Here is a 71,961-nt window from a genome sequence, read left to right on the forward strand (position 1 = left end):
TGAATAATAGAAAATAGAGTACTTTGAAATCTATATAAATAGATAGATGAGAGAGGATACAGTGCTTTGAGCTCTATGTAGATGAATGCTTTAACATCTATGGAAGTGGATGAATGATAGATGATAGAGTGCTTTAAAATCTGTGTAAATAGATGGATGACTGAGAAAGAGCACTTTGAGATCTGTGAAAATGGATGATAAATAAAGTGCTTTAAGAGCTATGTAGATGGATGAATAATAGAGAACGAAGCGTTTTAAGATCTATACAAGCAGATGGATCACAAAAAATAGAGTGCTTTGGGATCTGTGCAGAAGATGTATGATAGAGGATGGAGTGTTTTGAGATTTATGCAGGTAGATGATTACTAAATGATGGAGCTCTTTATGAATACTCATGGTTATGATAATGTGGAACTTTTTATTAAGGGAAATATGAAAATATGGAAAATTATACTAAAGATTATTACAATGGTCATCATACTGCGCTTGTTTAAAATGAGCATGGAAGGCTTAACATTTTGGTAATATCTATAAAAGTGAAATAAATAAGGGTGAAAGTAGTATAAATTTTTTTCATTCAGATCTATTTTCGTATCCTAATTAATCCAGATATGGACAAAAATTTGAAGATCCGACTAATATTTGTATCCGTGTCCATATCCATAAAAAAAAAATAGATATGGATATGGATAGACAACCATCTGATCTGTATCCAAATATCCGAATCTTCATATAATCCTATATAATTTTATATAGTACTTATTAATTTTTTTAAAAAATATACAATCATATAAACATGTTATTAATTTAATTTATCATTTATTTAGTAATATTTTTGATTCCCATAAAGTTTACTTATTTAAATTATATCCGTAATTACATCTATACTTTCAGTATCTGAAATGTATTCGTATCCATTTAAAACAAATATGAATATAAATTTTTATATCCGAATAATATCCATATCCATATTTGTATTCATCAGACAAAACAAATATGGATTTGGATATGCTGGGATCCAATCCGTATCCGATCTGATTTCAGCCCTGGAACTAAAGCACCAACAAATCCAAGTAGTGTAGTGCTGGGGATCCCCACCGAGCATAATCTATCTGAAAAAGCCTTAGAAAAGGAACAGTCCCATATTTGAGATCAGATCACGCATCTGTCAGAGTCTCTGGGAAGAAACCGACCATATTGGTCACAAGTCTAAAGTAGACGACCCAAGTCTGTAGCATCTTGATATGATCCTACCCTCATGTATTGCTATGACCGAGATTTCAAATTATTCGCATTAATCCTATTGGTCCGAAATCGATGAAGGTTCCTTCCATTCCCCTCAGCTCTACTACTATAAATCTCAAACCTCTGCCATCCACCCTGCAAGCAAAGAGAAGCTCCTCCTCTGATTTAAACTTGTTAGAGAGAAAAAGCCTTCTGAAAAGAAGAGAGAAACTAGGAAATATGGGAGAAGGGAGGAGGCCCTTGTTTTCTTTCTTCGGCACCCGCAAGACACACAACAAGGGCCGTAATGTAGAGACGGACCCCAGGCAGCCGAAGAAGGGCCACGAGCAAGAGAGGAAACCGAGGCACCAAAGAGTTGGCCATGATGCAGAAATAGAACCAAGACATCCCAGAAAGATTCGGACGAGCGACGATGACCGGAGGCATTGGGTTGCTGAGCCCGACATCGACAGGAAAGCTCAAGAGTTCATCGATAGAGTGCACCGCCGGATGGTCCCTGAGCAGAACTTCTAGCGGTCTAGTTGCCTGCCATGTCCGACTCTTGAAATCCTTGATCAATTAGGATCTCTTCTTCATCTGTTAATTTTATCGTTAAATAGCCTTTTTGGCACCCTTAAAGAGTAACATATATGGCTTGTTAACAGGTGATATGATGGAAAACGAAGGTAGTAATGTGTCTTGGTGATCAGTCCATGTTTTGTGTCTTAAATTCTGTGTCATGTTGTAAGCTTGGTTAAGTGTTATGTGTGCCAATCTATTTTGGGTTTTGCTACGGTGCTTCAAAGTTTATTTTGATCATTTTATTATAATTTTTTTTCTAACAGTTCATTTCAAGATGGATAGCAGTGATCTGTTTATTAGCAACTAGCTTTGTGCATGGCTGATGCGGTTAATAACTTAAAGTTCAGATGTAATTTAAAAATTAAAAAAAAATAGTGGGTGCCATCCAATATCTTTTTCTCCTCCTTCCTTCCTCCTTCCAATAAAGCACCACCCCCTCCCGCTGCTGGGGGTTGGTGTGTGGTGGCGGGGAGGTAAGCGGCGGAGGAGGAGGAAAAAAGGGGGCAGGGAGGTGGCTTCTAGAAGATGAGCGGTGGAGGAAGAGGAGAAAGAAGGGGGCGACAGGCTCAAGTGACGGCGAAGGAGGAAGGAGGCAGAAAAGCGATCGGCAGTGGTGGGGAGACGAGCAACAGGCTTGATCAGTGGAGAGGTCAGTGGCTGTGGCGAAGAGAAGGAAAGAGGGTGGCTGCAGCAGTTTGCTCGAGTAGTAGAGAGGTGTGTGGAGGAGGAGGAGAAAGGGGGTGGCTGTGATGGTGGACCCGAGCGGCGAAGAGATGGGCGGTGTGTAGCGGCAAGGCCAAGCACCAGAGAAGTGGGTGGAAGGGAAGGGGTTGGCATGCGGTGGCGAGGAGACAAGCGGCGGGGTAGGTGCGAAGAAGCCATGGGTGGTGTTGCGGGAGGGGGGGAGGCAGCGATGGGAGATGGGTGGAGGAGGAAGAAGATGGGGGGGGGCCAAGAGAAACGAAAAAAAAGAAAAAGAAGGACAATTAAAAATAATAAAATATTATTTTAAAAAAATAAAATATAAAAAATAATAATAGTGCAATGTCTTAAAAGCCCTTAATAATAAAATAATATTATGGAGCATCGTAGCAAAACCCATCTTTTTTTTATTTTTGGGGTGTAATTCTTGTGTTTGCCAATCAGCTCAGGTTTATCAAAGAACACTATTGTGGGCAGACCGTGGGGGGACCCCCCTTAATAGTCCCACATCGAGCAAACTCTGAAGTGTCATGTGCTTAAGTGGGATACGAGCACGCATTCCCTCACGAGGTGCCTTTTGCCTTCCGACCGAAGGACAAAACTGTGAGGGGCGGCGGCTGTGGTTCTCTGTAGTGGGCAACACGTCGTTCCGGAGCGGACAATACTTCGTGGGGTCCGAGGCGGCTGACTCCGACGACTCTTGACACATTGACACATTAGTGGTGCGCCAATTAGGGGCACCCGCCCTCTGACCTACAGCACATGCACCCTCCAGAGTGGGGGGCTATGTTGTGGGCAGGCCGTGGGGAGACCCCCCTTAATAGTCCAACATCGGGCAAACTCTGAAGTGTCATGTGCTTAAGTGGGATACGAGCACGCATTCCCTCACGAGGCGTCTTTTGCCTTTCGGCCGAAGGACAAAACCGTGAGGGGCAGCGGCTGTGGTTTCCTGTAGCGGGCACACGCCATTCTGGAACGAACAATACTTCGTGGGGTCTGAGGCGGCTGACTCTGACGACCCTTGACACACTGACACATCAAGCACTTTTGTTGTAAACTTGCTTTTGTCAAGCACAACCATTCATAGGGAAAATTGTCATAAATTATTCATGGAGTAAATCCAACAAAATCACATTCAACCAAAAGTTATCTAATGGATGTTTTAACCAGTCGTTATATGTACCGGAACAATATTCCAAATTAGTGTAAACAAACATTAAATAACTATTTTATATAGCTTATAAATAATAAGAAATTAGATAATACATGTTTTTTAAGATAAACCAGGATGTAGGTGGACTAGCCCACTAATCTTCTTATGAATCTTGCTGCCTTTGGGATAACTATATCCTATTTCTTGACCATCGACTTCTCCCCTTCCCCACGCACGAAACTTTGTTTTGTTACCATTGCTGATTCAGCTATTATATCTCTGTCTAGATTGTAAATTGTAATGGATTCAACTGATAATCCCCTAATTTACCCCAAAAAAAGAAAATATAGATACATGCCTCCAAGTTTGGGCCGTTTCTAGTTACACTCCAAAAGGTGCAAGTTAATCACGAACTCATTGTAACGTGGCCTACCCATCTATTTCCATCACAAAATATTATCACAAGAAGGTCACGTGCATGATAACTAAACTTTTGTAAAATTTCTAAATTGCCCTTCCTAATTAACAAGGAACTCTTATTTTGGTGTGAACTAAAAAGGAGTGCTTTGAAAACCGTCTAAGATGAATGATAAAGAATGTAGTGCTTTGAGATTTATATGAATGGATGGATGATAAAGAATGGAGAGCTCTAAAAGCTGTGTAGGTAGATAGATGATAGAGCATAGAGTGCTTTGAAATATATATAGATATCTAGATGATAGAGAATGGAGTGCTTTGAGATTTGTGCAAGCAGATGAATGACTAAGGGAGTGTTTTGAGATATGTGCAAATATATGAATGATAGAAGATGGTATTTTTTGAGATTGTGCAAATGGATAGATGATAGTGGATAGAATGCTTTGAAATATATGCAGATCAAATAGATGATAAAAGATAGAATATTTTGAGATTTGTGCAGATGGATGAATGGCATAGGATGAGTTGTCCGGTCCTTCAATGAATCGAACTTAACAACCTTTGGCCGATGTTGCCAAATAGATTGGACTAACCCATCCCACTTTGCACCCGCACCACAAAGAGTCGCCGCTCTTGGTATATTTAATCCATCAATGTTCTATAAGGATGGTGGTTGGCAACTAACCCTCGTAGAAAGAGAGAGTTCCTTGGCTTCCTCGACCATCCAAGTCACTACTCTAGTGCCGTCTATAAAGAGCTGTGAAACATAACCACGTATTTTTTTGACGCGCAAAAAGTCCTTTTTTTTTTCTCACCTTTGAATAAAGGCTATGAAAGCAGGAAGCTATTGCAGGCTACCACTGCGCCCCGCGTATGGTGGCCCAGCCATCACGTGACACTCACCTGACCTTATATATTCCCGAATTACCACATGATAGGGCGCCACGCCAACTATCTCATCTCGTTTATGTGGGCTAATTATTGAGGTGAGCAAATGATGAATGAAGCCTAAAAAAATGATACGGGATAATTTATACGGTGCATGTAATGTGGGATATAATTTTTCATATTATAGGTCAGGGAGCTAAGTCAAGATTGATGGTGATACTTTTTTTAAGATGCGTTGGGCATGATTCAGGTGGAAAATGGATAGGTAAGGATAAATTAGTGACCAAGGCATTACCACAAATGCATACCAATCAAGCTAGGATAAATTAATAGAATTCTCATATGAGCTCTTCGACACGCAAATGATAGGGCCCGCACAGCTGCCCTCTAAACACACAGCTAACACATCTAAAGACCCAAGGAGTCCCATAGGCAGAGATGTGCACCGCAAACTCGGACCAGTCCCAGCAAGCCAAGCGTTGGGACTCGTTCAAACTCGTAACTAGCAAACAAAACTAGACTAATTCTATCAGCCTGAGTGTTCAAAGTTGTTGGAACCCATACAGACATACGTTTAATCGCATATGACCAATGCACTAGATAGATCTTAGATATTTATATCGGACCATGAACACAAATAAAACCTTCTGCCTAACCTTTTTCTGCATGAGATTCTAGATCATGAGTAATAGTATTAGAGTAAATCTGGTCCACGGCTCATGTGGACTAAACAATTTCGAGCACAAGCCCATTTGAATTGATCGCAGACTGATTGTGATATTTTATGATTGGATGTAAATAGAGTTAGATACTTGGTCTAGTCAAGTTGCCATGACTTAAATGGAAGGATCATATGAGGATTCATGTGGGCATGCATTTAGCCCCAAATCTATTATACACTAGATAGATCTTGAGTATTTATATGGAGCCAACGAACCTAAAAAATACCATACAGCTAGCTTTTTTTGGATAATATTGTATATTATTACAAGAATAGTTGAAACTCGAGAGAGATCATGCGGTATAAATTTGAACTAATCTTTGTCAGCTGAGTGCCAAAAAAAAGTTCAAATATGAAAGCATCAAAAAAATTATGCCAAAAATAGTTCCAAATATGAAAGCATCAAAAAGATAATCTCTTGATTTTCCCTATTATATATAACTGATTAGCAGCTATTTTAACCTATTTTCTCCAAAATATCATTGGACGTCGAAAGTTTTCTATGGTAAAAGCCAAAAAGTTGTTCGAAGGGACGCATATTCGGGGAAAGATCGCGGCAATTTTGCTTGACGGTCCATATTACCGCGAAGTAGTAATCTTTTGCGGCAGCGAAGAAAGTAATTAATCTTCTTCTTACTTTAAGGATTATAGTTTCTTCGTGGAAGTTTCTTGTCATTGGAAACGTGGTTGGGAATGAACGAGATTCCTTTAGAATATGTATTGGGTTAGAGGCTTCTTGATACAATGGGAGAAAACCACCGGCCTGATTTAGGCATCTGTCAACTGGATGAGATGGCATCAGAAGTCCTTTCCTTTTCTTTTCGTGGAAATATGTGAGGGAGTCCATATGTATGATTTATTAGCTAGTACACTAAGAAAAGCGGAGTCACAGGGACGGCATTAACGTCACATATTAATGTTAGGAACATGCATAATAGCAGTAGACTGCAAAATTCTACATCGTAACGGTCATTTACATCAGTTACAGGTCTGCTAGCCTGAAATCATGTGATAAATTCCTTTTACTTTATTATTCTGATTTCCAAGTTGATTTTTTTTGTCTTCCTGATCGATCATTAGTTTTTGGGTGTGAAAGATATCGGAAGCGAATATATACCTCAAATAGATCACATTAGATTGCATAATATTCCACCACTTTGAATTAATTGAACCACATGGGAAGCTCCATAACTACATCAGCAGAAAATTTAATAATCAACCTCCACCATTGCAGATCGATTACTCTTGACCCCAGCTACATAGAAGATTTACTCCGTAGCCTTCCTACAAAAAAACTAGTATTTTTTCAACGATACTTTGTTGGACAAACAACGTGCGTGTAAAGAATCATAAAGTTTTCTCAAAAAATTAAACAGAATCAGTATATTGAATGACCTTTACCAACTCCTGAGGAAGACAACTAGCTTTATATGTTAGAAGGGAGTTGCCATGCTCCAATGGCCAATTCTGGCAGGTGGATTGCCCTCTCTGGAGCATACACAATAGCTATTTTGACCATACCTACCCTGTCAATCTAGTGCTTTAGCCTCCGCCATGCTTTGCCTATCAGTAGCCAATTCAAACTTCTGTCATTAGTTAAATCAGAACTCATGGTTATGAGTATGTGGAAATTAACATTTTATCCAGGGAAACATAAGAACATGGAAAATTGTACTAAAGATTATTGCAATGGTCGTCAACATAATGCTCAAATTTAAAATGATCATGGAAGGCTCCTAAAATTTTGGTCATATCTACCGGGAAATAAAACACCAACAGACCCAAGTAATGCAGCAGTGGAGTTCCCGAGCCGAGCATAATCTATCTGAATAAGCCTCAGAAAAGGAACCGCGTCCCACATCTGATGAGATCATGTACGTGTCAGATCTTTTTTTTTTCGTAAATCTGTCAGAATCTTTGGGAAAAAGCCGATCATATTGGTCAAAAGTCTAAAGTAGAAGACTCAAGTCTGTGGCATCTTCGTATAATCCCACCCTGATAGCTATGACCGAGATTTCAAATTACTCACATTAATCCCATTGGTCAGAAACCAACGAAGGTTCCTTCCATTCTCCTAAGCTCAGTGGAATTCCTTTCTGCTATAAATCTCAAACCTCTACCATCCACCCTGCAAGCAAAGAGAAACTCCTCCTTTTTCGAACTTGCTAGAGAGAAAAAGCCTTCTAAAAAAAGAAGAGGGAAACTAGGAAAGATGGGAGAAGGGAGGAGGTCCTTGTTTTCTTTTTTTGGCACCAACAAGAGACACAATAGGGACCATGAAGCAGAGGCAGGAACAAGGCAGCCGAGAAAGGGCCGTGAGCAAGAGAGGAAACCCAGGCACCAGAGAGATGGCCATGAAGCAGAAATGAAGCCAAGACATCCCAGAAAGATTCGACTTAGCGATGATGACCGGAAGCATTGGGTTGCTGAGCCCGATATCGACAGGAAAGCTGAAGAGTTCATCCATAGAGAGCACCGCCGGATGATTCCCGAGCAGAACTTTTAGTGGTTTAGTTGCCTTCCATATCAAAATCTTGAAATCCTTCATTCATTATGATCTGTTCTTCGTCTTTTTTATAATTAAGTAGCTTCTTTGGCCCCCTCTTTAGATAAGTAGATGGCATATATATGGCTTGTTAAATAGGTGATATGATGGGAAACGAAGGTGGTAATGTGTCTTGGTGATCGGTCTATGTTTTGTTTCTTAAATTCTATGTTATGTACTGAGCTTGGATCAGTCTAATGTTTGCCTTTTTTTTTTTTTCCTTTTTCGGTGCAAGTCTTATGTTGACCAACCAGCTTTTAAGAAAGCAGCTTTAAGCATAGAACAGTAATGCAGGTAAACTTGCTGGTACCAAGAACAACCATTCAAAGAGAAAGTTGTCTTAAATTATTCATTGAGTAAATCCAACGAAATCACATTAAGCCAAAGGTTACTTAAGAAATTATAGCTGAATGAAACTAAGAATTATTTGTACCACAGCTATTCCAATATGCATAATAATTTCCTTGTTGCTAAACCAAATGCAATGGAGCTAATTGCAGTTGTTGTTATTTTCCGCTTGCAAGATACTCATGCCGAGGGAGCATGGTTACATGAAAGAATTATTGATCCTTAAGGAAACCATATCCCATCCTATCGGCACTACTCAATTTTGTTGTCTATTTCTCAATATTAAAAGCAAAAACTCGTTTATGAGAACATCATACTTCATCTAAAACAACCTTGAGAAAAGTGAGTTTAAAACCAACCTTAGTAGTATGTCATGCACCTAATTATTCATGACATCTCATAGCCAACACTGCAGACATCAAGTAAATCTTGTAGCAGTTCTTTACTCTCAGCATATTGTACTCTTCTTCTAAATCCAAGTTTACAATGGCCATAGATGCATGATGAAAACATAAACAAAAAATTTTATCCTATAATTTTAGTCGGTTAGCAAAAACATATTTTAAGATAAAAATTTTATTATTATTTAAATTTTCGAACCACAAACTCCTAGAAAGCAATATTAGATTGATAATAGTTGTTCAGACCACTTATCATATGTGTGGGAACAATATTTCAAATTAACATAAACAAACATTAAGTAACTATTTTATATAGCCTACAAATAATAAGAAATTAGATAATACATGTTTTTTAAGATGAGCTAGCATATACGTGGACTAAGCCACTAATTTTCTTATCAGTCTTGCTGCTTTTGGGATAACTAAACCTTCTTCCTTGACCATTGTCTCCGTCCTCCACTTCCACAAAAGAAACAAAAAGAAAAAGAAACTGTTGGGTATAAAATACCCACAGCCGGAACCATAAGTGCAGCTCCGCTCGGACTCCTACGGGAGCCAGGCTCCACCGCCGACAGCAAGCGCAGCTCCGCCCGGACTCCTACGGGAGCCGGGCTCCACCGCCGACAGCAAGTGCAGCTCCGCCCGGACTCCTACGGGAGCTGGGCTCCACCAACGACATCAGCGCAGCTCCGCCCGGACTCCTACGGGAGCCGGACTCCGCCGCCAACATCAGAACAGCTCCGCCCGGACTCCTACGGGAGCCGGGCTCCACCGCCGACAGCAAGTGCGGCTCCGCCCGGACTCCTACGGGAGCCGGGCTCCACCGCCGACAGCAAGTGCGGCTCCGCCCGGACTCCTACGGGAGCCGGGCTCCACCGCCGACAGCAAGTGCAGCTCCGCCTGGACTCCTACGGGAGCCGGGCTCCACCACCGACAGCAAGTGCAGCTCCGCCCGGACTCCTACGGGAGCCGGGCTCCACCGCCGACAGCAAGTGCAGCTCTGCCCGGACTCCTACGGGAGCCGGGCTCCACCAACGACATCAGCGCAGCTCCGCCCGGACTCCTACGGGAGCCGGACTCCACCACCAACATCAGAACAGCTCCGCTCGGACTCCTACGGGAGCCGGGCTCCGCTCTCAAGTATCAACCGATGGTAAGCTCCATCCGGACTCCTACCAGAGCCGGACTTCACCCTTAACTTTGATTGCAGCACAGCTCCGCCCGGACTCCTACGGGAGCCGGGCTCCACCGCCGACAGCAAGTGCAGCTCCGCCCGGACCCCTACGGGAGTCGGGCTCCGCTTGCGACCCCTACCGCCAGGAGGACCTTGCCCGGACCCCAACAGAAACCGGGCTCCGGCCGTTGCCGAGCTTCAACCGACAGATCCACGCCCCCTGACAGGCCCTCGAAACGGCAACGACCCTGCCCCACTTCCTGTGGCAGACTCCGTGCAGTACCATCATTCCCTGACAGGCCGCAGTAACCATAGCCGCCCTGCTCCACTTCCTGTGGCGGACTCTGCACAGCTCCACTATCCCCTAGCAGGCCACAGTGACGGCCACGAACCTGCTCCACCTCCTGCGACGGATACCATGCGATTCTCCTATCTGCTGACAACGGACGCTGCTCCACCCCTCATAACAGATTCCACGTGGCGGGCCGAGGTAATGGCCACGTGTCCGCTCCACTATCTTCCGCAATCAATTCCCCTGACCATGGACGGCCCACTACCAGGCGGTTACAAACGTCGCCATCAATCCGCTGCCTCCTCCGTCTATAAAAAGGGAATCCAGATACGTTATTCTTTAAGCTCCTTTTCCTTATCTCAAAACTCTGCTAAATTCTCCGTTCGAGCACTCCATTCTTGTTGAGACAGAGAACTGACTTGAGCGTCGGAGGGTCTTGCCGGAGCAACCCCACCTCCGGTTTAGACTTCCCTTGCAGGTCCCGGCGGCGACCGCGGCTTCCCCGACTCCAGCTTCTCCGGCGCGAGCGGATTTTTGCACCAACAGGATTGGCGCTAGAAGAAGGGGAGGATTGGCGCTAGAAGGAGGGCTGAACCTTCGCAACACCCTTGTTCTTAAAGGAGTGTTCAACGGAGCCGTCTCCGACCGTCTCTCCGTCACCCACTCCCAATCTTCCCCCATGAGATCAGCACTCGATGCCTCCGCGCAAGGCGTCCACCCGACGGTCTACGGCCTCCGCAGCCAGATCTCAGGCTCCGGCCTCCCCTCCAGTTTCTCAGCCTCCTCCTCCTTCCCCTCCGGCGGCGGCGGTCGGTGCGGAGCAATTCGACTTGCTGGCGCAGCAGGTCAAGGGACTCGTTGAAGCCGTACAAGCGATGCAGCAGCAGCAACCGCAGGCGTCGGTGCATCCGGAGGGGGCGTCTCCGGAATGCCAGAACCCGGCGGTGGGGCGGGCCACTTGGGCCAGCCGCCCCGTCCTTCCCGGGAAGGCGAATCCGAGAGTAGAGAGCCCCCCGTCGGATCACGACTCCACCCCTAGAAGATCCCTGCCCCTATTCTGTCAAAGGACCCTCGAGACTCGAAGTCGAGAGGATTTCCTGGATCGGAGGCTCCAGGAGATGAACCGGCGGATCGAAGAACTCCGCCATGCGCCTCCCGTTTACGGTGAGGATATTTGCACTGACCCTCCCTTCTCCCAAATGATTATGCAGGAACCGATCCCGCCGAATTTCAAGCTTCCCCAGTTCGAAAGCTACGACGAGACGTCGGACCCGGTTGACCATCTGGAGGCCTTCCGGACGATGATGCTGCTTCATGGTGCTCCCGACGCCATCTTGTACCGGGCTTTCCCGTCTACTTTGAAGGGAGCAGCAAGGAACTGGTACTCGACACTGAAGCCGGGTACCATATTCTCCTTCGATCAAATGAGCCACCAATTCGTGGCCCATTTTGTCAGCAGCCGACGTCCCCGGAAAGGTTCGGAGTCCCTCATCAACATCAAGCAGAGGGAAGGGGAGTCCATACGGGCCTACGTCAACCGCTTCAACATCGCAACGTTGGAGGTCCGGAATTTGGACTAGTCAGTGGCCATGGCCGCCCTGAAAGGCGGCCTTCAGAAGAATGATCTTTTGTACTCCCTGGAGAAGAAGTACCCCAGGGATTTTGCCGATTTACTGGCTCGGGCTGAAGGATACGCCCGAGCAAAAGAAGCCTTCAAGATGAAGGACGAAGAGACTGCAAGGGAGCGTCAGGCGGGAGATTCTGGTAAGCCCGCAGTTGAAAAGAGGCCAAAGGAAGCCCGACCTCGCTCCCGATCCCCTCCTGGACATAAGCACATCCATACTCCCCCCAGGGCGCGCAGGCAGAGAAGCCCGGACAACAGGTTTCGGCGGGGTTCCCCGTTAGGGAAATTCCGCAACTACGCCCCCCTCAACGCCTCGAGGGCCCAGGTGCTGATGGAGGTCAGGGAGCAGCTCCCTAGGCCAGAGAGGATGCGCACGCACCTCGGGAAGCGCAACCCCAACAAGTTCTGCCTCTACCATCGCGACCACGGCCACGACATCGAAGAATGCATCCAGCTCCAGGACGAAATCGAGGAGCTCATCCGGCGAGGTCAACTCGACAGGTTCATCCGCCGCAGGCCTGAGGGTAGGGGAGACCGGCCAAGAGCCCTCCCACCGCCCGAACTGCAGAAAAGGGAGGAGCAACCCGGGGACCGGCCTCCTATCGGGACCATCGACTCCATCGCCGGAGGGCCTCAAGGAGGAGCGGGAGAACTGTAAACGTATCACTTACTATTTCGTTTTGAATCTACTCTTCTTTCTAGCTAACGTGCCCCTCCTACTTAACATGGATGTATTATGACTAAATATGACCCCTCCAAAAACAACGGCCATGTCGGGAACAGGAGGAGGACCTTGTCCTGACATGAGCAAAGTCAAAGGCCCGATTCTTTTAGACCGGATGGGGGGAGAGGCCTTGCAACGCCCTAATGTGCCCCCACAGCCCTGTTAGGGACAGGAGGAGAACCTCGCCCTAACTTGAGCAAAGTCGAAGGCCCGGTTCTTTTAGACCGGATGGGGGGAGAGGCCTTGCAACGCCCTAATGTGCCCCCACAGTCCTGTTAGGGACAGGAGGAGAACCTCGCCCTAACTTGAGCAAAGTCGAAGGCCCGGTTCTTTTAGACCGGATGGGGGGAGAGGCCTTACAACGCCCTAATGTGCCCCCACAGCCCTGTTAGGGACAGGAGGAGAACCTCGCCCTAACTTGAGCAAAGTCAAAGGCCCAGTTCTTTTAGACCGGATGGGGGGAGAGGCCTTGCAACGCCCTAATGTGCCCTCACAGCCCTGTCAGGAACAGGAGGAAAACCTCGTCCAGACGTGAGCAAAATGGAAAGCCCGGACTCCTACGGGAGCCGGGTTCCGCCGCCAAGAAGACTTCACCCGGACTCCTACGGGAGCCGGGTTCCGCCGCCAAGAAGACTTCACCCGGACTCCTACGGGAGCCGGGTCCCGTCGCCAAGAAGACTTCACCCGGACTCCTACGGGAGCCGGGTTCCGCCGCCAAGAAGACTTCACCCGGACTCCTACGGGAGCCGGGTTCCGCCGCCAAGGAGACTCCGCCCGGACTCCTACGGGAGCCGGGTCCCTACGCCAAAGAAGACTTCACCCGGACTTCTACGGGAGCCAGGTTCCGCCGCCAAGGAGACTCCGCCCGGACTCCTACGGGAGCCGGGTCCCTACGCCAAAGAAGACTTCACCCGGACTCCTACGAGAGCCGGGTCCCGCCGCAAAGAAGGCTTCACCCGGACTCCTACGGGAGCCAGGTTCCTACGACGTGGAAGACTTCACCCGGACTCCTACGAGAGCCGGGTCCCGCCGCAAAGAAGGCTTCACCCGGACTCCTACGAGAGCCGGGTTCCTACGACAAGGAAGACTTCGCCCGGACTCCCACGGAAGCCGGGCTCCGTCAGCCACTCCCGCAGCAGGGGCTAATAATGGCGGCGAAACCCGGCCACACGATAAGGACGGATGGAAGGGAAGAGCCCCCCCGTGACGGCAAGTCGAACGACAGGAGAAGGTCAACAGACGACAACATCATGTTATGCGTGGACGAGGTAACGCAAAGCACTTTTTTCCATTTCCCACATGCATACTACAGGGCCAGGACGGCCAGGGAAAGAAGAGCAAAACGACAAAAAACAAGGGGGTGATTACATGAAGACAAAAGAACTCTAAGGAGGTCCTGCTCCCTCTAACCTAGGGTGATCACCTCCATCCCTCAACCAGGACTGCCTCAGGCTCTCCACTGTTTCTTCTAGTTCTTCCTTCTTCCGCAGCGTATCCTGGAGCGCCTGACGAAGTCGCCGATTTTCAGCCTCCACTTCTCGACGCTGCTTCTGCAGAACTTCGGACTCCGCCTCTGCGTCCGCGACGGCCCTCCGCTCAAGCGCCAGTTGGACGCTCACTTGTTGAAGCTCGGCTGTCTTCTCCCCAAGGGAGACAGAAATCCCCTCGACAGTGCCCCTCAGGGCTAGGAGCTCTTCGACATCTTGGGCGTTGGCAAGCTGCGCCCTAGTAACCAACTACCTCTGGAGACGAACAACCTCGTCCGCCGCCTGACGGAATCTCCCTTTGTACTCTTCTAACTGCCGGCGCCAGCTGGCCCGCTGCATATCGTGGCTCATCTCGGCATCTTGAAGCTGCTTCTGGAGGTCGGAGACCTTTTGTGACCATATCTGCTCATCCCGCGCCGTGAGCCGGGATGAGTTCCCTTCCAGCTGGCTGATCCTCCTCTTCGCAGCTGACAGCTCCACCTTAAGGGCGCTGATCCTAGCTTCTTGAGCCCAAGTTCGGTCGTTGGCGCTCTTCGTGCATTCCTTGAGCTCCTTTGTGAAGTTCACCTTCCTCCGGCTGTAGTCCATGATTGCCTTCACTTGGAGACTCCTGAAGTGGGCGGCCTCAGCGGCGGCCTCGGAATAGCATTTTTTCGCCTGGCAGAGCTCGCCCTCCGACTTCTTCAACTTCTTCGTCAGGTGGAGGACCTCCTTTTTCAGTCGTTGAATAGTTGACTTCAGCGGGACCCCCAGGGGCAAGGGGAGTGCTTCGGCGGGGCACTGCCATCGGAGGATGCAAACGTCAAAGACCGACTCATTACAAGAAGAAAGGCAGAAAAGGAGGAGCAGAGGGAAGAAAAGACCATCCACAATAAGAAATTCGACTTTATTGATTGATTTTGAAGACAAACGGAAAGGAAGCATAGCGACAAAAGAAAGATACAAGATCGGAGGTCTCAGACCTCGGGGGCAGGGGGTGGAGAGCTCGGCGCGGGGGGTGCGACTACGGTGGCAGCGGACGAAGGGGTGGCCTCATCATCAGACTCCTCCAAAAAGTCGAGATCAAGATCGGGGTATCTACTGGCCACCCTCTCTCGGCAGAGCTCGAACCCCTTGGTAAACGCCTCCAGGCCGAACTGGACGTTCAGCTCCCTCATCTCCGCGGAAGCTTTGAACTCCTCCACCGCAAGGGTCCTGGCCTCCGAGACCAGAACCGGAGTTTGCTCGGCCAGATGGGCGACCTCGGCCTCCGCCTTCCTCGCTGACTCCTCCAAGTTTCGTCTCTCCTCCTCCCGGGCTCGTCTTTCCTCTTCCCGGTCTTGTCTCTCTCTCTCCAGGGCCTCTCGGAGGGCGGCCACCTCGGCCGTCTTCGCTTGGAGACGAGCAACCTCATCTTGGCAGCGCTCCTCCGCCCGAAGAAGGTCCCCTCTCATGCGGCCTGACGCCCGACATAGGCGAAGAGCTGGTGCCCGATCTGCAGGGACAGATAGAGAATTACAACAAAGACCGAACGACCATGCAAATAAGCATCCGCTTACCTCAAGAAAGGACCCCAAAGTGTCCCAGGCCCACTGCTCGGGATCGACGCGGTCGATCCTCTCCACGACATCGGACAGAATGCAACCATCGAGCAGCCGCCGGATCAGAGCCTTATCGTTGAAGGGGTTCTCCGATCCCCCCTCGGAGCAGACGGACTCGTCTACTGTGGCTCGGTGGCTGCTCACCCTGCGGGCCACCGATTTCCTCCTCCTCCCCGCGGCGGGCGCCTCCGTGGGGCGGACCTCCGGAATGGGGACCCCAGTCGGCGGGCTCCTTGAGGGAGCCCGGGGGGCCGTCGGCTCGGCATCCGAAGGTATGTCAATGGCCGGAGTCGCCTGGACGGGCGCAGCCAAGCTCGTCTCCTCCACCCTGGCCCTCTTCGCCGAACTGGAGGTCGTCGCGCCCTTCCTCTTCTGAGCTCTCATAGCCTTGGCGAGCATCCGCATGACTTCGGCATCTATTGCTAAAAAAAAAAAATAGGAAAATAAAAGAAGAAAGAGAAAGCGGCACCGATCAGTCCAGAGTCAAAAAAAAAAAAAAAAAAAAGAGAGAGAAGGAGAAAAAGAGGAAAAAGAAGAAAGAGAAGAAGAAGGCAAGAAAAGGAAAGATAAATACTTGCTGGATCCTGAGGGCTCAGGCCGATGTTGAAAAGAAACTGCTCCCTCAGAAGGTTAGGAAGGGAAGGAGCGGGATAACTCAGAAGCTTCTGGGCAGCCTGGAGGTCGTCCTCTCCTAGGCTGGGAGCCCGGCGGACGGAATCCCTCAGAGACCCCCAAGGGGGCAGACCTAGTTCCAGGGTCGGGCAGTAGACAAAGAGAAATTTCCCCTTCCAGTTGTGAATCGAAGAAGGGGCGCCCTTCAGCAACCCCTTCTTACCGAACTGGGGGGAGAAGTACCACCAGTCCTTCGCTGAAGGATGGCGTTTGAAGGTGTAGAAATGTCTGAACAGGGAGAGGGATGGCTGGACCTCGGCTATATGGCAGAGAGAGAGAAATCCTATCAAAAACCTAAAGGAATTCAGGGCGACAGAGGCGAGAGAAATGTCTAAGAAACGAAAGAAGGCGGCAACAAAGACAGGAAGCGGAAGCCGGAGTCCGGCGCGGAATGCCTCCTGGTACAAACAAAAGTGACCAGGAGGGGGAGCGCTGGCCCGGTCAGAGGGGCCAGGAAGCTCCAAGTCGTACTCCGAAGGAACCCCGTACCGAGCCCTTATCAGGAGGAGTTCATCCGGAGTCGACGAACATGGAATGGCGCCCGGTGCGAAAACCGGGCGAGGCCCTGCCCCGAACGCGGGTTCGTCCGCAGAAACGGGGGCCTGGGGGTTCGAAGCAGAAGAACTCCCAGAACTTACGGGGGCAGAAGAGTCGGAAGACATTTTTTGGGGGGAGAACCTAAAGGACCCTAGAAAGGCAAACCGAGAAGGGAACGAGATGCCGAAGGTCAACTCAGAAGAAGACGCGAAAGAAATGAAAAGAGGAGAAGCCCCTAGGCGGTAAGAAGAAGAAGGTTGGCACTAACCTATCTTGCTCTAGGGACCCGGGAGCGAGAGACGGAAGGCGCCTACGGCTCGAGAGGGCGTTCGCTAGAGCAGACTCTCGGGGAGATGACAGACGCCAGCAAAAAATCAGAAATGGAGTGGGACGCCTGAAGGGGGGAGGACGGGTTTAAATAGACCCTGGGATCCGGCGCCATAATGATCTCGAATCCCCCCAGGCCAGTCCGCATCCGACGCGTGTCCCACTCCCCGTGGCAAGCGGCTAAAGGCGGCTGGCGGTTGGCAGGGTCATAATTGCACCGTACCTGAGCCAGCGTACCTACGGAGTCTTCGAAGCGTCCCCTCGTACCGCCCCAATTCGAGAAGACTCCGGCACGCGCTCATTTAATGCCAAAATATCTGGGAGCGGCAGGGCGCGGGATTCGAAGGGACGATTCCGGCTGTACCTCTGTGTACTTCCTTCGTTTGAAATTCAAACTCGGATGTAGGGGGACTGGTGTTGGGTATAAAATACCCACAGCCGGAACCATAAGTGCAGCTCCGCCCGGACTCCTACGGGAGCCGGGCTCCACCGCCGACAGCAAGCGCAGCTCCGCCCGGACTCCTACGGGAGCCAGGCTCCACCGCCGACAGCAAGTGCAGCTCCGCCCGGACTCCTACGGGAGCCGGGCTCCACCGCCGACAGTAAGTGCGGCTCCGTCCGGACTCCTACGAGAGCCGGGCTCCACCGCCGACAGCAAGTGCAGCTCCGCCCGGACTCCTACGGAAGCCGGGCTCCACCGCCGACAGCAAGTGCAGCTCCGCCCGGACTCCTATGGGAGTCGGACTCCACCGCCGACAGCAAGTGCAGCTCCGCCCGGACTCCTACGGGAGTCGGGCTCCACCAACGACATCAGCGCAGCTCTGCCCGGACTCCTACGGGAGCCGGACTCCGCCGCCAACATCAGAACCGCTCCGCCCGGACTCCTACGGGAGCCGGGCTCCGCTCTCAAGTATCAACCGATGGTAAGCTCCATCCGGACTCCTACGGGAGCGGGGCTCCACCGCCGACAGCAAGTGCAGCTCCGCCCAGACTCCTACGGGAGCCGGGCTCCACCGCCGACAGCAAGTGCGGCTCCGCCCGGACTCCTACGGGAGCCGGGCTCCACCGCCGACAGCAAGTGCAGCTCCACCCGGACTCCTACGGGAGCCTGGCTCCACCACCGACAGCAAATGCAGCTCCGCCCGGACTCCTACGGGAGCCGGGCTCCACCAACGACATCAGCGCAGCTCCGCCCGGACTCCTACGAGAGCCGGACTTCGCCGCCAACATCAGAACAGCTCCGCCCGGACTCCTACGGGAGCCGGGCTCCGCTCTCAAGTATCAACCGATGGTAAGCTCCATCCGGACTCCTACCAGAGCCGGACTTCACCCTTAACTTTGATTGCAGCGCAGCTCCGCCCGGACTCCTACGGGAGCCGGGCTCCACCGCCGACAGCAAGTGCAGCTCCGCCCGGACTCCTACGGGAGTCGGGCTTCGCTTGCGACCCCTACCGCCAGGAGGACCTTGCCCGGACCCCAATAGAAACCGGGCTCCGGCCGTTGTCGAGCTTCAACCGACAGATCCGTGCCCCCTGACAGGCCCTCGAAACGGCAACGACCCTGCCCCACTTCCTATGGCAGACTCCGCGCAGTACCATCATTCCCTGACAGGCCGCAGTAACCATAGCCGCCCTGCTCCACTTCCTGTGGCGGACTCCGCACAGCTCCACTATCCCCTGGCAGGCCACAGTGACGGCCACGAACCTGCTCCACCTCCTGCGACGGATACCATGCGATTCTCCTATCTGCTGACAACGGATGCTGCTCCACCCCTCATAACAGATTCCATGTGGCGGGCCGAGGTAATGGCCACGTGTCCGCTCCACTATCTTCCGCAATCAATTCCCCTGACCATGGACAGCTCACTACCAGACGGTTACAAATGTCGCCATCAATCCGCTGCCTCCTCCGTCTATAAAAGGGGGATCCAGATACGTTATTCTTTAAGCTCCTTTTCCTTATCTCAAAACTCTACTAAATTCTCCATTCGAGCACTCCATTCTTGTTGAGGCAGAGAACTGACTTGAGCGTCGGAGGGTCTTGCCGGAGCAACCCCACCTCCGGTTTAGACTTCCCTTGCAGGTCCCGACGGCGACCGCGGCTTCTCCGACTCCAGCTTCTCCGGCGCGAGTGGATTTTTGCACCAACAGAAACATTAGGCATTGTCCTATCATCATTACTGCTTCAGCTATTGTTTCTTTGTGTAGATTGTAATGAGTTCATCTGATCATCCCTTAGGTTGCATTTGGTGCATCGCTAGGCAATCTTGAAAGGTAATGTAGATTGACATCAATTAAATTATCAATAATATTGATTACTATATTCAGTATACACAGATAATGTTACAGTAAAATTACTGAAAATCTTTGTTGATATGCTTGGTATTATAATCAAATTACCGATAATATGAAATTGAATTTTCAAAATACTCCCAGTAATTTTACCCTGATGCTCTTCTGTCTCCCTGATGAGAGACGGCAAAAGTGGTGTGGGTGTGGTGATGGCACGGAGAAGCGAAGGACCGGGGGGTGTGAGGAACCGCGAGCACAGGGGGGTGTGGGACAGTCGCACTCTTGGCTATCCACGTACCAAGGACCCAACGTGGTGCCATGCTGCACCTGTCTCATTCCCCGCTCTACCTCTCCAATGGACATCTGTTGAAGGTTCCCTAAAAGTGCCGCCGCCTCCTCCATTGATGGCACCACCCAGGTCCAGGCATCGAATGCCCTCCTGCACCCTATCCGACACATGAATCTCCTCTTCTCCACCCTCTTCGTGGCCTCCCTCGTCTTCCTGATGTGGCGGTGGTGCAAGAAGATCCACTTATCAGCGTCGCTCCATATCATCGATCTTTTCGAGCTCCTTGCCATTGTCAGCCTCGTCGCCTCCCTCATCTCCTTCTTCAGTATCACCTTCATCCAGTCCATCGTCTCCTCCCACCATGAGGATGACTTCCTCCTCACCCATGCCCCTACCCCCACTACCACCCACCCCCTCAATCATTGCCCCCCTATTCGCTGCCTCAACCAATGCCTTGGTCCCCTACTCCCTCCTCTATAATGCCACCCCTTCCCTCAAGAAAATGCTGGCCATCATCAAGGAGGACAAAGAGGGCAGAGAATCCATGGGCAGGCATGGGGTGAAGGAGTCGTAGCTCGTCTGGGGGGGTGCGGAGAAGTCACAGGTTGTGGATTTTGTATGATTTTTTGAGAGATAATTTTATCTAAAATTTTTATTGCAATATTGCCTAAGAAATAGTAATCTAAAAACCATCCCTCCCTAAGGCTATCTAGATTGTCTTATGAGAGGCAATGTAGTTTGCCCAAGTAATTTTGATTGCCATCCAAAAAGTATACCAAATGCAGCAATTCGATGGGCCTATTTTAAATTTTTGACAATCTGGATAGATTACCAGCTACCAAATGCAACCTTAATTGACCAAAAATAGATAAAAGATTATAAATACATTTAGATCCCAAGGGTTTAAAAAATATCAATTAACGACCAAAACTTCAAATTCATTATAATATGACCTAGCCGTCTACCTTCATTATAAAATATTATCATGGGAAGGTCACATGATAACAAATCTTTTGTAAAATTTTAGACCCGCCCTTCCCCCTTAGCAAGAGACTCTTGATTTGGTGTGAATTAAAAAGGAGTGCTTTGAGATAAATGCAAGTAGACAAATGACAGAGGATGTAACGTTTTGAAATCTATGCAGGTGAATGGATGATAGAGGATTGAGTGATTTGAGATCTAAGCAGGGGGAAGCATGATAGAAGATGATGTGCTTTGAGATCTATGGAGATGGATGAAGGATAGAGGATGGAGTGATTTAAGATTTATGCAGATGAATGGATCATAGAGGATGGAATATTTTGAGGTCTATGCAAGTGGATAGAGGATAGAGTGTGCTTAGAGACCTATGTAGACAAATAAATGATATAGGATAGAGTACTTTGAGATCCATGCAAATCGATGGGTGATAGAGGATAAGGTGTTTTAAAATCTATATAAATGAATGGATGATAGAGGATGAAGTACTTTGAGATTTATGTAAGTACATTGATGATAGATGACGAAATACTTTAAGACATATACAGGCGGAGAAATGATGGAAGATGGAGTGCATTGAGACATGTGCAAGTAGACGAATAACAAAGAATAGAGTATTTTGAGATCTATGCAAATAAATTAATGACAGAGGATGGAGTGCTTTGAAATCTATGCATATCAATAGATGATAGAAGTAGAGTATTTTAAGATCATGGTGTGGGTGGATAATAGAGAATGGAGTACTTTCAGATCTTTGTATGCAGATGATGACCGAGGATAGAGCGCTTTGAGATTTATACAAGTGGATGGATAATAAAAAATGGAGTGCTTTGAGATTTATATAAATCGATGGATGATAAAGAAAGAAGTACTTTAAGATCTATATAGATAGATAAATGATAGAGGACAAAGTACTTTACGATATATATAGATGGATGGATAATAGAGGATAAAATGCTTTGAGATCTATGCATATGGATTGACAATAGAGGATGAAGTACTTTAAGATCTATCCAAATAGATGGGTATGAGAGAATAGAGTACTTTGAGATTTGTATAGACATACAAATAAAAAATAGTACTTTCAAATTTATATAATTGGATAAATGATAAAGGATAAAGCACTTCTATATAAGTAGATGGATGATAGAGAATATAATATTTGGAGATATGTATAAATAAACAGATAACAGAAGATGGAGTGCTTTAAAATTTGTATAGGTAGATGAATACTCAAGGATGGAGTACTTTAAGATCTATGTAAGTAGATGAATCGCAAAAGATGAAGTACTTTAAAATCGCCTAAAAGTAATGATCCCTATTTGAACCAAGTGTATATTGGTCTTTTTTTCTCATTCTGTTGATAGTATTGCAGCAAAAATAAAGTTTTGGAGGCTAATCAAGATTTTTTAAACATTTTGATGTAAGTGTAATTAATATAATTTTGAAGGAATATCTCTAAAATTTTTCCAAAAAACTGGTTTATAGTTACAAGCAAAATATTTGCTAAAACAAAAAATTTGGAATCTATGCAATGCATCTATCCAAATAATGTTTTTATCTCTATAATACTTACTTTTGTATATGGGATTTATCTATAATTTTCTTCACCCATCTCGGACACGTCAAACGGTAGAGTCAGTCAAATTTCAACATACGTAACTCACCTATAATATCTACTTTAAAAGGGCTTTATCTGCAATAACCTTTCACTTCTGTTTGAACGTGTTCCGGTAGTCCGAGCACCGGCACTAGTTCCAACTTTGAACTCATCTATGGTGCTGAACTTCTACGGGCACGTTGCTTTAATATTCCGTCGCCGAAGTCTGAATTGGTAATGGTTCCGAAACCCCGCCATTAGCTCAAAATATTACCTCATGTGATTATGACGTTTCAGTTTTATTTGGAACATTACCCCCCTGCGACCCAATCCCCTGGTCTTAAGAAACCCTAATAATGGAATCCGAGTAGATTAGCTCCACCTCTTCCTCCGCGATCGTCGACGGCCAACAGAGGCGAAGGAGGAGGGAACAATGCTGGCGTTGGCAAAGGAATCAAGGAATTCGAAGTTTGGCGTTTAATGGTCGAGCTTCGCGTCGAAAGATTCGTTTAATGGTAAACCTAATAAACGAAGGTCTGTCCGAGACACCATCAATAAATCAAAATGCCAAATAGCTTGCCTCCAAGAAACCAAACAGGACCGAATGTCTCAGAGCCTCCAAAAGAACATCTGTGGAGCTAATTTAGCGGGATGGGTGGCGAAAGATGCCGATGGGTCATCAGGTGGTATTCTTACCTGTTGGGATGATAAGAGTATTTGATGGTACCCTCTTACAAATAGAAAAATACTCCATCTCCACTAAACCACGTGTTGGTGCAAAAATCTGCTTGCGCCGGAGAAGCTGGAGTTGGAGAAGCCGCGGTCGCCGCCGGGACCTGCAAAGGAAGTCTAAACCGGAGGTGGGGTTGCTCCGGCAAGACCCTCCGACGCTCAAGTCAGTTCTCTGCCTCAACAAGAATGGAGTGCTCGAACGGAGAATTTAGCAGAGTTTTGAGATAAGAAATGAGCTTAGAGAATAACGTATCTGGATCCCCCTTTTTATAGGCGGAAGAGGTAACGGATTGATGGCGACGTTTGTAACCGTCTGGTAGTGGGCCGCCCATAGCCAGGGGGAATTTATTGCGAAGGGTAATGGAGCGGAATCGTGGCTATCGCCGTAGCTCGCCACGTAGAATCAGTTGCGAGGAGTGGAGCAGCGTCCGTTGTCGCTAGTTGCCAGGGAGTAGTGGAGCCACGCAGCACTTGCCGCAGGGAGCGGAGCAGAATCATGGCCGTTGATACAGTCTGTCGGAGAGTAATGGGGTCGCGCAGGGTCCACCGCAGGGAGTGGAGCAGGGCTGCGACTGTTACTGCGGCCTGTTAGGGAGTGATGGAGCTGCGCGGAATCCGCCATAGAAAGTGGAGCAGGATCATGGTTGTTATTGTGACCTGCCAGGGGGCGCGGATCTGTCGGCTGAAGCTCGGCAGCGGTTGGAGTCCGGCCTCTGTAGGGATCCGGACGGAGTCCTCCTTGCGGTTGGGGTCGTGGATGGAGCCCGACTTCCGTGGGGGTCCGGGCGGAGCCCTCTCGGAGCTGAAGTTGCGGGCGGAACCCGGCTCCTGTAGGAGTCTGGGCGGAATCCCCTGCAATCAAAGTTAAAGGTGAAGTCCGGCTCCCGTAGGAGTCCGGACGGGGCTTACCAGCAGTTGACGTTGAGGACGGAGCCCGGCTCCCGTAGGAGTCTGGACGGAATCCCCTTGCTGTTGAAGTCGTCGGCGGAGTCCGGCTCCCGTAGGAGTCCGGACGCAGTCTGTCTTGCAGCCGTTGGAGTCGGGGACGAAGCCCGACTCCCGTAGGAGTCCGGGCGGAGTCTTCCTGCAATCAAAGTTAAAGGTGAAGTCCGGCTCCCGTGGGAGTCCGGACGGGGCTTACCAGCAGTTGACGTTGAGGATGGAGCCCGGCTCCCGTAGGAGTCCGGGCGAAGTCCCCTTGCTGTTGAAGTCGTCGGCGGAGTCCGGCTCCCGTAGGAGTCCAGACGCAGTCTGTCTTGCAGCCGTTGGAGTCGGGGACGAAGCCCGGCTTCCGTAGGAGTCCGGGCGGAGTCTTCCTGCAATCAAAGTTAAAGGTGAAGTCCGGCTCCCGTGAGAGTCCGGACGGGGCTTACTAGCAGTTGACGTTGAGGACGGAGCCCGGCTCCCGTAGGAGTCCGGGCGAAGTCTACTTGCTGTTGAAGTCGTCGGCGGAGTCCGGCTCCCGTAGGAGTCCGGACGCAGTCTGTCTTGCAGCCGTTGGAGTCGGGGACGAAGCCCGGCTCCCGTAGGAGTCCGAGCGGAGTCTTCCTTTAAGGTCGGCCTTGCTGGCGGAGTTGTTGATTCTGTTGAGGACTTCGGCTGGGGGTATTTTATACCCAACACTACGCAAAGCCACTGATCTCTCTTGGATACTCTCAAGCGTATATGGCCCCCACAATGAACAGGACCGTCGTCTTCTATTTGCTGAACTGAGCAGTAATACCATTCCATAGATTTTGATTGGAGATCTTAACGCAACAAGATTCTCATCAGATAGAAAAGGTCCTGCTATCTCACAGAACACCTAAAAAATGTTTAACAACTTCGTTAGCTCACATTCTTTGGCTGAGATAAAACTGGTCGATAGGCATTTCACATGGTCTAAACTGAGATATGACCCATCGATGGCCATTCTTGATCGCTATCTAATTTCGACTGAATGGCTACAGAAATTTCCTCTAACAAACCTCACTGCCATGGCCCGAACGACCTCTGATCATACCCCTACATTACTTCAGCCAACCATCACAACGCAAGGTAAGCTCAACTCTAATCAGCCTTTTCGCTTTGAATCCTTTTGGCTTGAAATTGCAGGTTCGATGATTTGGTACAAGAATGGTGGTTGATTGGTCCAAGTTCACATGATCTCGTTACTACTATAATTTATAAGCTTCGACACCTTAGAGCCCACCTTAGATCAGGGAATCGGTAGAAAGTTGGCAACATCTTTGTGCAAAAAGAGGATTTAAAACATCAGATTGACTGCCTTGACGTGGAGGAGGAAAAGCGAAATTTATCTGCATCTGAAATTGAGGAATGAAAGAGCCTGAAAATCAAATTGGATTCACTGCTCACCCAAGAGGAAGCATTATGGCGACAACGACAAATTGGATATCATCAGCAAATGGTGATATCCGATCAGCAGGATATTCAGACCTGTTTCCGTCAGCATTTCAAGCTCCTACCAGGCAATACCACACGGCCCAACATCTCAGCAAATTGGAACACCTTATATCCTAAAGGACCTCTGCACCTTCAGGACCTGGATGCACAATTTACCAAAGAGGAAATCAAGCATGCAATCTTTCAGTTGGCATCTCAAAAATCCCCTGGTCCTGATGGGTTCTCATTTGATTTCTACAAACACTTGTGGCACATCAACAAAACAAAGATGATCTGGTAAAATTGTTTTCCAGCTTCTACAGTCATCATATGAATATTGATAGACTAAACCATTCATACATAACCCTTATACCAAAGAAGGAGACCAATTGCACTGTCAAAGATTATATAGGCCGATCAGTCTCATGAACGGCATTGTTAAAATAATTTCTAAGGTCCTATCACTTCGGCTTGCCAGTAAGTTAGACAAGCTCGTCACTTCCTCCCAATCGGCATTCATCAAAAGACGATCAATATCAGAAACATTTGTAACAGCAAATGAGATCATCTCACAAGCGATTCATTTGAAGCGCAAAGGAATCATCCTTAAACTTGATTTTGAGAAGACGTTTGACAACATGGCTTGGCCTTTCCTCCTCGAATTACTGCACGCTCACAGATTTGGAGATAGATGGTGCAGATGGGTCAAAGATATCGTTACCACTGCTAAGTCTTCCATTTTGATCAATGGCTCTCTAGAAAACTCTTTTCACCATTGCAGAGGATTGCATCAAGGCGAACCGCTTTCACCGCAACTTTTTATCCTTGTTGCAAATACAATGCATAGAATCCTCAATGTGGCTGCTTCAAATCACATGGTTAATGGCGTCGGAGATAACGGAATTATCAGTCATTCTCACAATCTTCGATTTGCAAATGATACACTTATTTTCAGTGGAGTATCTAGGGGGAGTATTGCATCTCTGAAGCTCATTCTTTATTCATACGAACTCCTTTCCAGGCTAAAAATTAATTTTGACAAAACCATGGTTATGGGAATTGGGATCTCTAAAACTCATAGAGATCAGATTGCTGCCATTCTCGATTGCAAAACAACTGAATTTCCATTCAATTACCTGGGTCTTCCGCTGCACTATAGACGATTGAAGCAAAATGACTGGACACTGCTAATTGAGAAAATCTCTAAGAAACTAGCGACATGGAAAGGCAAACTGCTTACCATTACTGGCAGAATAACTTTGCTCGATTCGGTAATCACACCAATTATATGTTATTGGATGCCCAGCTTCTTCTTGCCATCCGGCATCATCTGAAGAATCGATAGGCTGTGGCGAACATTCCTATGGACAGGGAAAGATCAGGCTAAACAGGGTCGGCACTTATTAAATTGGAGGGCAGTCTGCAAGCCAAAACTATTTGGTGGAATGGGCATCGCCAACATCACAATGCTGAACAAGGTGCTCTTCTGTAAATGGTGGTGGAAGTTGTTTGAGAATCAACGCTAACCATGGAACCCATTGATTTCAGTCACATATTATCATCACCGACCCATCACATTGCAAATATCACACCATCAACAACTGTCGGGACTCTGGAAGTCAGTTTTGAAGGTTCGAATCTTGTTTCAGAGCCTCATCAAATTTAATTTAGGCAATGGTTCACATATCCTGTTTTGGCATGATACCTAGTTATTTCCCCAGCCAATCAAGGATCGGTTTCCTTGCTTATTTTCTCTAGCATCTGAAAAAATATTTCGATTGCTGAAGCATACCTTCGTTTCGGAGATTTGGATCTTTGGCCATTGCTTTCAGCCGGCCCTCTTGAAGAAAGTGTTCAAAGCCTAAGATTAGCGATGTCCTCCATTGACCTTTCTACTGATCAGGATACAATACACTGGAAATGGTTTTCCCAGCAACAATTCTCAACCAAAAAATGTTACAACTTCATAATGGACGGAGGTATCAGGCCTGCTATCAGTCAAATTCTATGGAAAATAGGAGTTCTAGAGAAAGTTAAGTACTTCCTCTATCTCAGCATTAATGACAAAATTCTAACCAAATCCAACCTTATCAAGAGAAGGGTACAGATAGATGCTCGCTCTGTGACTCAAATACGGAAACGGTAGACCATCTTTTTCTACAACGTCCTTTCTCCAAAAAAGTTTGGTCAACTTTATTATACAAGTTGCAGATTAATGACCTCCCACAGACACAATCCTTGCTATGGACTTGCTGGAGCGTTGGGTGGATGTCTGACCAGGACACCACCTCCCAAGACCTTTTTAGTACCGCGCGATGCAACAGGAAGAAAGAAGAAACAAAATAAAAATAATCAAAATACGTGGATCAACCACAAAAGGGCTCGCCTCCGTGGGACATGCAAACTTCACTATGAAAAAGAAATTTTACAAAAGGAGATCTCACCCTCAACCCTCATACACCCAATTTCTCTTTCATAAAAAATTTTTCCTCACCAAAGCTTTCTCTTTTGGAACACCCCCCTAAACCCCTGAAGCGATTACTGTCCGCTGTCCAGGAGCTCTGCCCCTCCTTCTCTCAGCATCCTCGCACCTCTCTCTTCACGGGATTTTCCTCTTCATGGGATTTTTCGCATCCACGCGAGACCACAGGTCGCCGTCCACAGGTCTTCACAATAGAAAACTACCACACAGGCCACTGTTCCTCTACAGGCCTTTTTAAAGGCCTTAAAACCCTCTCAGAATATGTTTAGGACTCCTTAAAGTACCCTGAAAGAGATTTGGACTATTGGATCAAGACCGCAAGCCACCCATGCCTTCCGATCGCACATCAGTCCATGGAATAGTACCGTGGACCGTGCAAAATGCATGGAAAATGCCTACGCGGTCCACAGATCCGGCCGTGGACCGTCCGATCCACTGTGGACCTGGGAATCGGCTTGCTGAGCCTGCACGGGCATGCGTGTGGGCCTGGGCCGACCCGTGCGATGCACCTGGCTCGAGCCACACCCCGCGCGCCCACACCTGGGCCGGCCCGCATGCCCCGCGTGCCCGTGCACCCGGGCTTGGGCCGGGCCCACCCGCTGGGCCACGCCTTGCTAGCACCCAACCCGCGCGCTGCAGCACGCTAGGCCGCATCCCGCCGCCTGTGGCCGCGCCGCCGCCGGCTGCCAGCGGTCCTCCGTCATCTTAAGTTTCATGCAGATTTCAAAAGTACGTATCTTCTCCGTTCGAGCTCCGTTTTGGGTGATCTTGGTCTTGTTGGACTCCATTTTTCATCGCAAACCTCACTATGAGCTCAATATGGATTGAATCTAGAGGTATCAAATTCTAACAATCTCCACCTCAACTTGATATTCGGCCTCCTAACTTCGAGAGCTTCTGAATCTCCTCGTCCCCATATCCTGGGATAATCGCCTGCTGATCATGGATAGACAAACATGGGAGTCGAGCCAGGTTGCTTGATCCCATCTTCATCGTATGCTGTGCTCCTTCTGACCTGAGACCTGCTCGGGGCATTTTCTTGTGGTAATAGAAATCTTATCTTGCGACGTCGTCTCTCATCCTCCCGAGTCTCCTGTCTTGTGTCCGATCCACCTCCACCTGAAACTCCACCTCGCTCTGGGCTCTACCTGACTCCTGAAGCTCCACCTCACACTGGACTCCTTGCTAGGTAATAATATCCTCTGCTCCCCTTCTTCCCCTCCAGCACAATCCTATCACCGCATAGCACTCTTAGAATTTTCCACCAGCTACCATCCTGTAGCCTCTCGAATCCAGTCTGCTAAGTGAGATAAGATTTCGTCTGAAATCGGGTATATATCGGATCTCCCTCAATCTCCTCACTGCACCATCATGTGTCCTCCAGCTGACCATTCCGATGCCTCTGATTGCATAGCTCGATCCATCCGGTAGATATACAGTGCCCTCACTGTTGTCCAGAGAGTCAAACTGCTTCTCTCTGCAATATACATGATGGATGCATACAGAATCTAATATCCACTGCTGGAAAGAAGTAGATACCTCATCAGATATTTTCAGGACATCTCCCTCTGAATCACTGTCGGCCGTCGCCACAGCAGCTACCGTCCGATTTTTGAGTTGAGGACAATCTTTTGCTAGATGCCCTAACTCCTCACACCGGTGACACCTGATTTTGCTCAAGTCCCTCCTGGACTTGGACCGCCCTCGTCGCGATCTCCTGTCGCTCCGTCTATCGTCTCCTGCTCCTCCAGAAGCTATCAAAACTGAGCTACCGCCACCTAAGCTCGAAGCTGGGTTCTCCCTCTTGAGAATCTCATTCTGGAGTATCGCCGCGGTGATCTCATCCATCTTGATGGTGCTCTTCTCTACTAGAAGAACAGTCACCAAGGACTCATATGAAGGTGGAAGCGACGCCAACAAAACCAGCACCCTAGTCTTTTCCTCAATATTCTCACCAATGCTGAGGAGGTCGGTAAAGATCTTCAGGAAGTGGCTTAGATGCTTCTGCATGCTCTGTCCCTCAGCCATCCGCAGCTGATAAAACTGCCTCCAGAGAAAAAGAGTGTTGGTGAGAGACTTCGCCATGTACAACTCCTCAAGCTTCGACCACAGCACCATTGAAGAAGTCTCGCTAAGCACATGGGTCACTACCTCATCTGCTAGGTACATGCGGATGGTACTCACCGCCTGCATCTGTAGCTATTTTTAATCCCGCACCTCCATGGTGGTCGGCTTCTCCTCGCACAAGAGAGCACCGATCAACCCTTGTTGGATGAGCACGTCCTTCATCCTTGTCTGCCACAAGAAAAAATTACTCTTTCCATCAAACTTGTTGATTTCTATCTTGATTGTTCATGTCTTCTCCATCTTCAATCTTGCTCACCACCACTGTAATCTGCGTCCTTGTACTGCCTTGCTCTAATACCACTTGTTGGATGGATGTCTGGCTAGGATACCACCTCCCAGGACCTTTTCAATACCGCACGATGCAGTAGGAAGAAAAAAGAAATAAAATAAAAATAATCAAAATATGTGGATCAGTCATAAAAGAGCTTGCCTCCATAGGGCATGCAAACTTCAATATGAAAAAGAATTTTACAAGAGGAGATCTCACCCTCAACCCTCGTACACTCAATTTCTCTCTCACAAAAAATTTTTCTTCACAAAAGCTCTCTCTTGGAAGACCCTCCTGAACCCCTGAAGCGACCGCTGTCTACTGTCCAGGAGCCCTGCTCCTCTTTCTCTCAGCATTTTTGCACCTCTCTCTTCACGGGATTTTCCTCTTCACGGGATTTTTTGTGCCCACGGGTCGCCGTCCACAGGTCTTCACAACAGAAAACCACCACATAGGCCACTGTTTCTCTACGGGCCTTTTTAAAGGCCTTAAAACCCTCTCAAAATATGTTAAGGACTCCTTAAAGCACCCTGAAAGAGATTTGGACCATTGGATTAAGACTGCAAGCCACCCACGCCCTCCGATCGTGCGTTGATCTACGGAATAATGCTGTGGACCACGCGAAATGTGTGGAAAACGCCCACGCGGTTCACAGACTCGGCTGTAGACCGTTCGGTCCATCGTGGACCGGGGAATCGGCCTGCTGAGCCCGCGCAAGCATGCGCATGGGCCTGGGCCGGCCCGCGCCCCACGCGCTCGGGCCTAGGCCGGGCCCCCATGCCCATGCACTCGGGCCTGGGCCGGGCCCGCCTGCTTGGCCACGCCCTGCTCGCATCCCGCCCGCATGCTGCCGCGCACTGGGCCGCGTCCTGCCACCTGCGGCCACGCCACCGGCGGTCCTCCATCATCTCGAGTTTCGTACCGACTTCAAAAGCACGTATCTTCTCCGTTCGAGCTCCGTTTTGGGTGATCTTGATCTCGTTAGACTCATTTTTTCATCGCGAACCTCGCTGTGCACTCCAATATGAAACGTATCTCGAGGCATCAAATCTTAATATGGAGATTAGAAGAATGCTTGCATATTCCCCAGGCAGATCTCAACATTCTCATTGCAACTACGATGTGGTCATTATGGAAGAAACGGAATAAAAGATGCTTTGATTTTCATGCTTTTCTACCAACCTCTGTGGCAAAAAACATTGCAAAACTTTTCTTATCCTGGACAGAGCATACGTCTGCCCACAAATTATCTGCAGTTAGTCAAGTTTCTAACTGCATGAACGCGCTACTCGAAATGCAGACTCATTTTCTATAATCAGCTCATCTCCTTGGTCCTAGCCTAGTAGGGAGGGTTTGCTGCTTCCATTGGATGAGTCCTGAAGTTTTCTCTTGTCTGTAATCTACAAAGGCTGCGAAGTTGATAACTTCACATCCCACTAGACTAATATATAATTAAAGTATTATACTTATTTATATTAATGATATGCTTCTTAGGTTAGGCCTTTCCTAACTCATTTTCATCAAAAAAAAAAAAAAAAGAAAGGTTCGATTTTGATGTCTTAAAGATCCGTAATACTTTACTTTTAAAAAAATGAATCCATAATGCTTCAAAATCAGTGTCTTTTTTTTGTTCGAATAAGAGAGAAACGATGTTTTTTTTATGGTTCCTTTAGAGTGATATATAAGGACAACTGTCGCCCAGCTTTTCCTCTCTCTGTTTCTCTTTTCTTTTTCGTCTTTCTTAAGATTTCTCTATTAATTTTCTCTTGTACTCCATGAGTTTTCTTCCAATTCATATTTAATAGATCTTTCTTAAGCACTTCTCATGGATCATCAGTGCACTTAAAATGAGGACATATGCTTGATTTTGTTGTCAATCTTCAAGTTGGTGGAGTGCACCTTTCCTCAATTGCTGGAATCTGGAATCGATGCCGAAAGTTATTGCCTAGAGGAGTGATGCAATCATTACTGGCTAGTTAAGAAGCAAAATTATATGTCGCATTATATATAAAGATTCTTCTAACAAGTGAAACATGCCACTTCTACTTGCAACATATGTTATTTTCAAGCCTGCATAGGGTGTTACAACGGTTCCAAGGCTAAGGCGAATTATTGTTTTCAGTTTTAAAGAAATATCCAGGAAAGTTTCGAGAAGGTTTTTCCTTGAAACTCTGTATCATTTGAAAGAAAGTAATCCGCCTTATGGACTCTAGGCTTCTTCATTGAAGTTTCTTGTCACTGGAAATGTGGTCCGGAGTGAATCGGGTTCCCTTATAGAAGTGTTTTCTTTCGGTGGTGGTCTCTTGGTTACTTGGCCATGGAGGAACCGTTGCCACTGGTTGCTAGATTAGGACTCTGAGGTCTACCAAAAAAAGATGGCATAAGACGTTGATCGATGCTTCTGCTCCAAAATAAAAGAAGTTAAACGATGCTAAGAATATGTATAGTGGTCTACTGAAAGCTCCAGGTGATGATGATGATTCACATCAGCTACAGTTCTGGCCTAAGGAAACGCATTAACCCATTGATATGATCTAGAGTTTAGTTAAAGATTTTTGTGGTTTTGAACTGGATTCCGACCAAACTATTTTTTTTTTTAATTGATTATTGTTTTCAAGGAAGTGGAATATGCGCCAAGTAACAATATACTCAAATCAGATTACAATAGATTACCTTAAGCCACCTCTTTGAATTAATTGGACCACATGGGAATCTCCCTCAGAACTCTCTGCCTGCCAGGTTTGTTGCTCCTTTCTCCTTTGTCATAGATGGAGAACATTTCTATCATGAGTGGTTGGTAGCTTTAAGGTCATAATGGTATCATCTGAAGACGTATATCTGCTGACATGAGCAATTCACAACGATATTTGCATTTTTCCAAGGCAAGTATGCTTGATGTAACAACTCCATTAATTTCCAGGTTCACGTATCCATCCTTGGATGCAGTCTAAAGTAGAAGACCAAAGTCGGTGGCATCTTGGGTGGTTCGATCATGACAACCATCACTCCCGTCTAAAAATTCAAACCATTCACACTAATCGCATTGCAGTGGAAGCTGGGAGGTTCCTTCCACTCCCCTTGGCTCGAAGGGTCTATAAATCTGCAGGCAAAGAGAAGCCCCTATATATTTCAACTAAACAAAGATATAAGTTGGTAGTTGAGAGAAGCATAGTCGGAAAAATGGGAGGAGGGAGGAGTTCCCTGTTTGGTTTCTTTGGCTTCAAGAGGGTTCCCTACAGGCCCGGGGGCCGTAAACCAGAGATGAAAACGATGGCTGAGGCTGAGGCCGGGACAAGGCGTCCAGGAAGTACCGGACCAAGGAACTATATAGACGAGGAAGCTGGAGACTACATAGAGAAAGTGCGGCGGCAAATGGATTCCCGTGAGCAGCCAGGGACGACAACGGCTGAGGTGCCTATCAAGCGAGGAACAATGATTGAGGTGCCTATCATGTGAGGATATTGTCATCCTTGATTCACTATCGTTTCTTATGCTTCTACTTTTGTCATTATATAGCTCTTACAAGGCTTCAGCCGCTAGATAGCTATGAAGAGTGAGCCCTTGTTTTCTGTCATCTGATAAAGGTATATAATGTAGCATAAAGCTGGTTTAAGAGCTTATCTTATCATAAAGAGCAGAGCACAACTGGAGCATGAAGTAGTGGTTTTGACCAAAAATTAGATGTGCGTCTTTTCTGCATATATGTAGTTCATACGGATTAATGGAATCCAGGAATTCCAGTATAAAAACCAGGATGGAATTGATGGATTTATATCCACAATCTGGAGTGAACTTTAATTGCTTTGGCTTTTCTCGGTTAACTTTTAATTAAGAAATTAAGAATCTCTTATTATAATCAATATAAATGGAGTAAAAAATAGAGGTGGTTGAAGAACTTATCTCTATTATAAAAAGCAGAAATGAAGCACAGAGTAATTACTTGGGGTCTGAAATTGAATAAGATATGCGTCTTCTTGGTATATAGTTCATAGTGATTAAGAGAATTTTGGAATTCCGGTACAAAAATAAATAAGGCATTCATGTATTTATGTTGGCAATTTCAGGTGTATTTTAATTTTCTCAGCTTTTTTTCTGATTAATTTTTAATGAATAAATTGTGAAGCAGTTACCATAATCAGTATAAATGGAATAACGTAAAGCTGGTTTGTGAACTTATCTTTATTATAAAGAGCACAAATGGAGCATGGAGTAGTTATTTGGTAATATGAAATCAAACAACATCTCCGTCTTCTGATCAGTATGAACGGAGATGTTCCATTTCTTTCGAATCATGTTGCACGAGATGGTGGAGCTACCATAGCTTTACTTTGTTAGGCTTTGAATAATTGAATGGATGGCCATGAAGCGGAAAAGGTGACACCTTAAGCATCGATGAATGGGGTGCACCGGAGCCCGCATGGGGGACAGCTCAACATGTTTCCCAATCTGATGTCCACGGGAATCTGATACTCGGCTCTTTTTCTCACTGTTGTATGATTAGCTGTTGATATATTCTTCTCCCATTCGCACATAGATATTAAGATACCGGGGGTGGTAAGTGGTGGTGCAACTTGCCGACCTGATTCATAACCGGCTTGCTTCCAACAGATTTAAATTTGGTATAAATGGTTCCGGATCATAAAATAGGTCGCCACCCTACATAATCTGTTTATTAAATGGGTTCAATTTTGACCATTTAATAGTTGGATCCCATCTGTTTAATCTATTTAAGATTTATTTAATCTATTTAAAATTAATTTAATTTAATTTGATCTATTTATTAAATAAGTTATATGAATCCCGTCATTTTACGTATTTAGATTTTTTATCTATTTAATAAATGATCGGATTTGGATCGATGGATTGTTAATGCGGTCCGCATCCGGCCCAGCCCGGCCCGGTTACCACCCCAGGTTACGGATTTTACCGGGGCCATAACTTTTTAACCGAACGCTTGAGAAGTGATGCGGCAAGCTGCCAAACTTCACTAGGGATTTGGCAAACACTCAGCATATAATGCACTTTGAGCCCAATGGAAATGTTAGAGAGGAAGAATATAATTTATCAAAGAAAGTGTTCAGAGAGAATGCATGACAACAAAATTCGAGGTGGTCTTGGATTTTGAGCTGGGGATCTCTCAAAAGTTTTCAGAACTTCCCTTACCTTTCATCGGCCAAGACCATATCCTGCAGTCACTGAGACCATACTTACCATGTTTTCGCTCAGAACAGTGAATGGATGACTGAAACCTAACACAAACTTTCACATGGGCCTTTACAGGGACATCTGGTTCCACATAGGAACTCTAAGTATTGTCCTCCATCATGAGAAGGTGTGGAGGTCAGAAGGTGTCCACTTGATGCTTGGAACATCCTAAACACACAGGGGGAGCCTCCTTTTTAGTTTTCACATTGGGCTTGCCCTGCAAATAATCATATCCTATCCAGAAACATAATCATCGATTTATAGGTTATATCCATCCTAGAGAATGATGATTGGCTTCTCATGTGGAAGGAACATATGTTCCTTCAAGCATCGGCACAAAATAATAACGATCATTTGAAGATTAGGTCGGTGCCGATTCATGGATAAATTCAAAGCACCAATCAATTAGTTTGATCCAAGCACTAATACAAAACTCTAATGGTGTAGGCCACATTGCGTGCAAGTCCCTAGGTGATCAGAGACCCCATCCTCGAGACATAATGTTGTATTATATTAAAAAATTGGAGCAGAATATTTTATGCTCCATGATTGATTCCTATGATTGAATGATATGCCAGTCATTAAGGACCATACAGCTTTCTATGACACAAAATACGCACCACAAAGGATCCGAGAACAGTATTTATATCCTATAGCTGAATTATTTTGACTTCCGATGACTTTCTTTCTTGCGTATACGTCTAGTCCATGGAGGTCTATGATAAGGTTTCTCTTGGCTAATGTAAAAGCCAAGGAGCATCCAAGGTCAAATTTGAAATGAAGATTGAATCGTGTTGAAGTAGAACCTCAAAGAGTGGGAGGTAGGTTTTGGTGCCCCCGAGATTACGGTGAAGGACTTCAACACTATCAAACGCATACAGTCCAGCTTCATCAACACTCCAACCATGAAAAAATCCAACTACTCCGGAAAAAGGACATTCTCAAATTTCAATAATATATTCTTCATATTTTGGTCTCGGGAACACAAATAAATGAAATTTATCCATAGATCGAAGCTGTGCTCAAAGAAACATATTATTATATGAAACAATATCAAAACATTTTGTATTCTTTAATTTACAGTACATGTTTGACATCCATATATCTTTAAAATATAGGAAGGCACACGGCACTTAGCTTTCTGACCACTTGGGAATTATCCGATCCATGTGCCCTTGCAACTATTGTCTGATGAGACCTCATCTCATGGATCTTGCCTCTTCCTCCCTTCTCCGTCCCTTCCTCACCTTTTTCCCCTATATATATATATATGAGCCCAAGGAGAGGGCACATTCACTTCATTAGTTCAGACGGAGAAGCTCTATGGGTTCTTGGGTCCGCACCATCACTTCTCCCTTTAGAAAGGCTTGCACCCTCCTCAACCCACCAAGAGATAAGAAGTCCCAAACAGGTCGGTAGTTGGCTGACTCTAAGTGTTTTCTTTTTGTGTCATGTTGTAGCTATGGCTATGGACCTTGGCCTCAACAAAGCTACTCATTTTCTTTGTTGCAGGGCATGATCACCATGGCATGAAGCTCCATGGTGAGGTGATGGCATGTTCGTATGAGGATGTTCAGGTGATGTGGTCCATCCTCGACAAATCAAAGCCTGGAGAGAAAAACCGGCGTTAATGCTTCTTTTTTTTTTTTTCCTTCCTTGATGGTGGGGGGGGGGGTATGAACAAAGATGGGAAGAACTAGTGTTTTTTTTCCATTGGGTTGGAGGACAAAATGTATCCTCTTAATCTTTTAAGTTATAGAGGACGCCAGAAGTTAATTTGTCGTAATTTGTAGTTTGGCATCGTGCTTGAAGGGAATCCTCATGGCTATCGAGATCCATGGTGAGATTTAGTAGAATTATTGTATTTTTTTTCATGCATAGAAATATTATTATCATGCACGCTGTTGTAGGAAGAGCTTAAAATTACGCGTGCATGGAAACTTATATAAACTTCCTGTTTGTTTTTTCTTGGGTTAAACTTTCTGTTGTTTAATTCTTTGATTTATTAAGCCAATTTAGAGTAAGTAGATTTGCGTGAATCAAAAAGGAAAATATCAAGAAGCTCAGACAGAATGTTTGTCACAATCGTCCATAATATCCACCCAATGTAGTCAGGGCCGGTCCTGATATTTTCTAGACCTGGGGCTAAATAAAAAAATGAGACTTTCTCTATTAAAAATTAACATACTTTAAACATTAATTATCATTAAAAAAATTAATTTACGTGCAATAATTTTTTATAGATATATTCGTTAAGTAGCATATAAAATCTATCATTAACCTATGTAATTATTTTTTTTATTATAATATTATAAAAAATCATTCTTGCACCCCATTGGAATATCAATACAGGGCTTGGGCCTGGGCCTGGACCTGGGGCGGTCGCCCAATTCGACCTGCCCCAGGGCCGGCCCTGAATGTAGTTAGCTGCATATGATGTCATCCAATTTACAGTACCATTAGCTTGTTTTATAAATATGATGATAATTTATGCTGTTTCTTTGAAAGCCACTTCTAAAGTGATTTTTCATTCTTCTAGAATATCTAATGAGAAATTGCGTGGCGGGACAAAGTTTTTCCTTTTATTAATCTTTTGGTTACCACAACAAGTTTCCGTAATCCTTCCAAATGTAAAACGTCGTAAGGATACTGGATGCCAAAATGTAGGTGTGATTGTGGGTGCATTTGGAAAGCTAACTCCCTTGCGGCCATACTGTTCACATATAATCGTGAGGTCCACTTGGATACATCAAGCCATGCTGTGCCAATAGATCATATCACATTTTTGGATCCTACCAATATTGTTAAGGGTTTTATAGAGGATTTTAGAAGGCTGGTTCTCCAACAATCTCACCGGCGATCAATAGTAAGATTTCAAAATTTTAAAAGTAACACAATTATTAAAAAAATGGAAAGGCAATATTAGAAAATCGAAACGTTGAAACATCAACCAACATAGCAAAAGATGGAACTTACTACCACTTGAGGCATGTATGTCAATATTTAGTAAAAAAGTTATTTAAGATATAGTCCCTTGGGAGTGGAGCAGTACTAAACTTGACATATGAGTAATCTTCTATTAAACAAGTAAGCTCTTGAGATATAATTAATCTTTTATAAAACAAGTAAGCTTTCTTATGGAAGTTTCATAGCAACAACAAATTCATAATGTTATGATCAATGATTACTTGAAGGAGATTGAGCACAAAATTCATGCATCTTCCATATCTTTACCCTCTTGTACCTCTCTGTCCGGAGTTTTCTATTTTTTATATCTTATTTAATTTTGTTGTTGCCCTTCTTTCCCCTGTTGTATCTCCTACAGTTATCTTGATGAAATTCGGATGATATCTACCTCTCTTTTTCTTTTCAAAAGAATTATAATCTATAATGCAACTTTTAAGCAAAGAATTTTCTCATCCAAAAACAAAAAATAGAAAAAAGGATGATATGATCTAAACTTAAGCCTGAACAACAAAATTAAGCCTAATAGGTCGCTTATATTTGGAAAATGCTTCAAGGTGGACGTTGTTTGCACATGAAAATACTACAATAAAAATGACCATTTGCAGTATTTTTAAGTGCCACTATAGATTAGAAAAAATACCATAAATATTTTTAGCAGCATTTTTATGGTATTTTCTTATGTGCTATCTTAAGATGGTATCGAAAATTAATTATCGGTACTTTTAAAAAATTATCGATAAAAATTTTTATTTTAATGGCATATGTAAGTACATTTAAAATTTTAATGCCAGTATTTTTTATATACCGATAAAAATTATCAAAAAATAAATTATATATCCTAAGGTTCAAACCAATAATCTTTCATTTAAATAGCAAGCTCTTAACCACCAACCTATAACTTATATTATTAACATATAGGTATAATTTATTTAACTTAATAATATACATTCACATCATTAAATAAGTAATTTTAAAGATATATATATGTATAATAACATATTTTATGAGATCGGTGTAACAAAATCAAGCTCTATATAAAATTAATAATTTAAAATTTAGTGATAATTTTTTAAAATCTTATAAAGTATGATATTATTTATCAACATATTTGTTAAATACCATAAAATATAAATTTATAGCGATATTTATAATAAAATATCATAAAATATAAATCTATTACGGTATTTATAATAAAATATCATAAATATAAATTATAGCAGTATTTACGATAAAATACCATTAATAAAAAAATATTTATTGAAAGATAACAGTATTTTTATCAAAATACAGCAAAAAAAGAGATTTTAGCTGCATATAATAAGAAATACCACAAGCAATTTGCTGCTAAAAATTATTTTTATTATCGTAAAAATTTATCATATCCATAATCACTGACTTGACAACTTCATAAGCAACTGATCTAATCATGTTTGGTAACAAATCCATGAGTTGCACTAATTCCCTCTTATTATATAGCATGGCTGTGTGCATATAATGGTAGCATTACTCTTTATGTTTCAATTCAGTTATTGCACGAGTATTGCTTCAAAAAGTTATTGAATGGATACTTTAACCAACATTAATGATGAGCTGGTTGATAGTGAACAAAAATCATCTGGGGCAAGCACTGTAGGCCATCATATAGGGTGAGCCTAGTTTTATGCCATATTTTCTTTTTTTCGCACCTTAAAAAGAAAATCTAGAAGTCAAAAGGAGACTGGATTTTTTTTACTAACAGAGTTCGTTGGTTTTATAACTGAAATAATAAAAAAAAAATAAAATGCACATCTAAGAAAGATCCTTCATGACCGTCCATATCTTTTTTTTTCTTCATTAAGTCTCTCCATCTATTATTTTTCTCATCAAGCTATTTCACTACAACAAAAAGGTTATTAGCGACAAAAACTTTACGTCGCTAATAAGCGATTTCACCGCTAATACATATTAGCGATGAAATTTTGATCGTTAATTTTTCATCGTAAATAATTTCGTTGTTGATAATATTTTATGACAAAAAAAAATTCATCGCTAATAAAAGATATTTACGATGAATATTTTTCGTTGTTAAAAAAAATAGGATGAAAAAATTTAATCTAAAAAAAGATATTTATGATGAAAAAAATCATCGATGATAAATAAAAAATTAATAGCAATGAATTTATTTTCATCGCTATTATTTTCAAAAGTTTTAGCGACAAAAAATTTACGTCGTAAAAAATATTTTTTACAATAAAAATAATTCATCACTATTAATTTAATAAAAAATAAATAAAATTGAATAATATTAACAATAAAAATTTTTATCATAAATAAGATAATTTTTGATGAAAATTTACATCACTAATAATTATTTACAACGAAAAAGTATTCATCGCTGTTAATTATATATTTATTGATAAATTAAATTATGTTAGTAAAAGATTTTGGATGATGAATATTTCATCAAAAATAATTCCATCGCTAATAATTTAGTCATATTTTTTTTTAAAAAATATATGAATATATATTTTAAATTTATATATATAATATTTTTTATAAATTAAAAAAAATTAAAATAAAAAATTTACACAATAAAATGATAAATAAAATTTATTATTTTATTATATTAAATTAAAATTATAAGATATTTGAAATAAAAAAAAGTACATCAATAAGCCATCAAATATCGGTATTTGAAAAACAAGCTGGGGATGGAGAGCGCTCGACAGAGCTCGGATCGACCTACTGCTGCCTCATCAACTGTATCGTCTGCCCCATATACGTCATCCGCTCTATCATCTGGATCTAGAAGTGCTGATAGTCGTCGATGCGTGCAGCCAATTTTTGAGCTCGTTGTCGGTCCTCAGCAGCCTGCCTCTGCACCTCCGTCAGCTGAGCCTAACATGCAGAATGGATCTCAGCTCTAGATGATCGTGAGGATGAAGGAGCAGTGATCCCATGTCCTAAATCCCTTACATAACAGGATCTCATACCGAGCACCCGATCACAGATCTCATCATCTGTGGGTGCGGTCGAGGCCTCAAGGGTAGGCTGGGATCTCATGTCAGTCATACGATCCTGAAAATAAAAATTAGAGTTATTTTAATTTTTGAATAAAAATCAAATTGTGAATGAAAAAATAATTGAAAAAACTTACAAAGAGCTCCTGGATCCCTGTCGTCCACTCCCCTGACCGTTGCTTATGGGTCTGCTGGTAGATATCGATCCTACCAGGAAGCTCGCCACTCTCAGCATCTTTCTGCAATTTGAAAATTAATTAAAAAAATTTAAATAATTAAAAAAATATATCTTAATTATAAATTAAAAAATGCTTACCATATGCTCCATGTGGTGAGCAAATGATCTCGAACCCCCACAATGCGGCACAATCTGTCTCATCCGGTTCACCGCATTCTGGGCACATCGTCTTTGTAAAATTAGTAGTAAAATTAGTAAATAATAAATTTAATTTAATAATAAATGATTAAGTCATCAAAGTCTAAAAAAAAAGTTTAGATGTGTAATTTGATATGTCGGATCCTTGTAACGCCGGCATATGATAGTCCAATCGTCAATGGTGATGCTGTCATAGGGCTACAGCCGCGCTGTCTCTTACCCATGAGCCTACACCACTCGGTACCAATGCTGATGCATGTGATGACGATAATCCCTGAAATGCAAGGATAGATGGATGTCGACCGCTCGCCTCACACGATCATCCTCAAAATCGATGATGTCAAATACATCCTGCGAATAACAAATATTAGAAGAATACTATGTAAATTAAATATTCATAATATAATTTATTTTACCTATAAGTGGGTGTAGAAAATCTCTCTCTGAGCCGGAACAATGTGACATCAATCGAAGAGCGTCACGAGGGCATAGCTGTGGCACATGATGCCCAGCTCGATCTGCCATGACTCACACCATCCTCTAATAGGTCCGGTGTAGCCAGTCGTTATCTTGATCCGGAGACACTGTCCTGAGTGCTCGCAGCTCCAATGCTTTAAAGTGAGGTTCTTCGATGGACCTCGTCTGACCATCGATGGAGACTGACTTGAAACAATAATAAATAAATCATTAGTATGATCCAAATTAAAGGCATCCAAATAAACCGATACACTTTCAAGGTGACATATTATATACAACTAACATCACAGGCCACATGCTATAAGAGGTACTCATATTGCCAAAGAGATTAAATCCATCTGTCACTAGACCAAGCCTGATATTACGCGGGTCACTCGTAAAGTGTGGATGCTTTGCATCGAAGTCTTTCTACACTAAAGAGTCGGTCGGATGGCTAAGTATGTTCTCCTTCAGAATTAGCTGCTCATAATACCATCTCATTTCTTCAGCTGTCTTTGTGGATATATACAACTTTTGAAATCTTGAAATCAATGGAAAATATCTCAAAATCTTTTGAGGTATCTTTTTTTCTTTTCTATTATCGATTTTGTATCTAGGCTCACTGTAATTTGGACATTCAATTGCTTGTTTGTTATCCTTATAAAATAATATGCAGTCATTTTTGTAGGCATGTATAAAAGTATAGCCAAGTCTCATTTCTTGCATGTATATTTTTACTTCAGAATATGATTTTGGCAATCTCTCTCCATCGGGCAGAGCTGCTTCAATCAATGTTAAAATTTGATCAAATAACTTTTGACTCCATCGGTTCATGATTTTAATATGAAGTAATTTTATCAAAAACTCTAACTTAAAAAATTTTATACAATTTGGATAAAATGGCTCTCGTGCATCCCTTACAAGCTTTGCAAACTATTCAGAGGTCCCTTCTACCTCAAGCTGGATATTATATTCATGATCAGAATTACTTTCAGATGCAGCAGTATTCATGCGTACATTCGAACAAGCATCTTGATGTAAATCATCTAACAATTCTCCTATACCACTATGTTCGACAGGTCCATCAGCATCACTATCATCTTCAGTATCGTCATCATCGCGCACCACCTCATTTGGATCACCCTCCCCATGCCATGTCCAACAAGTATACTTCTTATCCATACCATATTGTAGTAAATGCTCCTCAACAAGTGTTATGTGACGATATACCATATTGACACATCTCTTACATGGACACTTTATCCGACTAGCACTGTCAGCCTTATGCTGTACAAAGTCAATAAAATCTCGAACTCTTTTTCGATATTCAGACAAAAAAATATCTCTAGCATTCATCCAACTTTTGTTGATATTCATCTAACAATAAACACAAAATCATTAACAACCAAAAAAAATTCCGTGATATTCAGGATCCCGATCCGAATTTCAGACTGAATCGCATTCCAAATTTTAGCCAAAATCTCGATCTAGATCTAGATATGCAGACTGAACATGCAAAATAACACATATTAAAAAAGACATGCAGACCGAATATTAACACAGAAAATGTGTGGCCCTATCTCTTTATGAAGTAAAAATGCATGATCCTATCCTTTTCAAATCATTACTAACATGCGTGGTCCTATCCCTTTCAGAAAAGTAATAATCTCATTATTATTATTAATGAATATTTTATCTAATTTTTATGAAAATTTCGACAGCATCTCTCCATGATTCTCCAAGTATATGATGTGGATATGGTGCCCACGCACCCTATCCACCATATATCCAAAGAATAATGGACAGATAACTACTGAATACCACATAATAAAATAAAATATCAACTATTAACAATAATAATATTATTATTATTTCAAAAAGTCTGAATACGGGGCATCCAAATTTTGATGAAGATCGAAACTTGAATGAAAATCTACGGCTCAATGTAATATAAGTAACATCTTTGAACGTGCATTCGAAGATGAATTTTTAATTTATCAAAAAAGAATAACTTCGTATTGAAGTTTCTTGATCAAAAATTTCAATAGAATTTTTTCTAAAATAGAAATATCTTTTTTATTTATAATTTCAGCAACATACAAAATAGCACATAAAATAATTTAATTATAACAAGTAACAGCAATGTGCATTGTGTTAGTGAAAAAATAATTAGTCAAATAATTAACTAACTTCAGCAGTAATACTAAAAAATAATATGCAACAATTATAATAATTTCAGCATCATATTTCATCCTCATGAAGATCTGATCTGACCCGCCCCATCCCGACCCCACCTGCCCTAGCTCGGCCCGATGCGGACCGGACCCAACCCGACCTGCCCCGGCTCCACCCTACCCGCCCCAACCCGACCCGACCTGGCTCCATCCGACTCGTCCCAGCGTAACCTGCCCCATCCCGACCCGCCCCATCCCGGTCCGAACCGAAACCGACCCGGCTCGGACCCTACCATCCCCGACCCGCCCCATCCTGGCCTGACTTACCCCAGCCCGACCGCACCCAGCTCCACCCGACTAGCCCCAGCCTGACATGACCCAGCCCAACCCGCCCCACCCTAGCTCCGCCGTCCTAGGCCCCAGCCCGACCCGACCCAGCTCCACCCGACCCGCGCCAGCCCGATCGAACCTGGCCCGACCGACCCCATCCAGGCCCAACCCACCCCAACCCACGCATGCCCGGCCCGCAGGCCTCGCGGCCTACAGGCCACGCATGCCTAACCCACCGTCCCCGGCACAACCGCACCCCGGCTCGTCGTTACCGACTCCGGCTCTGGCTCGCCAGCACCGGCCCCTCCCTGACCCGCCATTGCCGGCCCGACCCGCAGGCCCCGGCACAGCTGCAACCCGACCCCATCCCGGCTCGCCGTCGCCGACTCTGGGTCTGGCTTGCCGGCCCCTCCCCAGCCTGCAGGCCCCGGCACGCAGCCCCCACGTGGCCGTGGCCTGCAGGCCCCACATGGCTGCGGCCCGCCGTCCCGGCCCAAGCGTGCCGTTCCCAGCATGCCGACCCCATGCCGTTCCCCGTCCCCATCCCCGACCCGAACCCACCCCAAAAAAAAAAATGAAGAGTCGCCGGCTCCAACTCGTCGGCCCCGACCCCTCCCCAGCCCATCGTCGTCGGCCCGACCCGCAGGCCCGGCACGCAGGCCCAACGTGGCCGTGGCCCGCAAGCCCCACGTGGTTGCGGCCCGCCATCCTGGCCCAGGCACGCTGTCCCTGGCACGCCGGCCCTAGGCCGTTCCCTGTCCCCGTCCCCGGCCTGAACCCACCCCCCCAAGAAAAAAGATGAAGTCGACTCACCTCGATGGCAGCGGCGACGGCTGAGGAAACCGAGACGATGGAGGAAATCGGAGGCACAGCACATGGGACGCTGGGGGGAGGAAGCTCGTCGGAGGGGGAGAAGAAGCCAGACTGCCGCAGGGGGGACGAGGAAGCTCGCGGGAGAGGGAGAAGAAGCCGAACTGCTGGGGGAAACGAGAAAGAAAAATGGATTTCTGATGGGAGTTGATGGGATGTGGGGTATTAGCGACGCAACTTTTAGTCGCTAATAATAAATTTTTATTGTACATAATCTTAACGAAAAAAATATTTACGACGAAACAGAAATTTTCCTTGAGAAAATATTATTTACGATAAAAATATATAATTTCATCGCTAAGTACATAATTAGCAACGAAATTTTTTTTTCATCTCTAATAATCAATAAAAAATAATTTCTCATTTAAAAGAGAATTTCTTCTGATCAAGTCTTATTCCCCATATTGTTTTTTTTCATTTATTTTTCATTCATCTCTTAGCCACAATAATGCAATAATATATGTATATATGTGTGTGTGTGTATATATGTATATATATGTGTGTATATGTATATATGTATATATATACACATATCTTTTTCAAAGTGATTTTAGGTTCAAAGTGATTTTACTAAAGAAAAAGAAGTAGCAGTTCGGATGTAGATTGGATCATGCAGGAAGCATGAACTCTGGTACCCAATGGGCTATAATGGAAAAAGCATAGAAAACTTAGCCAACGAGGCCTTATGCATCCTATTAATATGTTCAATACCATTTACTTGTATACAACGCACTCTATATAGATACTTAAAGAGGACAAAAAGTATAGAAGATAATTAAATAATACTATAACAAAATACATAAAAAAATCAAAATCTAATCGTTAACCTGTGAGTGTACTCCTCCTCCTCTTACATACTGCCATCTCTGATTTATGATCATAAAATAATTGATGATTTATGATCATAAAATAATTTATCATCGTAAATAGTTCATTATTTACAATGAATAATTTTTATCGTAAATTATCTTTTATTTTTAAATTTTTAAAACATACTTATTGATGATGGAAAATATTTTTTTGTTGCTAATAATTGAACTATTAACGACGGATATACTTTTATCGCAAATAGTTTGTAATTTATTTTAATTTTTTTATTTTTTAATTATTTATGACTAAAAAAATTTATCTTAAATAGGTGAGTATTGGCGACAGAAAATCTGTTTCATCGTAAATAATCATATTTTTGTGATGTAATATTTTAGTCATTAATAATCTATGATTTTTAAATTTTTAATATGAATTTTTTTATGTATTAACGATGAATAATTTTTATCATAAATAATTTGCTAGTTGCGATGAAAATACTTTTTTCATCATCAATACTTCAATATTTGCGACGTAATACTTTAGTCGCTAATAATCTGTGGCTTTTAAATTTTTAATATGTTTGAATATTTTTATGTATTAGTGACGAAAAATTTTCATCATAAATAATTCGCTAGTTACGATGAAAATACAGTTTTTATCGTCAATACTCCCATATTTGCGACGTAATATTTTCATCGTAAATAATCTATAATTTTTAAATTTTTAAAATTTTTTATTTTTTTTCAGTATTAACAATAAAAAATATTCATCATAAATAATTAATATTTATGTAAAAAAATCAATATTCATCGTACATACTAAGATTATTTATGATGAAAATATATTCATCATGAATATTTAAAAATATTAAATTAAAATAAATATTTTATTATTTATGATAATTATTTTTATTGTAAATAACTTGTATTTATGATGATTTTTTTTCATCACAAAGACTAAGATTATTTATGATGAAAATATTTTCATCATGAATATTTAAAAATAAAAAAATTAAAAATAAATATTTTATTATTTATGATGATTATTTTTATCATAAATAATTGGTATTTATGATGAATTTTTTTTTATCACAAATATGGAGCTATTTGCGATAAAAAATTATTTACATCATAAATATTTAATAATTAGCTACGAAAATTATTTTTCGTCGTTAATATGCTTATTTGCGATGAAAATATTTTCATCGTAAATAAATTCATCGTAAAAATTTGCTTTTCTTGTAGTGTTTCTTCCATCCATGAGGTCTTCCCTCGGAGTCTCTTTCTTCTCTTTCAAATTTCATGCACCATCTCTTCTATCTATGAGGTCTTCCTTGAGTTCCTTTCTCTTTTTATAAATTCTTCTTCTTTTCTAAGATCTTTATATCTAAAATTCAAGAAAATCATGTATAATTTTATTTAAAGGTGTGTATTGAGATGTTGGATGAATATTTTGCTAAATATATATCAAGTGATCATATAATGTATACTGATGGATGTTAAATTTGATAAACTATGTATCAATTTATCTGTAGATGTATATTGTATCGTTATTGAGTGTGTATCAAAAAATCTTACAGTATGCATTAGTAAGCCATCTAGTGTGTATTATTTGCTCATATACTGTATACTAGTGAATACTAAGTTCGATAAACTATATATCAATTTAGTTGTAGGTATATATTGAGTCATTGCTAAATGTGTATCAAAAAAGCTTATAGTATATATCATTTGACTATATATTTAATGTGTATCATATGATTATATAATATATGTCGCTAAAAAGTTTGTACTAAAAACGAGAAAGAAAGAGAGTGCCTTAATCATAAATCTAATAACTCCATTACTAGAAAAGATTTTTGACTTTTAGATTTATTCTTTAAATTTGACATCAAGAGAAATATGGCAAACTATGAAACCCGCCTTATATGATATTTTATATTGCCTGCCCCATATGATTTTTGTTCGTCTATAGCCTCCTTGTGTGTATGAGAGGCTTGATAGCAAGACAACATGCTTGTGTGAGATATCCACCGTGCATGGATAAGTAGAAAAGTTGGTTCTTTAGACAACAACCACTATTGAAGAATCTCAATCTATCTAGGGTTGGACGCCAAGAAACAATTCAGGCATAGGCCACACACCCTCCCAAGAAGTTATAAGCCCCGAAAAGGGCAATGTATGATTATAGAACTAGATATAGCCCTAGTAGCCAAAGGGTTTCATAGAAACCTTGGTAATGAAGTCAGCAATACATAGCTGATCCATTATCCATGACTGAACCATCAAAGTTCAATTTAGTCCAACTAGTTTGGGGTGACTTCCATGATACATAAAAGGATCTACTAGAAGTAGGTGAAAAAGAAAAGTTGAAAATTAATGCCATGAGACTTAGGTTGGTAGAAAATTCCATTGATTTATAGTACTCTGCAATCATGGACAAAATAGCCATATTGAGTACCTATTCAAGAGAGGATGATGACCTATCGAAGATAGGCATGTCGAGACTTCCTAATGCAACATAAGTTATGAGTAATGAATATTATGATCAGCTAGATGCTATACCTTGCAGCAGTCAAAAAATTTGCAGCATAGGATTTGGAGGTAGTTGATCAAAAGTTGTATAGATTTTTGATAAAGGGCATGGGTGTATCTTTCATGCAAAAGAAGGATTCTTCTTCCTTTGCACTCATCCACTATTGGACCATCAACTGCTTGCTTTGAGATCTACACTGATAGGTAATCAAGGAGTTTAGAGCGCATTGAGATTTGTGAGGTGGGTGATCCAACATTGGTTTCACATGGAATAAGGAGATTTCGTCTTTCAAATGAAAGATAAAACTTGGTTTCGTTCTATTAAAAGTAGACATTCATTTTCACCAAATATTTATATTTTTGTAATCGAATAATTTAGTGTATTTTCTTTTTATTATTGGATAAAACCATTCTATTTTTAGTATGATTTCCTACTGACCTTCATGCCCAAATTAGGGTTTTCTACTATATATGCTTCTTTTCTTTCTGAGAAATAATGAAGTCAGATACTTTTGCCTGCATTATTAACTAAAAGAGTATTTAGAAGTACAGAGAGTTATAAAAAAATAATGGGAAAGAATAGAAAGTAATCTTGATAATGCGCCTTTCTCAATAAAGTAATAGAGAGTTTAGAATTAACTGACAACTTTTATATGCCTTCGCCACAAACGCTACCCTATAGTAGAAAGTTTTGAGGATATAACATATGACTATATTAATTGAAGCTTTCTTCTTAAGAAAGAATTAAGCATTTCTCTCCAAGCATAACTCATTGTTAATTAATTTGTTTCCTCTGAGGTGCTCTCAATCCTAACTTTTATCAATTTTCAAGCCCATTGTGGCAATAAGGATGGATTCAAATTTATAACGTTCTCAAGTCCAAAAACCCACCCCCTCCCTCCACCCCGCCCCACTTTCTTATCATGATAAACACTATTCTAAATAATAAGGTAGTTGAAGTTGCTAACATTTTCTTTTTCTTTCCGTAAGAAGGGCTCACCTTATTTGGTCGATCCTATAGAAAATTTATCCAAAAAGCTTGGAGATAGACATGTAGTAAGAAAAAAGAGTCGTCGAAACAAGAATTGATGAAGGTGACCCTACCCCCTATGGATAATAGCCTACATTTCCAAGCAACAAGTCTTGCATCAATTCTCTCTAGGAGAGGTCTCAAACACTATTTAGGTAGCTTCCATCACTTAGTGATAGCCCAACATGGATAAAAGGGAGGTTTTCTCTTTTAGCTTGCAATAATGTGGCCATGTTATGCTTCATTTTCTTCTATATTTATGCACAACATTTTTCTTCTGAGATTTCAAAAGCAAGGGTGGCAACCAATACCTCTAGTTAGACCAATGGTTCTAGCTTGTTTGAGAAGTTTAGATAGCATGTCTATGATAAGAATGAAGAAGTAGGAGATGAAGGGTCAACTCACCTCGATCTCTATTTGCATCCAATCCATCTGCTATAGGCGATCATACATAAGAAAAGCTGTTGAAAAAGTGGAGAGAAGAGTGCAATCTAATTGACCATCTATAAGGGAAGCCTATACTTACAACATCGTAAACAAAAAGCACCAATTGATCTTGCCGAAGGGTTTCTCAAAGTTCAACTTATATAGGATGATTTATTTCTAGAGCTGTTGCATTAATAGGCCAAAATTTCATGGGCAACCATATATACCTTTTATGCACCGTATAAGGTTTTTGGTTGAGTTTTGCCTATTAAAAAGTTTATTTAAAGGGAATCTCTTCTCACATATATAAGTTCTTCAATCCATCTCCTTTGGTATGCACGCATGGCTTTAAGACTAGGTTGACAATTGATTCGTCTTTCCAAGCAGCTTCACATTTTATCTCTTCCAAATAACCCGTTGGATATAAACAAGTAGGGATCTTTTAAGCTCTAAATTCGGCCGATCGAAGTAGGTCTTCTCAAGTCACAAGCATGGCCTACAGAAGTGATGCTAGCAACATATTTCAAGCCATTCAATGGAAATTCAAAAGGCAATGACACCATCACATTATTAGAAAAGAATGTGATTGAAGTCCTCGATGTCCAATTGGCAGCCTAACAAAAAATGGATGATATGCCTTGGCGATGGAGTCTGAGGCACAAGAGTTCAAGTCATTTGAAGATGGTATCCTATAGGGCTCCAAACCATCATGTCGTAGTCCAAAGCATGAATATGAGGGAAATTTGTCTAGGGAGGGATGAAGGACCGATTTGGTCTTTAATTAGCATTTTTTTTGTACAAAATGACTGTTTCAAAACTTGACCTATGTCACCGCACTTGTCAGTCCAAGCTTTTACCATTGCACCAAGCAAAGACCCCTCTGTGCCACAACCTTCAAGCTCTATATGAACATATATATAGTAAGCAACCCCTAATTGGCCCAGTCACAACTATATCAGGCCTACCCGAATTACCTCCCACAAGGATAGCTGAGGCCTCATTCAACAGAGGTAATATCCATGTATTGACATGTGGAAGATGGAGGCCACAACAAGACTCTTAGGTTAACAAACATCCCTCCAAGCTACTAAATGCGCTCCTTTATGATCCAAATTTTCTTTTAAGATCCTAATTTTTTCCAAGATGCTATCTAAAGGTTGGCGACGGGAGTGGAGGAAAAAAGATCGATCATGTACCTTGCATACAGTTGTAATAATTTTCCAAATGTGTGAAGGAAAACGACAATGGAAGAGAATGTACATAGTCGATGTTCTACGTACGTTGCAAGGGTGGAAAGGGTATTTTATCAAAAAAGAAAAAAGGTGGAAAGCGTAGCCAATCAATGCAATGGTCCATCATTTTTAGCACGCACTTTTCCTGTTTGGAATCTATGCAGTAGCAAGCAATACAAAAATCTCAAAAAAAAAAAAAAAAAACCAATATTTTACACAACAAAGACCATTGGAGTACAGATCATCCTACTATTGTTCAAGAATTTGTAAAAAGGATTTCATAGAACACCAAGGTATTCTACTATCATTTGACTTGATCAGGTGGGCTTTCAGTCAAAAAAAGACTTGATCAGGTGGGCTGCAAAGATGCATGGAATTGATATTCATGGAGAAGATTTTCAGGATCTGAAGTTCTTGCATCCAAGTCGTCCCAAGAGGAAGGCGAAATGTTGTATTCTATGTATTAGACCCCTAGCTGATCACCGCAATGGAGCTACGTACTGGTGGTAGATTACAAGCGGTACATTTTGTACAAGGTTAGGGAAGAGGGAAACCAAAGAGTGTCGACCCAGCTCATTCCAGAAGCTGATATTGTTGTCATTACCAGAAGCAAATTAAGGACATATCGAGTCAAGGAGTCCAACATAGCTTTCCAAAACCAAGTGCAACTATAAACCAAGTTCTGATTGCCGAAACGTCTATTAAGCAGAAAAGCTTCTTTACCCAAGGAAAACAAGGGTCAAAGAATAACCTGTATCTTCATTGAAGGACAAGTTGCCGGCCAACAATACCATAACTATTCGATCTAATCTGAGATTTCATCTTCCACGCATTATCTTTCAACCGTTTCTTTTCTTTTTTTAACATATAGTAAATCTGTTTATTAAGGAATTTGTTTGGATGTCTGAACTAATTATCCGAGGCCCACACAATGGATCTCTAATAGAGAAATCCAACCATGATAAGAAAAAATAGCGGAATCTAGGACATTGGGGAGCATACAATCCCTAAATTCTATGATATATAGTGGATTCCCTCTAAATGTTATCTCCATTGGAATCAGGTTGTATCTTTTGTGCGAAAGAAGGTTTTTCCTTCCTCAAGTGTGAGATGACCATTGGAACACCCACAGCATGGATCTCAAAGCTCTTCGAGCTCCATCATTCATCCATTGGCATCCATCTCACAATGAGCATTAAAAGGAAGGTGAATAATCCTTTCGCGCGAAAGCTATACCCATATTCGGTCTCAAATGTCCTTATTTTAGAAACTCTACAAACCAAAGTTTTCCTAATTAGAAAATTTTATCTCTCGCACTAAACATTTCACCAAAATATTTGCAACCACCACCATTTATAGAATATCTAGATAATTTGCCACATATGTCGGGATTTTTTATCATGTTGTTTTGCACGACAAAAGTTGTGTAATCTTGGCCATAGCCACCACGTATTTCATCTCGGAGATAGATAGCTATGATTGATCTTCCATATGCTATATTCGGTATGAGGCAATAATCTAGAGTTGCACAATCTTTTGCAGTGCAAAATATGCATCATAGAGGGTTCAAACTTTTTATTGCACATCCCAACAAGCTCTAAAAGATGAGTTTTTCTCTTATCAACTATTATTTTGTTTCTTCTACAAAAAAAATACAACCATTACCCTTATAAGTCTCTTCCTCCAACTTAGAGGATATCTTCACAAAACTTTATTTTTCCACATCCAGGAGTCAAATTTATTATTTCTCCATTCATGTTGCAACTTATCAAAGTTAAAATAGTAAAAAAAATAAGAATCCCAAAGTCTCGTTTAAGTTATTTCTTGAGAAGAAGCTTATTTCCTGAAAAAGAAATAGGATCGTTTTTGGTAAAACTAGCTATCTTGAATCTTGTACACTTTAAGAGACAAGTAGTACATACGAAACAACACTAGCATCTTCAAAAGTCCAACATCCAGAAAATGATAACTTTATTTTCTTGAGACACATGCTACAATATTCCATGGACATTGACAGGCACATCGAGAGACATCGACATGACAAAGATAACTGTAAGATTTGACGAGACACGTCTTTGATAAAGACATGCCACCCACAAGGACAGACCCTAACAGATAAAAGAAGGACACATGCACTCGCAAGTACGAGCTAAAGACTGACCGAACGAGACACTAACGACGACGACGAAAAGACATAGATAACCAGCACCGAACAGGAGGACACGACAGAACCCAGCACACAAAACAAACGACTGAGACCAGATACCAGAACAAGCTACGAAGCAACCCCACATTCAGTTGAACGGGAACGATGGATCCGGCCATGGGATGGTGTGGTCCAGAGGTGCAGGAGGAGGAGGCTGGTAAGGATCCATCGGCTGAGCAGGCTGGTAGAAGTCCTCAGGCCATGGACTCATCATATCCATGAACCAGTTCTGCCTTTGGAGGGCCTCCATCGCCTGCTCCACTGTAGTCTTCTCCTTGGGCACGACCGGCCCGATCGGAGCAGCAGGAGGAGGAGCCATGACCTGCAGTGGCAGTGCCGACGGGCCGCCGGCGACTTGGTTAACAGTCACCTTATTCTTTATCTCATCCATTTTATCATAAATTTCTTTTATTTTTCGTTCAAGCATCCAGGAGAGGCAGGTGACATCCTCGATGCCGAGGTTGTCGAAGCTCCGTCCCTTGAGCCCCTCGCGGATCAGCAGCTTCATTTCCATCTCTCTATTCTCGCGCTCCTGCTTGCGGAGCTGCTCCAACAGCTTCACGGCGCGCTGGCGGAGGAACCCTTCCTGGTTGACCATCTTGCGCGTCTGCTCCATCTCCGGCATGCTCTTGAACCGCCCCACGATCCGAGCCGCCTCCGGGGGCGACGGCCACACCTCCGGCACCCGGTCGTTCGGCCCGTACACGATCGCGCATGCTTCAACACCGCACAGGATGCTCAGCTCCTGCACCTTCTTCAGCAGACCCTTTCGTCTCTTCTTCAGGGTCGCGCGGCGGGTAGCGTCGTTGGCGATCCAGGCGAGCTTCACCTTGTTACGGGCCATGGCTTCGAGGGCTAGCTCGGAGAGAGAGGCTTTGGATAAGGGGAGGGTCGAGAGACCCAAAGAGAGAGGGAGTGGGGGAGCAAAGAGAAGGACGATGATAGGAATGTGATAATTTCTTTCCTCGTTGGAGGCTGTGGCCCTTCACTCCTGGGACTGGGGGCGCTATTTATGCGTAAACCAAGGGGGGGTTGTCACGTGCATGAAGGGTTGCGACACTGTGATGGATACTGGGGCCAGATGGACTGCACCGTAATAATTTTAAAACTCACTCCGTGTGAGAAGATTACGATCATTAAATAATGTAATTTCCGGGCAATATTTGTGCTCTATCCGTTTTGATGGATTTAAACCCCCGTTTGGCCGCTGTGCACGAGGTGCTGGGAACATTATGCTTACGTGCTGCGCAACGTTTGGCTGCTTGCAAGGTTTCGCTGTTCAGACCGGGTGTTTTGATCTCGTTTACATGTATTGTATGTTCACGTGCATTAAAAGAGAACAGCTGGATCGTGTGTGTCTGGATATATATCATCGCGCACATCAAACGGCCTTCAGGGGAAAATCTCCGTTGTGGACTCCAGTCAAACCGGCTTTAAATTTGGGAAAATGCATCGGGCCAAGGAAATCTGGCCACTAGGAATAAATGGATATGCTCTGTATTTAGTTCCTGCTCTCCGGTCCCATTCGATGAATCACCGTTCATACCTATACAGCCCACGACATACATGCAGCCCACAGTATACACGCATGTATTACCACATGTCATCGTGCTTTGATAACATATCATATTGATATAACGCCTCACGTGTGAGTGCGTTCCCACGTGCCTCGCTGCTGTCACTCAGTCGGAGTGATCACAGCCATGTATCCATGTGATGTATCAAGAAATCAAGTAGGTGGATGCCGGTTATAATTTGTACAAACTCAATCAGGTCCTTCTAGATCGATGGAGTCTGAACTGTCAGTTCAACTATATTTATATGTTTATCAACAAATGGGTTGCAGTTTTAGCTGTACAGAGCAAGCTTATAAGTATGAGCAATAAATACATTAATTATAAAGAGACCAACAAAATACGGGCAATATACCACTCACTAATAATATATAGTAAATTCTCCATGGAAAGGGATATTAGATTAAAAATTAAGAAAAAAACACATATTACAATAGAAATTTAAAAAAAAAAAAAAAGATTCTTCGATCCAAATACTTTGTAGTATTAGACCGATAAGCTACCGGCCAAATTTAGTAAACATAGTTTTATCATATGAGTAAAATAAATTTATTCATATTAATGCATCTTTTGCTTGATACGAAGTTGAATATTATACAATGCTACGAAATAGATGTTATCTATACAGTTGTCATCGATTTTATCATCCTAAGAAACTTGTTAATTTGCATGAATATCTTGGAAGATTATTGATCCCCTTCAACAACTAGTAATGATTTTGAATGTATGGCTTAATCAATTTCTAATCTTTAGCATTGAGGGATTAATTGCAATCTTTAATCCTATGTATTGTAATATAAGCGGCAATTGTTGAAATTGCGCAAACTTATATGATAAGGAGTATTGTCATGAACAACTCAATCCTGGTGAAGGATCAAGAAGACAAAAAGATGGAAAAGCATAAATTGTTGAGATCAACAATACAGCTGCACAAGCTGCCTCACATATTCACTTTTCAATCCTGAAGGCTATAGATGGACAGATGATAATGCACCTTGAAGAATTGCACAAGACAGAGGGAGAGCACTAGCAGTATTCTATCCATCTCCTTAAACTAGCCATACATATATACGTATAAAGACCAAAGTCCAGTACATTGCCTATAGGATTTTAATTTTATTAAAACAAGGTTCAAAATTAAATTCGAGCATGCAAGGGGATTATATATACATATATATATATATATATATATATATATATATATATATATATATATATATATATATATATATATATATATATATATGTGTGTGTGTGTGTGTGTGTGTGTGTGTGTGTGTTGAGGCGATTCGGCCAACTCTCCAATTTTGACTTTCGATCGGCCTGATAAACACGACCTGCCGACTTTCGATCAGTTGGCTGACTGATAGTCGGCTATCCTCAATTTTGACAAACTCCAACTATGACAATTCGACTAATCTTAGATCGATGACCATCGGTATATCAGAGTTACCGACCGATGCTCGTTCGGACTTCCACAACTACCGACATACGATCAACATATTTTGATTACCGATATATAGTCGACTTACCAGAAACCACTAGCGCAGAAAGCGCATAATGGTCAAAACATGATCAGTGGCAGATATAAGCATCCATCCCATGACACATAATGCTGGAATGAGCAAGACCCACATGTCTAACAGTTGCAAATGGTTACCAACTACTTGTCTATAAAAGGAGGTAAATGAATAGCATTTGGTAAGGTCTCTTAAGAGCTGAAACTCTGTCTTTTTAAATATTCATCTGGTGTTCACCACTCTCCACTGACTTAAGCATCGAAGGATTTTCATCAGACACAATTTCGATCAGTGTGGATTTCATTTTGCAGGTGCTTTCCACCAGCAAAAGGAGCAAAAAGAGATTGGCCACAACAGATTAGCGCACCAGGTAGGGATACGAATACGAGCGATTATGGCAAAGACTAAAGCTCAAAATTCTATAAGATTTACGAGACAATCTTTCCGCTGGAAAGATCTCCCTTCTCCTCCTTCATTGACAGAGCCCAGCTCTTCGCGTCCAATAATCACTACGGATGTATAAATTGCTGCTCTAATATAGCAAATGAAAGTGTTGACGGAAGTGGTCCACAGCCTCCAACAGCAATAGATACAGCAATAGCAGCAACCATCGGTGGCTCACTCAGTGCCATCTAAGCACAGCCACCGTCCTCCATGATATTCATCCTCTTTATCTTCAGAACGACGATCGTCTCGATGCTCTCACCGAGTCGAGCAACCGCATTCTTGACATTCTTATCATGCCACTCATCCTTCACGGTGATTTTTCTTTCCTTTCTATGTACACAATATCAAGAAGGAAAAGAGGCCATATGTATCTTCTGCTTCTCCATCTTCGAGTTCTTCAAGGGATTCTATCCCTAGATTTTTTCAGCAATGATGGTTCGATGACTATGAGCGCAAGATCAAGAAGATCGACCATCAATTTGTCCGACTTCAAGTGGAAGGTCGAAAGTCCTCCAACGACTATGACTTTTATACTATCCAATCTCTCTCTCAACGTATCCTGGACGAGCTGATCCTGTTTCGGATCAAGATGCCGCAGATGGAGCCATATAACGGCTCCACTGATCCAATTGATCATTTGGAGAGATATAAGGCTCTCATGATGATACAAGAGGCAATCGACATCCTCCTATATATTAGCTTTCCAGCAACTATTCAGAAAGCTGCTCAAGCCTGATGTTCTGAGCTTTAGCTGAACATTCTTTCTCCTATATACAAGGAGCTTGAGCATTCTTTCATGATTTATTTCAGCACTAGCTGAAAGGTGCCACGGACATCAGACAGTCTCTTCTCCATCAAGCAAGGCGAGATAGAGACATTGAGGAATTTTGTGGCTCACGTCAACACGGCCACACTGGAGGTCAAGGACCTCAATGAAGATATGGTCATGTCGACCATGAAGAGAGGTTTGAAGAGATCCAGATTTGCTTGTTCTCTGGATAAGACTCTTCCTCGGACCTATGCTGAATTCTTGGAGTGCGCATACAAGTATATTCGTGCGGATGAAGGTACTTCTGACCGGTGCCAGATAGAAAGAAAAAGTTAGAAAAAGAAATAAAAAAAAGTAAAATTCTGACCAAATCAAGTCGGTCAACGATCAATAAACGAACTTCACCCTGTCAATGGAGTCCAAGGTCGAACAATTATAGCAGGTATGATTTCTATACTCTTTTTTCTGCTCCTTATTTGCATATCTTAATGGAGATCGAAGGAGAGGAGTATCCTCGATATCCCCCGTCGATGAAAACACCACCGAGGAGTCGAGACAAGAAAAAGTACTATCAATTTTATCGTAATTACACTCACAATATCGAACAGTGTATTCAACTCAGAGATGAAATAGAGGCCCTGATCCGATGTGGCTATTTTGAAAAATTTTGATGAGATCACTCGACTCAACTTTCCACTGACCAACAGCCTCAGCCATAAGCTGAGAAAATGATCAATAATCGATCAATGATGAGAGTGATCAATATGATCTCTGGACGATCGAAGAACTAGGGGGCAATTTTTGAAGAAGAGTCGGCAAAGAAACGACGACTTGACAATGTAATTTTTTTTTGAAAGATAATGTTAGAAGAATACAACTCTCTATGATGATGCTGTCGATCATTTTGACGATGATAGTAAACTATGATGTAAAAAAAATTCTAGTCGATAATGGAAGCTCAACTGATGTTCTCTTTTACTCGATTTTTTTTCGAATGCAACTACCGATTGATCGACTCAAAAGAGTTTCTACATCATTAGTCAGTTTTACTAAAGATACAGTTATCGTGGAATGAGAAATTACTCTTCCATTAACTGCAAAAATAAATCCACAATAAAATACTATTCTCCTGACATTCACAATCATCCGAGTTTCATCGGCCTACAATACCATACTTGGACGATCTGGACTTAATATCCTGAGAGCAGTAATTTCAACATACCATTTATTGATCTGATTTTCAATAAAAAATAGAGTCAGAGAAATGCATGGACATCAATAATTCACTCGATGTTGCTTCATAGTCTCTACAAAGAATAATCAATTTAAAGACTCTTTGTCCATTGATAAATTAGACCAAATAAAAAATGAAGAAAGGGATGAACCAGTAGAGCAACTGATTTCTATCCCGTTAAAAGAAAGAGATTCTGAGAAGACGATCCAAATTAGATCGTAATTGCTTGATCCGGAGCGGTAACAACTGATAAATCTATTAAGAGCAAATGCTGATATTTTTGCTTGGTTGGCAACTGATATGTCAGAAATTTTTTCAAAAGTAATAACCCATCGGCTGAATATTGATCCTAAAATTAGGTCAGTGAGGTAAAAGAAAAGACCTTTTGCTCCTGAAAGGTAAAAAATTATCGATGAAGAAGTCGACAAGCTCCTTACGGCTGACTTCATCAGAGAAGCTAATTATCTCAATTGGCTTGTCAATGTAGTAATGGTGAGAAAAATTAATGAAAAATTGAGAATCTGCATCGACTACATAAATTTAAATAAAGCCTGTTTGAAGGATAGTTTTCTCTTGTCAAAAATCGACTAACTAGTTGATGCGACTTCGAGACATCGACTTTTAAGCTTTATGGATACCTTTGTAGGCTACAATCAGATTCGGATGATATCCGAAGATAAAGAGCACACTGCCTTCATAACCGACAAAGACATCTATTGTTATAAAGTAATGGTGTTCGGTTTAAAGAACGCTGGAGCTACTTATCAACGACTAATTAATAAACTGTTCAAAGCATAAATTAAATGAAATATGGAAGTCTACATTGATGATATACATATGAAAAGCTTTCAAACTTCTGATCATGTTCGAAACTTGAAAGAAGCCTTCGACATACTTCGATGATATTAGATGAAATTGAATCTAACTAAGTGTGCATTCGGAGTAACTTTCAAAATTTTTTTTGAATTTTTGGTATCACAATGAGAAATTGAAGCTAATTTTAAGATAAAGATTATCATCAATATGAAGCATCCAAGCTTCAAGAAAGAGATACAATAACTCAATGGAAGAATCACTGCACTCAGCCGATTCATCTCAAGATCGACGGAAAGATATTTATCCTTTTTCAAGATCTTGAGACAAGCAAAAGACTTTTTATAGTCAGACGAGTACCGATAATCTTTCAAAAATTTAAAAAGATATCTGATATCTCCATCATTACTTATAAAATTAAAAGTGGGAGGAATTTTGTTCTCTATCAGGCAATTTTGACAGAAGTAGTTAGTTTGATACTCGTCCAAGATGAAAATCAAATTCAACGATCAATTTATTACACTAGCAAAATACTTCATAATGCTGAAATAAGATATTCAAGAGTGAAAAAAATGATCTACACTCTAATCATATCATCACGATGACTTCATCCGTACTTCCAAGCACATCCTATAGTCATCTTTACAAATCAGTCGCTGAAGATAATTCTATACCGACCTGATACTTCAGATCGAATGATGAAATAGATAATAAAATTTAGTGAGTTTAATATTCAATATTATCCACGACTGTCAATGAAGGCACAAGTTTTGATTGATTTTGTCATCGAGTGTAACATATGTGACAATAATCTTGAGGATAGATCCGACGATAAATTAAAGCAAGTTAAAACTCCTGAGGTCGATTTAGCATCAGTGTGGATGCTACATATTGATGGAGCATTCAATGCATAAGACAGTGGAGCCAGTCTCATTCTCACCAATTTCGAAGGAATTGTAACCGAATATATTCTTCGATATAATTTTAAAACTTCAAATAATCAAACTGAGTATGAAGCTCTCCTAGCTGGCCTAAAGATTGCCAAAGAGCTTGACATTGACAAGTTGAAGGTCTTTACCGACTCATAGTTGATTATCGCATAAGTTAAAGGTAAGTTTAAAGTTCGAGACCCCGTTATGATGAAGTACCTTCAGAAAGTGAAAGATCTTACATCAACTCTGAAATATTTTGAAATCTTTCACATTTTAAGTGTTGGGAATAGTGTCCCAAAGTCAATCGTTAGCTTGTTGATGGTTGTGCTCATTTTTATATATGTACATGAATTATGAATTAATAAAAATTATTTTGATATTTTTCATCATAAAATATTTCATCTTCTAATGAACTCCTATATTGTGGTGAAGTCCTTAGGACTATTTAGACTCGACAAAGGAGGATTTGTCGTTTAGTCCTTAAATCTGTTCGCGACCAAATGATACGTTGTTACCAAGGACGACAACGTTTATCAAGCATAGGTCGTTGTGTGCCATATAGGTTGGTTGTCCTCTTAACCAATGAGTGTGGAGACACTGGTATGTCATACAGGTGAGATGTAAGGGTACATCTGTACTGAACGTGACCGACTCCGGAGCTATTTCTGCTATCAAAATTTGCTCCGATGGAATATGGGTATAAATATCCCTCCGACCTGAGACCGCCACGGTGACTTGCAAGCAACTCACTGCACTTAGGCACTGGACTACCTAAATTTTTAATTCAGTGACGAAAGGCTGCTTGGTGTAGTCAAGTACTTGACTTGTCGGTGCGTGTGTCAAGATGAGATTGACTACTCCAGTTTAGGAGCTGTGTACAGTCGTGTTTCAATTTAGCAAAATCTTGGCCAGGATAGTCCTTGTGAGGAGTCACAGGACTGTTTGAGTTAAGCACGATTCGGATGATCTGATCAGAGTTGACAGTTTAATCCTGAATCGTCCTAAATACAGGGGTCAAAAAGATGAATTATACAGTAACCATATTCATGTAGGTTCTAAGTGTTGCGATTGCGACTCTTCGACCTATCCGGATGTCGGGTACCATTGCTAGATGGTCACTTCGATTAGTACAGGAATTGGTTCCTGTACTACTGGCTTAGGTTCGAACCTACGGAGCCACACACATTAGAGGTTCCTATCTGATCTGATGGCTGATGTAGAATCTTACATGTTTGAGACTCAGTGATCGAGAATCAGGATTCTCTGATCACGAGTTCCATACATTATGGGTACCGAGGTCAAGAGTCCCACTGGTTGGGATTTTTCGATCAGGGTTACATATCGATGAATTCTGATGCCTGATTACCCATCGAATTTAGATTCAGTATTTATGAGAGATTTAATTAGTGATTTGATTATTAATTAACTCAATTTGATTGAGTAATTATTTTTGGATCAAGTCTAATTGAATTAGATTCAGTTGGGTTTGACCCGATTAGGTTAAGAGTTGACTTAATCGTCGAGATGGTTTGGTCCCTGATTTGATCAGGGGTTGGGCTTAGTCAATTCCTGATTTGATTAAGATTTTGTTGAGCCTAATTAAGCCTAATTAAGTTGGGTTTAAATTAGTCTAATTGGACCTAACTTATTTGGTTCAATTAGGTTGGTTTAAATGAAACCACCTTGACCCAATCTCCATGCGCCATCTCACTTCCATTGCATCCATTTGAATTCATGAGAAGGAACTTCTCATGAATTATTTTCTCATGCCAAGTCCTCTCCATGCCCCACTTTAATGTGCCAAATGAATGGATAAGGATGATTGGTTGGCCATTCAAATTCAAAATAAAGTTTGAATTTGAATGGGCAATCAATCTTTGCACCTTATCCCTTTTTTTACATCCAATTTATTACATGAGAAAAGGTTTCTTATGAAATCACTCCATGCATAATTTAAGCTACGCCTCACATCTTTAGTAGATAAGAGATGAGTTGGTGTCCATTTGAATTCAAAATTTGATTTGAATTCAAATGTGCAATTACTCATCTTTATCCTTTCTTTTGGATAAGACTTTTGACTTTGTTATAAAAGGAGGAGAAGAGTGGGGCGTGAAAGATGAAAAATTTTTAGAGAAAAATTTTGGGGTGTGAGAACTCTTATGCATGAGAAGAAAATCCATATCCTTCCAAGAGAAAAAGAAAGAAAAGAAAGAAAAGTGGGTGCAAGATTTCTGGTGAGTTCCCTAGAGTTTTAGCCTGGGGTTCGGGAAGTGAGAAAGTGAGCTACGAGTGTCGTGAGCCCACAAAATTTTAGGAAAATCTTCAACATCCTCTCAAGCACGTCTGTTGATGATCCAAAGTATCTGAAGAATCGACAGACATCGATCGAAGAAGTTCGATCAGCATCAGCCGTCAAAAGGGCTCTACAACGAGCTAGCACTCATGAGGAGTCGATCAGATCGAAAGATTCGTGTGGATGATCCGTAGAAGCCAGACACACTGTGTGACTGCATTGTGATGATCAGACTCTTTCGACGGTGATCAGATTGCGGTGATCTACTACCCGCACAAAGGTATTGTGTTCTGAACACATTACAGTAAAGTGTTTACTGTTCGAATTTGAATTTCAAATTTAAATGAATGCATGCTATATATCATATTTAGATCCTAGTATAGGATAAATTTATATTAATTAATTAGATTAATTAATATTTTTTCACTGTAAAATCATAATTTTGAAAAAATTTTAAAATTACTATTTTACCCCTGCACTGAATTTCCCACAAATGGTATCAGAGTGGGTTCTTAGATATGATATATATATTTGCATGCGTAGATTAAGTTGTAATCTAAAAGTTTAAATTTGAAATTTAAAATTTAAAATTTGAAATTTGAAATTTGAAAGTTGTTCGAAATTCAAAATTCAAAAATTTGAAATTCAAATTTCAAATTTTGAAGTTTGAAATTTGAAATTCAAAATTCAAAATTTAAAAATTTAAAATTCAAAATTTAAAATTTAAAATTTGGTTGAAATTTTAAATTTAAAATTCAAAATTTAAAATTTAAAATTTAAAATTTAAAATTCAAAATTTTAAAATTTGAAATTTAAAATTTATTTAAAATTTGAAATTCAAAATTTGAAATTTGAAATTTGAAATTTAAATTTTAAAATTGATATATTTAGATATATTTGATCTAAGTAGCAAGTAATCGAATTGGGTTGGTTGCCATGGCCGTCCGATCATAGGAGAAAAGCAGGGTTTAAAGGCCCTCTCCTCCCATTCGATGGGGTCTCCTATGGCGGTAGGGGTGTCGCTGCAATTATTTTCCATGCAGATGAAGCAGCGAAAGGAATTAATTGTAAAGGTTCAATTATAAAATTTATCATGAATGTGTTAGATTAGATCTAAAAGAATGTTCATGATTTATTTTGATTGAGTTATTTTCTGTTATGTAATTAGCAATAGGATTGCTATTTATGAAATATGCTGATCTATTTGTGAAATGAGTCAACATATTTGGTGAACAGAAAATAAAACCTTTCAAATTTGAAAATTATTTTCGAAATACCAAACCCTGACCCATCAGCCCAAATACTTAATAAAAAGAATTAAGTGTTGTCTAGTAGATCTAGAATTGTGAATTAAGACCTAAGACAATTGCATAAACTTTTGGGTCAATGGGTTTGATGGATTAGGTCCATAATTGGATTAGACCTAAGGTTAGCTTAAAGAAATGGACTAAATTAGAGTAATTGATCAAATATAATCAAAAATTGAATTAGATTAGGTCAAAGATACTCTAGACTCAACTCCAATAGTTGTAGTTGAATGGGTCCATGTCTTTAACTAGACCAAGATGGACTTAATTTATGACTACATAGAGGAACCCTATTTAATAAGTTGATCAAATTAAAACTAATGAACCGGTTGGTGTCTAAGGTAAGTTTGGCATTTTGATCAGTGGTTTTTAAGCGGGAGCTACTCGCAGTGATTCGATCTCTGACGAGTTAATGGCATATCTCCATCATTGATCTCACTTACCTGGCCAACCTGGTGAATTAGATTTTGATTAGATCACTTTGTGATTAGGGCTCACCTATGTCATTAGGTAAATCAGTTTGACTGATTTAGGTACTCCTAATGCCAGCTTTAATTAAATCTTTTTTTAATCTGACTTGGTGAAGTCAGTGGGAGGATTGAAATTGGCTGGATATTTTCTTCTCATCTATCTTTTAATAAAATTCTCAAAAATTATTAGATCCCTAAAAATGATTAAGTTATATTGATAACTAAGTCATAGCCTCCCATTAAGTGAGTGATAATGAGTTCATTAGTTTAATAATCATTGGAGGCCCAAAGGCCTGGTGCTTATTGACTAATGGAATTATCATTCATAATATGATAATTTGGTTTGAGTCTTTCTGATGGTAGTTAGGTTGGCCGATCAAAGTTGGGCCTGATCATTTATTGGTCCGATTCACCAAATCAAATCATGTTAATAGTTGGACCTAACCAGATCTTTTCAATGGAGGCCAAAGCCTACTGATTAGGTTTTGGGGCAAAATCAATTACTAGAAGTTGTTTAGAGAAATAACTGGTTATGAACCTACCCATAGATGCACATGGGTTGACCAACCAAAGTTGGGCTCGTGTGTAGTCTATGTGGATTCTAGTATCCACTAAGAAATTAAAATAATTTCTCGAATTGGAGGTTGAGGCTACCAGTTCGTAAAAATACTGGGAGAAACTTTAGACTAAAGTCCAAGTCTTTAGTATTTATAATTTATGTACTAATAGAGGTCTGATTTTCTTTTATGCAGCTATGGCCACTACTCTGTCCCTCCGGTCATTATTAGATAATGACAAGCTCATGGGACCTAATTTCGATAGCTGGTATCGAAAATTAAAAATCGTCCTTGAGCATGAGCGGATCCTTTATGTAGTAACGGATCCGGCACCTAAGGAGCCAGCCCCGAATGTTAGAGGGATGGTCTGAGATACTTATCAGAAGTGGCTCAACGACTGCACCACTATTCAGTGCATTATGCTGGTGGCAATGAATGATGAGTTCAGCCGTAGGTTCGAGAACGCCCAGCCACAGGAGATGCTTTAAATGTTGAACGACTCCTTTGGCACGCCTGACAACGTTGAAAGACATAAAACTAGTTGTGCCATTTTCAATGCTCGGATAAGGGATGGAGCCTCAGTCACTGATCATGTACTGTACATGATCAAAATGATTGAGCGCCTAACTAAACTGGACTTTCCCTTGCACGAGCAGCTCGATAAGGATGCGATCCTTAATTCATTGCCCAAGTTCTTCCTCTCCTTCCTTACTCATTTTCGGATGACAAAGCCTGCAGTGAACTACCACGGCTTGTTGGAGTTGCTGTAGAACTTTGAGAAGGATCACCAGCTCCATAAGGAGTCGGTGAATGTTGTGGGAGGGTCTTCTTCTTGTCGTCGACCCTTTAAGAAAGGGAAGAAGAAGAATAAGAAGAATAAGAAGAAGAAGAATAAGAAGGTGCAGCTGCATGCTGGGACGTCTGCACAGGGTCAGACCAAGAAGTGCAAGCCCGACCAGAGCCAGACGGAGTGCTTCTTTTGCAAGAAGCAGAGGCACTGAAAGAGAAACTGTCCTCTATACATTGCCTCCCTAGACCCGAACAGGCAGAAGAAGAAGTAAGGTACTTATATGATAACACCTTGTAACTTTTTCATTTGTGATGCTACTGTCTGGGTATTAGATATCGAAAGTCCTTATCATATTTGCAATTCGATGCAGGGTCTACAGGTCAGTAGGAGATTTGATGAAGGCGAGAGATTTCTGAACGTTGGAGATGGAAGCAAAGTTCCAGTTCTAGCATTAGGAATCATGAATCTTGTAATCAATTCTCGAAATGTAATTCTGAGTGAATGTCACTATTATCCAAGCTTTTTATTAAATATTTTTTCTGTAGGCCTTTTGGCCATGAACGGTTATCAATTTTTAATAAAAGAAAACGTTTGCAATATCATTTTGAATGGTGTTACAATGTTTGTTGGACAACTTAATAATGGAATTTACTTTCTATCACAACTTGTTAATGTGGTTCAAACCTTCGGTAAACGCCCTAGAATAGATTATGTGTCAGAAGTCTACCTTTGGCACTGTAGGCTAGGTCATATCAATAAAAATAGGATAAACAGATTGACTCAAGAAAAAATTTTTGAAGTAGGTGATTGTGAATCACTTCCAACCTGTGAGTCCTGTCTTCTTGGTAAAATGACCAAGTCACCTTTTACTGAAAAAGATGAGCGAGCCAGTGAACTCTTGGCTCTAGTACATTCTGATGTATGTGGACCCATGAGCTCAAGTGCAAAAGATAAATATTTCTACTTCATAACCTTTACAGATGACCTATCGAGGTATGGGTATGTCTATTTAATAAAGCATAAGTCGGAGTCGTTTGAAATATTCAAACTATTTCAAAATGAGGTAGAAAAATAAACTGAAAAGTGTATTAAAATTCTTCGATCTGATCGAGGAGGTGAATACCTTTTCAATGATTTTCTGACATATCTTGGGGAGAATAGGATTTTCTCTCAGTGGACTCCTCCTGGAACACCACAACAAAATGGTGTATCTGAAAGGAGGAATCGGACCTTGTTGGACATGGTTCGATCCATGATGGGATTTGCTGGTCTGCCCATCTCCCTCTGGGATATGAGCTCGAATCGGCTTGTTACCTTCTAAATAAAGTTCCGAGTAAGTCTGTAACCAAAATGTCATATGAGATATGGATAGGACGTAAGCCAGTACTCTCGCACTTTAGGGTTTGGGGGTGTCCGGCTTATGTTAAACATTTAATTACGGATAAGCTAGGACCTAGGTCTGACAAGTGTAATTTTATAGGGTACCCAAAAGAGAACAAAGGGTATTACTTCTACCTAGCTGATGAGCAAAAAGTATTTGTCAGCCTTAAGGCAATCTTTTTGAAAAAGGAGTTCCTTGGTGAAGGGACTGTTGCCTCTAAGGTCGAACTTGACGAAGTTCGGCAGGTGAAAAAATCGACACAAGTTGCTGAACCTGAATCGGATTTGGTAAGATCAGATCCGAAGCCCATTGTTCAAGCCCCCTTAAGGTGATCTGGTAGAGTACCACGTCAATCGGACAGATACTATGGTTTCTTGGTCCGGGACGGTGATCCTATCGAACTTGATAAAAATGATGAGGATCCGATCACCTACATGGATGCAATGCAGAGATCCGACTCTGAGAAATGGCTGGAGGCCATGAAATCCAAAATGGAGTCCATGAAGGTCAACGATGTATGGACATTGGTTGACCCACCCAAAGGAGTAAAACCCATAGGGTATAAGTGGGTCTTCAAGAGGAAGAGAGGTGCAGACGAAAAGGTGGAAACCTATAAAGCCCGTCTGGTTGCCAAGGGATATCGTCAACGTTATGGTATAGACTATGATGAGACGTTTTCTCCTGTGGCAATGCTTAAATCCATTCGGATTATGCTTGCGATAGCTGCCCATCTGGACTATAAAATCTGACAGATAGATGTGAAGACAGCTTTCCTAAATGGAGAGCTGGATGAAGAGGTGTATATGATACAACCTGAAGGATTCACATCCACAGATGAGTCTAAGGTGTGCAGGCTACAGAGATCCATTTATGGACTTAAGCAGGCATCACGGAGTTGGAACATACATTTTGATAAGACGATCAAGACGTATGGCTTCGTTAAGAACGGAGAAGAGCCATGTATTTATAAGTGGGCTAATAGTCCAGTAGTAGTATTTCTTGTATTGTATGTAGATGATATTCTCTTAATCGGGAATGATGTCCCTATATTACAGGGAATAAAGATTTGGCTGTCATCACAGTTCTCCATGAAGGATCTGGGAGAAGCTTCCTATATCCTAGGGATGAGGATCTATAGGGATAGATCTAAAAGGTTACTTGGTTTATCACAGTCCACGTACATTGATATTATGCTGAAGAGGTTCAGCATGGAGAATTTCAAGAAAGGCTATCTTCCAATAGGCCATAGAATTTCTCTCTCGAAGAGGGATTGTCCGACAACACCTCAAGAGAGAGAGCGTATGGGTAGGATTTTATATGCTTCGGTAGTGGGATCTATCATGTACGCCATGACATGTACACGACCATATGTGGCATACTCACTAAGGGTAGTGAGTAGATACCAATCTGATCCAAGGGAGAATCACTGGAAGGTTGTTAAAATCATCCTGAAGTATTTAAGAAATACTAAGGACCAGTGGCTTGTTTATGGTGAATCGGACTTGAGACTTATAGGGTTTACAGACTCTAGTTTTCAGTCTGATCATGATGACAACAAAAGTGTGTCGGGATTTATTTTTACCCTTAATGGTGGGGCTATCTGCTGAAAAAGTTCCAAGCAGCACATAGTAGCTGATTCAGTTTGCGAGGCAGAGTATGTCGCTGCATCAGATGCTGCCAAAGAAGCGGTGTGGCTGAGAAAATTCATCACTGAGCTCGGAGTAGCACCCTCCCTTGTTGGTCCAGTTCTGCTCTACTGTGACAGCTCTGGAGTCATTGCTCAGGCGAAGGAACCCAAGACACACCAGCGGACGAAGCATATTCTGCGCCGCTACCATCTTATCCAGAAAATTATGGATCGAGGTGACGTCGACCTTCTGAAGATCGACGAAAAGGAGAATGTGGCTGACCCATTCACTAAAGCCATTGCGGTGAAAGAGTTCGACAACTACAAGTCGAAGATGGGTATTAGATACTGCACCGATTGGCTTTAGGCCAAGTGGAAGATTGTTGGGAATAGTATCCCAAAGCCAATCGTCAGCTTATTGACGGTTGTGCTCATTTTTGTATATATACATGAATTATGAATTAATAAAAATTATTTTGATATTTTTCATCACAAAATATTTCATCTTCTAATGAACTCCTATGTTGTGGTGAAGTCCTTAGGACTATTTAGACTTGACAAAGGAGGATTTATCATTTAGTTTTTAAATCTATTCGCGACCAAATGATACGTTGTTACCAAGGACGACAACATTTATCAAGCATAGGTCGTTGTGTGCCATATAAGTTGGTTGTCCTCTCAACCAATGAGTGTGGAGACACTGGTATGGCATACAGATGAGATGTAAGGGTACATCTGCACTGAACGTGACCGACTCCGGAGCTATTCTGCTATCAAGATTTGCTCCAATGGAATATGGGTATAAATATCCCTCCGACCTGAGACCGCCACGGTGACTTACAAGCAACTCACTGCACTTAGGCACTGGACTACCTAAAATTTTAATTCAGTGATGGGAGGCTGCTGGGTGTAGTCAAGTACTTGACTTGTCGGTGCGTGTGTCAAGATGGGATTGACCACTCCAGTTCAGGAGTTGTGTATAGTCGTGTTTCAATTTAGCAAAATCTTGACCAGGGTAGTCCTTGTGAGGAGTCACAGGACTGTTTGAGTTGAGCACGATTCGGATGATCTGATCAGGGTTGACAGTTTAACCCTGAGTCATCCTAAACACAGGGGTCAAAAGGATGAATTATACAGTAATCATATTCATGTAGGTTCTGAGTGTTGTGATTGTGACTCTTCGATCTATCCAAACGTCGGGTACCATTGCTAGATTGTCACTTCGATTAGTACAGGAATTGGTTCCTGTGCTACCGACTTAGGTTCGAACCTGTGGGGTCACACACATTAGAGGTTCCTATCTGATCTGATGGTTGATGTAGAATCCTATATGTTTGAGACTCAGTGATCAAGAATCAGGATTCTCTGATCATAAGTTTCACACATTATGGGTACCGGGGTCAAGAGTCCCACTGGTTGGAATTTTTGATCAGGGTTACATATCGATGAATTCTGATGCCTGATTGCCCATCGAATTTGGACTCAGTATTTATGAGAGGTTTAATTAGTGATTTGATCACTAATTAACTCAATTTGATTGAGTAATTATTTTTGGATCAAGTCCAATTGAATTGGATTCAGTTGGGTTTGACCCGATTAGGTTAAGAGTACCTAATCGTCGAGATGGTTTGGTCCATGATTTGATCAGGGATTGGGCTTAGTCAATTCCTGATTTGATTAGAATTTTGTTGAGCCTAATTAAGTTGGGTTTAAATTAGTCTAATTGGACCTAACTTATTTGGTTCAATTAGGTTGGTTTAAATAATGAAACCACCTTGACCCAATCTCCATGCGCCATCTCACTTCCATTGCATCCATTTGAATTCATGAGAAGAAACTTTCATGAATTATTTCCTCATGCCAAGCCCTCTTCACGCCCCACTTTAATGTGTCAAATGAATAGATAAAGATGATTGGTTGGCCATTCAAATTCAAAATAAAGTTTGAATTTGAATGGGCAATCAATCTTTGCACCTTATCCCTTTTTTTATGCCCCATTTTATTACATGAGAAAAGGTTTCTCATGAAATTACTTCATGCATTAATTTAAGCCATACCTCACGCCTTTAGTGGATAAGGGATGAG

General features: G+C 42.3%; 2 protein-coding genes across 2 annotated transcripts; one reads left to right on the forward strand and one right to left on the reverse strand.

The window, feature by feature from the left end:
* Positions 1–33,981: 33,981 nt before the first annotated feature.
* Positions 33,982–38,006, forward strand: LOC105040110 (uncharacterized). The gene is made up of 2 exons (XM_029261778.2): positions 33,982–37,163; positions 37,265–38,006. Exons 1-2 carry the CDS (start codon positions 37,076–37,078, stop codon positions 37,381–37,383), a joined length of 207 nt encoding a protein of 68 aa, XP_029117611.1. The 5' UTR covers positions 33,982–37,075; the 3' UTR covers positions 37,384–38,006.
* Positions 38,007–53,910: 15,904 nt separating this feature from the next.
* Positions 53,911–55,140, reverse strand: LOC105040111 (agamous-like MADS-box protein AGL80). Its single transcript, XM_010916491.4, has one exon. The coding sequence runs from the start codon at positions 55,004–55,006 to the stop codon at positions 54,251–54,253; it is 756 nt and encodes a 251-aa protein (XP_010914793.1). The 5' UTR covers positions 55,007–55,140; the 3' UTR covers positions 53,911–54,250.
* Between the last annotated feature and the right edge of the window lie 16,821 nt (positions 55,141–71,961).

The sequence above is a fragment of the Elaeis guineensis genome, chromosome 1 (assembly GCF_000442705.2).
Source record: "Elaeis guineensis isolate ETL-2024a chromosome 1, EG11, whole genome shotgun sequence".
In the NCBI taxonomy this organism is placed as follows: domain Eukaryota; kingdom Viridiplantae; phylum Streptophyta; class Magnoliopsida; order Arecales; family Arecaceae; genus Elaeis; species Elaeis guineensis.

Bases quoted from the DNA above. Each gene is read 5' to 3' on its own strand.
- LOC105040111 (XM_010916491.4), bottom strand. From the start codon at position 55,006: ATGGCCCGTAACAAGGTGAAGCTCGCCTGGATCGCCAACGACGCTACC.
- LOC105040110 (XM_029261778.2), top strand. From the start codon at position 37,076: ATGGGTTCTTGGGTCCGCACCATCACTTCTCCCTTTAGAAAGGCTTGC. The intron at 37,164-37,264 runs GTCGGTAGTTGG...TCTTTGTTGCAG, and splicing joins AGATAAGAAGTCCCAAACAG to GGCATGATCACCATGGCATG.